The sequence below is a fragment of the Ostrea edulis genome, chromosome 4 (assembly GCF_947568905.1).
Source record: "Ostrea edulis chromosome 4, xbOstEdul1.1, whole genome shotgun sequence".
Taxonomy (NCBI): Eukaryota; Metazoa; Mollusca; class Bivalvia; order Ostreida; family Ostreidae; genus Ostrea; species Ostrea edulis.
Genome location: NC_079167.1, coordinates 38,643,195 through 38,700,201, shown reverse-complemented (window position 1 = coordinate 38,700,201; position 57,007 = coordinate 38,643,195). Strand labels below are relative to the sequence as shown.

General features: G+C 34.7%; 3 protein-coding genes and 1 long non-coding RNA gene across 6 annotated transcripts; 2 read left to right on the top strand and 2 right to left on the bottom strand.

The window, feature by feature from the left end:
• Nucleotides 1-18,175: 18,175 nt before the first annotated feature.
• On the bottom strand, nt 18,176-56,290 carry LOC125668993 (acid-sensing ion channel 1-like). Its single transcript, XM_056161366.1, has 15 exons — nt 56,078-56,290; nt 48,275-48,463; nt 48,044-48,094; nt 41,641-41,664; nt 41,352-41,524; nt 36,358-36,438; nt 35,013-35,104; nt 34,649-34,812; nt 33,130-33,219; nt 32,701-32,827; nt 32,304-32,379; nt 20,760-20,817; nt 19,516-19,598; nt 19,323-19,398; nt 18,176-18,737 (listed from the first exon to the last, which is right to left on the bottom strand). Exons 1-15 carry the CDS (start codon nt 56,288-56,290, stop codon nt 18,516-18,518), a joined length of 1,719 nt encoding a protein of 572 aa, XP_056017341.1. The 3' UTR covers nt 18,176-18,515.
• On the top strand, nt 22,409-24,255 carry LOC130054107 (uncharacterized). Of its 2 annotated transcripts, none has more exons than XM_056162561.1 (4): nt 22,409-22,661; nt 22,974-23,107; nt 23,357-23,595; nt 23,933-24,255. In XM_056162561.1, exons 2-4 carry the CDS (start codon nt 23,026-23,028, stop codon nt 23,942-23,944), a joined length of 333 nt encoding a protein of 110 aa, XP_056018536.1. In that variant the 5' UTR covers nt 22,409-22,661; nt 22,974-23,025; the 3' UTR covers nt 23,945-24,255. The 2 variants fall into 2 exon arrangements, with proteins under 2 accessions (XP_056018536.1, XP_056018537.1); XM_056162562.1 differs by having other exon boundaries at nt 22,409-22,685.
• LOC130054108 (uncharacterized) lies at nt 24,163-26,635 on the bottom strand. The gene is made up of 4 exons (XR_008802380.1): nt 26,412-26,635; nt 25,679-25,813; nt 25,389-25,499; nt 24,163-25,201 (listed from the first exon to the last, which is right to left on the bottom strand). It is a non-coding gene; the product is annotated as an uncharacterized LOC130054108 (long non-coding RNA).
• Nucleotides 26,834-32,158, top strand: LOC125655080 (uncharacterized). 2 transcript variants are annotated; one of them, XM_056162560.1, is made up of 3 exons: nt 27,005-27,144; nt 28,871-28,968; nt 30,691-32,158. In XM_056162560.1, the coding sequence occupies exon 3, from the start codon at nt 30,691-30,693 to the stop codon at nt 31,534-31,536; it is 846 nt and encodes a 281-aa protein (XP_056018535.1). In that variant the 5' UTR covers nt 27,005-27,144; nt 28,871-28,968; the 3' UTR covers nt 31,537-32,158. The 2 variants fall into 2 exon arrangements, with proteins under 2 accessions (XP_056018534.1, XP_056018535.1); XM_056162559.1 differs by lacking the exon at nt 28,871-28,968 and having other exon boundaries at nt 26,834-27,144.
• Nucleotides 56,291-57,007: the final 717 nt, after the last annotated feature.

Genomic DNA, 57,007 nt, shown 5'->3' with positions numbered 1-57,007 from the left:
AACAAACTAGAACACAAAGAGAGATTGTGATTAAGAAGGTTCATCAAATAATGAAAGAGGAAACAAAGAAATAAACTAGAATACAAAGAGAGAATGTGGATAAGGGGGTTCATCAGATAATGAAAGAGCTAACAAAGAAACAAACTAGAACACAAAGAGAGATTTTGGATAAGAGGGTTCATCAGATAATGATACAGCAAACAAAGAAACAAACTAGAACACACAGAGAGATTGTGGATTAAGCAGGACAAACGAAATATTTTTACTAATGAGAACAGTAATGAATGGTCGGACGAACAGTGACCCTTGGACGCATCAGAGGTGGGATATTCTTTCTTATATATACATACTTTATGATTAATAATGGTTTTGCTATTCCAACAAAATAACAACTATTGACCGAGTATTTATTTTTTGACGTAGGCCTAACCTTTTGGTAAAAGTTTGATGTCGCCGTCTTTTTTTTTTTTTTTTAAATAAACATGTGTAACAACGGTCATTGAAAATAGGCCTAATATTTCAATGCAGCGTTATTAAAATGTTCAACAGTTTTACAATGAAAAGTAGAAGTGTTTGTGTATTTGGATTTAATTCACGTGGTTTCTTTAAATCTGAGGGCGAGAGGAAATCCTGGAGCACTTTTGTAAGTTAGTTAGTAAAGCTGTTGAGATTTATTACATTCAATATGGCTCCAAAGAAAAGAGACTGTGCTTGTGAATGCTTGTTACCGCAGCATATCGAGGTACTTTCGATTAGGCCTGTCCAGTAGGCGGTTGATTCCTGGTTGATGATAATAGTGTGGACATCTCTTTGTTTTCTTATCGTAATATCTTTGAGTAGTTGTTGATAAGTTGACATTTTTATGATCGGTAACTTGCATCATATGTCAGTGGGGGCAATATCATTTTAATTTTGCTATAAAAGAAATTCTAAATAAATACAGAATAACAAGTTATATACGCTTTATTTCATGCATCGATATGCATCAACACAGGAAATATGTCATCCAAACGGGGACAGTGTCAAAAGTAGTTCGGACCAGAAGTGCTTTATCAAACGGGCTTTCATTTTATAATCCTCAAGCGTTACCTTTTTTAAGTTTTTGATCAATCAAAACTAATTTAAAATGAGGATTATAAAATGAAAGCGCTTGCGTTAAAATTTTAACTTTGTGTTTTGTTTATTTTATTTCTTTTAATATCTTATAACGGACATTCGTACCTGTTAGATCATTATGCCGACTTTTGAGAAATATGCCACCATAGTCGGCTTATACTAACAATTATTATCATAAGCCGACGCCGCAATTGTAATCATTTTGATTTTAACATCATTATAATGTCCTTTATTTAAACATAGACTAGCTAACATTGTTATCCCGTGGTAAACATATTACAACTAGATATAATATACAGAAATGGTTATACAATAGTACAATTAATATATAAAATGGCAAGAAATATATAGGCTTACATGCTTACAGAAGTAACATATCTAAAGGACAAAAAAAAAAAAAAAAAGGTGTTCGATTAAAAATAAATTTAAAAATAGATTTGAAGTTTGCTCCTACCGCGTGTTTAGATATTTTCGTGGGTAAATAGATTTAAAGTCCCATAAGTCTGCACAATTCTTAAAAGTATCTGATAAATTAGTCCATAAAATAGCAGATGATACGTTAAAGGATATTAAGAAGTATTCGTTTTATTTTTAGTACATAAAGATAATTACTAGTGCCCGTTTTGTAGACTTGATGTACATAAGAATGGTGTTAAGTTGTACAAGACTTTAACAAGAGGCCTATGGGCCACACTGTTTACCTGAATCACATTGGCACCTGTTGTTCTTCTGATTTTAAAAAGCTTTTTACCCTCTTTATTTCCACGAAATAAATTTACTCCACGTTATGACTTCGCCCCATGGGGTCATTACTCAACCGAACTTGGATCCACTCAACATAGGAATATTTCAATATCAATGTTACTAACACAACCTTGATGTTCTGGAGAAGATATTTCTCTATACATTCATGGATCATAGGAAATTTGATCCCCAATTCTAGCCCCACCCTAACTCCAGGGTCCATAACTTGTAGAAAACCCCCAACTTGAATCCATACAGCTTTGGAATTTTGTATATACTCATATGATTTAGCGTGGCCCTGTCACTTCTGATATGATTATTTGGAGAGACATCCTACACATATTTTCAATTAGATCTTTAAATCCATATCTTAATTTTAGCCCGACCTTAACCCCAGGAACCATGATTTAATAGCATATGAATCTGCATTGCGTTGGAGGCTTGCATATCAATATAACGAATCATTACCAGTGGTTCATGAGGAAATAATTTTTTTTTATATATATATACATGTATATATCTATTGGTTGAAATTGTGATTCTGTGATTCTGGGGAAGATGTCAAATATATGAAATTTTTTTTAGCTTTGAGTACTGTTTATTCTATTTCTTTTAATATGTATATATATATATATATATATATATATATATATATATATATATATATATATATATATATATATATTCCCATGTAAATATTTTGTGACCCCATCCTACCCTGGCATTTCACAAATTGAACAAACTTGAATCTGAACTTCATGAGGATGCAACTAATCATGCTTGTGTTGCTCTGTAGAAAAATATTTTAAGTGTTCCCCCTGTATATTCCCATATAAAACTATTCCGCTATTGTAACCCTATCCTATCCCACGCAACCATGATTTGAATCTACACCACATGAGGATGCTTGCATATCAACATGACTATGCATGGTCTTGCTGTTCTTGAGAAATATTTTTTTTTTTTTTTTTTTTTTTACATAGATCTATATCCTTTTCAAAAAGTTTAATCCCCTATTGTGGTTCCCACCCTACCTCTGGGGACCATGATGTGAAGAAATTTGAATCTACACTCATTAAGAATGCTTCCACATAAATTAGGTATTTTGTGGTCTAGCGGTCATTGAGAAGAAGACTTAAAAAAGATGCCACCATAATTTCACTATTTCTTATTATCTCTCCTTTGAAAAGGACGTAACCTTTCAATTGAGGAGCTTTGTATCCATTTTGCTACTTTATGACAAGTTTGGTTGAAATTGGCTCTGTGATTCTGGGGGAAGATATAAAAAATATGAAAAGTTTATAGATGGATGGACAGACAAATAGACAGACGGACGCCGGATAATGGCTGATCAGAAATGTTCACTTGAGCTTATAGGTCAGGTGAGCTAAAAAATGAGAGTATGAGTTTCCTATAAATGTCATACAATGTAGTCATGTAACGGCATTTATTGAAATCATTAGATTTTCCTAAAACATATTGTGTTATTTCATCTGCACACACACACGGAAGACACTTTAGGTAGTCGTTGACTAATAAAATGAAAAACAATGTGCCTAATATTGAACCCTGATGAATGCCGATATTGATTGGACTTTTATCATACTAAGTACCTTTTCATCGTACACATTGTTATTTCAAGATACACGTGTATGTCCTAAAACTAGTGAAAATACTTGGAACAAATAACGAGGGAAGATACACTGCCATTTGTGAAATAATACCTCATTCTTAATTGTATCGAATCTTATACAGGGTACATGTATACATTACATTCTTGGGCAAAAGTTGAGTTTTGAAATTTCTCTACAATTCTATCTAACTTTATAAGACATTTCAAGTGCTTCTTCTCATGCGTTTTGACCAACAACTGGGATATTAAATGGAGGCATTGTTAGATGAAAACAGTGCATATGCACGGTTGCCAAACACTTCGTGTCCGTTATGCGGAGGAGCGTGTCCATTTTGTTTGATATTCTCTTCCACCCGTTCTTTGCGGTCGTCGTTGTTTGAATAACACGCAGCATGAAAGCCATATGCACAGAGTTCGACAATTAACTGTACTACTTCAAAAATGGCCAAAATGGACAGACCAATCCAGAGACCAATAGCGCCACCAATATCTGATGCGAACTGTGCGGTCTGAAAAAGAAAGGTGTTGTAACCAAGCTTTCTTTATACGTTTCTAATAAGTTTGAATGAGATGCATACTTAATCAAAGAAATTAAATTATCACTTTACTGTAAGTTAAATAACGTATTATTTAATGCATATAAAGGTCGACCTAAAATTGTGAAGTACTTGGATTCTTTCGTCGGGTGTACATGTATATAGAAGTTTGTAATCAGGATTGCATCATTTTGTTATTTTATAGACGGTATTACCATTCTGAAAGTTTTTAGAAGTGGTTAAGAAAGCTACATTGGGGCAAGCCAATCAAGTTTGCAAACCTTCGAGCGAACAGATGAGGTCTTGCGTATTTTTACCGCGAAAATCAAATATCTGTGTATTGTTTGCTTTTTGGCAGATGAGCAAAATCGCATATATATAAAATATATACACGTAATTTCATTCATATAAATATCCCATGGGGATCCGGGTTAGAATAGGTCCTCAGTCGTAAGAGACGACTAAATGAGGCGGTCAAAGATCCCTCCCTGCTCAAAGGCCATAAGCGCCGAGCAGATGCCTAAATTTTACAGCCCTTCATCGGCAAGAATGACGTCTCCATATGATTGAAAAATTCTCGAGAGGGACGTTAAACAATATCAAATCAATCAATCATCCTTTTATGAATCAAAATAAAGTTCTAACATTCTATACTTCTTTTTAAATGATATCTAAAACGTCGGTCGAAGCATAAACCGTCACCGACTCTGGTATTTACATGTTTTCCAGAATCAAAATATGAATGCTTCCGAAGAGAAGTCGATGAAGGCTATGTCTCTCGATTTCTCTAAAGAGAATACTCGAACCCGTTCTTGGATTGCATTCTCAGCGTTCGGGATCGGCAGGAATTTATACTCGTGCGGAGAACACACTCCTTATGAGTCTTCGAACACGTCTTGCTGACCGAGATATTGGTTGGTGTTACTTGTGATCATTTATAAATAGATAGGGTCTATAGTCATTATATTCTCATTTTCACTGTTGCCTTGGATAACTTACTAGTATCAGCTCCTGGATACTTTGCAATTGGGCACTCAAAATGTGCAGAATATTCTAAAACATTTGAAAGAGAAGCGGTCGAAGATGATTATCTTTTTGTCCTGTATTTATTCTACGCATTTTAGAGAATAACGTAAATTGTTAATTTTGAACCGAACTACCTAGGACTTTAAAGAAATCCAAATTGTCATCTACAGATTTCAGAACTACCTATGCCATAGGTACACGGTGGCTGGTTTAGAATATGTGGAAAAGAGTTTTTTAAAATTCGAATTCGTACCCATGAAATTAATTTCGTTTCGATCTATTAAAATGCATATTCATATAAAAGACATTTAAGTGAAAGCAAACTGTAAGTTCCCAGTACACAAACGTAATTAAATGGAACTATACTCGAGGTAGCTAGCATACTTTGTTCCGAGGACTATTTTGTGTTACTTGACTTAAGTACATGTACCACGCAAGCATGCCAAGCAATCATTGTTGAGTTTGCCAATCAAGAACTTCTTTAGGAATTCTGTTGTTGGTGACACATGTAATACTGAAGAACAGGTTATTTCATTACTAGGGACAAATGCATGTATTAACGATATTCCTTGTCAAAAATGCATAGCTAGCATACTTTGTTCCGCGGGCAATAATCATTGGTGTCCCATTTGTGACAGCAAAGCAATTATGATACCAAGAGAGGTCTTGCCACAAGGAATACTCATGTAAAATATGAAAGCCCTATCAGTAAACATTCAAAAGTTAAGGCCTAGGTTTTTGTCTTTACCGAATGTAGGTCAATTTCCCAGGTAAATGTCTTGTATATAAACTCACAAAGGATATATGAAAAGCTTATCACTAATGATAGAAAATTATGACCGAAGTTTAAGGTTTTCAAAAGTAGATAAAACTTCAAGGTCAAGGTCATGAGGGAAAATAATTTGCTACCTTATGAAATGTTTTGTCAAAAGAAAATACATGAGTGAAATAGGAAAACCCTATCGGTAATCATTCAAAAGTTAGTGCCCAGGTTAAAGTTTTTAAAAAGTAAGTCAAACTCCAAGGTGAAAGTCACAATGTCAAAGATTCTGGTACCAAAATAAAGCTCTTGTCACAAACAATGCACATGTGAAATATGAAAGTCCTATGACCATTCAATCAAAAGTTATGGGTAGGTTAAAGTTTTTGCGGATAAACAGATAAACAGACAGACGGACGGACCAAAAACTATATGACTCCAAATATCCGATTACTGGGGCATAAATACATGAAATATCATTCGGAGATAAGGAACATAAAATGTGTTAGGATACATGTATCATACTGTATCCATTTAAAGTTTCATCCTATATCCACTTACTGAATGTATTGTGATGTGTAAAAAATAATCTATTTCTGTGGCAAACCCTTTCACTATTTATTCGAAAAATAACTTGCAGAGATATAGCTACAACAAATAGAGATATCTCTCTAGTGTAAAGAGATACCGCTCTTATTCAAAGAGATATCTTATTTTACGAATAAATAGTAAAAGGGCTTGCCATATATTTCACTTGTTTGATCGAAAAGTCATAAAGTTGAGCCAATATGGCGGAGCTTTAAATCAAATCTGATTAAAATCAGATCCTATGATCCGCTCACGTAGATCGATACACTAGTGTAGTTAAAATCCTATCCGTTAAATTTTCTTCAGGGGCAATTTCATTGGTTGATATAAAGGTTATGACCCCAAATGAGATGGTGGTGAACTGTATGAGCGGATCAAATGATCTAATCTTAATAATAAGATTGCGCAAACAGTGGTTTTCCATGACATCAAAGTCACTTGAATGCCATTGAAATTTTGTGTGCAGTACATGTATTTTTAAACTCGATATTGACACACGTTTCCTAAGCGGTCCCAAAGCGAGAAAAGGAGAACAATATCAATATGTCTTGCACACGAAGGTGGAAAGACATGATAAAAAGAATATTTCCATCATTTTATACTTGAACTTACTGCGTAGGGTATAGACGGCCATTGTCGGATACTTTTGGACAAGTCATATAGTTGTTCACTAAAGCAAGAAAAGTAAAATTTGATTAACAAGCACCAGCGTGTGTAGCTGCAGAACTGTAGCTCTCTACAGGGAATGGACACTAGAACTACATACCCACCCGTTATATTATGTACTGCGCGACTTTTCCCGATGTTGTATCTCAATATCTTACATCGCCGCCCAAGATTTTAATGTCAAAGACTTCCTTACGTATAGTACTTCAAACAGTTATCAAAGTCCCATTCGAGTTGAAAACTCAAGATTAATTCAGGATAACAAAAGAAAAGACCGATAGAGGGAGAGCTATTTCCCGGAAGAAGTTACATCGATATATAACCTTCATTGGTTTATATTTTGTTTGTTTGTTTTTGTCTTTTTTGCCGTGTATATATGTTTGAATTTTTCAAACTTACAATTTCAACCTCAAATTTATTAATTGCGATGCTGAAATGAACCTTCCACGCTGACCTAAACAATGTCTTCCCTATTTTAGCAATGATTTTGGTATGAATTTTGAACTATTATGTCCGTCAGGGCAAGCCTGTCTCTAAATGAAATTAGGATATTTTGATGAGTTGCATTCTTATGAACAATTTGATTTAAGGACACCCCTGCCCTGGGATCTAAATTCACATAAAAGAAAACTTTAGAAAAATTAGGGAACCTGTCTTTTTTAACGACAACCTGGTTTATATCTATACCCTCAGATTTTAACTTTTGTGTAAATCAGTAAGCTCCACAGCTGTGACTGTAGGCCGATGTTCCATTTTGTCCTGGTTCGAATGCAAGGTGAAGATAACGAACAGTGATCAATCTCATAACTCCTACAAGCAATACAAAATAGATAGTTGGGCAAACACGGACCCCTGGACACACCAGAGGTGGGATCAGGTGCCTAGGAGGAGTAAGCATCCCCTGTTGACCGGTCACACCCGCTGTGAGCCCCATATCCCGATCAGGCAATTAAACGGAGCCATCCGCAGCCAAAATCAGTGTGCCAAGAACGGCTTAACAATCGGTATGAAACACGTCAGACAGTATTTGACCCAATGCCAGTCCATGCGACATTTTTATTTTTGATTTAGACTTTTCAACCACTTTCGGAAAAAAATTAAATGAACAATTGTATATCTTTCTTCAATGATCTGGTTAAAATGCATGTCCATTTTTCATATAAAAGGCAAATATGTGAAAGCAAATTGTAAATTCTTTGTACACAAACGCAATCAAATGGAATTATATCTCGAGATAGCAGACTTTGTTCCGAGGACAATAATCATTCTGTGGTGCTCGACTTAGTGCATGTGCTACATATAGAAGCATGCCAAACAAACAGTTGCTGTGTTTGCCATTCAAGAACTTCTTTGAGAAAGAGTTCTGTTGTTGGAGATAATATTTGCAGTGTCTAGATATAGACCATCTTATACTTTATCCACCTACGTGTTCTTATTTTTCATCTTCTTTCAACTATAGTCCAGTTGGACATGTCATTACTGGTGAAGTTGATATACAATGTAGTTGAAAATGAGGACCTCAAATCACTTATTTTAAAAGGTTCAAAATAAAGAGAACCTCGGTCTTTCCATTGGCGAAAGAACTTCATCTCTATCATGAATTCTGTCGAGGATTATGCCAGATGATGGATCAAATATGAAAAAAGAACTTGATGATTGTCAGAATGGATTAAAAGTATAAGAGGAATATCAAAATCCTGCATTAGATACATCTAAACAAACGTACGTACCATCTATGCTTCTGTGTTTAGTAAACCAGAAGCGATAAAAGAATTAGATAGGTTACATGAGGATTATGTTTTACTTCCAGCTGACAAAGCTTGTAACAACATTGTCTTTGTTTGTAAGGTCCATTATTATAACTGTATTTTAAAAACGAACTTGGCATTAATTTTACTTTTGGCAATCGTACTTCTACTCCAATCCCTTTCAAAAGATGAAATTCTTCAAAACCATGCTTCCGTTTTAGACACATTTAATATCCCAGTCAATGGGTTGGATGAATATGAGTTACCGTACCTACATGTATACTGGATTCCTAAACTTCATAAAAACCCTTACAGACAACGATACATTGTTGGATCCAGTAAATGTTCTACCAAGCCCTATCTACTTCAAACGTACCGTACGACTACATCTGCCAGAAGTGGTGTAAATCAAATGTAGATTCTAAAAAATTCTAAAGAACTTTTAGTAAATTTGAAATCGCAAAACTTTTCTCAAATCAACATCAAAACATATGGCTTTTCAACATTTTATACGACCATTCCTCACGATAAATTAAAGACAGGACTTTCTGACATCATAGACAGTTGCTTCTTCAACAAAAATGGAAAACGGAAATATTCATATCTAGTGATCAGTCATCCAAAAAATTACTTTGTTAAACACCAATCTGATTCCACGCACAAGTATTCTGATGTTGAAATAAAAAATATGCTAGAGTTCTTCATTGACAATATCTTCGTAGTCTTTGGTGATTAGGTCTTCCAACAGTCTGCTAGAATTCCCATGGGATAAATTGTGCTCCTTTGTTAACTGACATGTTTTTATATTCTTATGAAGCAGAATTTATTCAAAAACTTCTATGTGAGAGGAAAAAACATCTTGCTGTGGCCTTCAATTCTACATTTAGATAAATTGACGACATATTATCTATTAACAATAATAATTTTCATTCATATGTCGATTCGATATACCCATGAACTCTAAATAAAGGACATCACAGAGTCGTTCACTTCTGCTTCATACTTAGATATTTTATTGGAAATAGATATTAAGTTATTAACGGCAAACTAACAACTCAACTTTAAGACAAACGGCATGATTTCAGCTTCTCCATTGTCAACTTCCCATATTTATGTAGCAGTATTCCATTATCACCTGAATATGGTGTTTAAATATCTCTCAACTGATTCGATACGCAAGAGCTTGTTCTGCGTATGGTCTTTTTTTTTAAAATCGAGACAGGCTACTGACAGACAAGTTGATGGTACAGGGGTTTCAACAGTCTCGTTTAAAGTAATCATTTTTCAAATTCTATGGTCGTTATAATGATCTAGTTTGCCAATACAACATATCATTGAATCAGATGCTGTCTGACGTGTTTCATACTGATTGTTAGGCCGTTCTTGGCACACTGATTTTGACTACGGATAACATCGTTTACCTAATCAAGTTATAGGGCTCACGGCGGGTGTGGCCGGTCGGAGAGAGAGAGAGATAGAGAGAGAGAGAGAGAGAAGAGAGAGATTGATTTTCGCGAGTATTTGACTTTCTAGGCTGTTATTACACTGTTTCATGAGTTTCCTTTCCTTTGTATTTTTTAATCGATGGCGTGTTTCATATGTATTCATAAAGCATAAATAGGAATGTCATCTGGTGCTAGCTGATCACTGATTACTATATCATTAAATAACTCATACTCCTTGAAATTCATCAAGTCAATCATTATCACATGGCACATAGTGGAGCAGCTCATTGGACGAATAGGGCTTGTGCTAATTAGCTCCTTAGAAAACACTTTGATCAGCAAGCCAAAAACAATTTGAATTTGTGTTTGAATCAAAGTAGGTCCAAAATTAATGTGTATCTGTTTAAATCAGAGTACTTCCAATATCAATATCTAAATCAGAGTATATCGAATATCAATATCTAAATAAGAGTATTCCCAATATCAATGTTTAAATCAGAGGATATCCAATATCAATATCTAAATCAGAGGATATCCAATATCAATGTCTAAATCAGAGTACATCCAATATCAATGTCTAAATCAGATTATATCCAATATCAATAATTTAAATCAGAGTACATCCAATATCAATATCTAAATCAGAGTACATCCAATATCAATGTCTAAATCAGAGTATATCCAATATCAATGTTTAAATCAGAGGATATCCAATATCAATATCTAAATCAGAGGATATCCAATATCAATGTCTAAATCAGAGTACATCCAATATCAATGTCTAAATCAGATTATATCCAATATCAATAATTTAAATCAGAATACATCCAATATCAATATCTAAATCAGAGTACATCCAATATCAATGTCTAAATCAGAGTATATCCAATATCAATGTTTAAATCAGAGTATATCCAATATCAATATCAAAATCAGAGTATATCCAATATCAATATCTAAATCAGAGTATATCCAACATCAATATCTAAATCAGAGTACATCCAATATCAATATCTAGATCAGAGTATATCCAATATCAATATCTAAATCAGAGTATATCCAATATCAATATTTAAATCAGAGTACGTCCAATACGAATTTTTACCTGTCTAAATCAAGGTAGATCTTGGTGAAGTTAGCTCCGAATTCGTGCAGCTCCGAGGTGTCAGCATTACGCTTCAAGCCAATTTGATAAAATTCAAAGAAATTATTTATATCGTAAACACATATCTTAAAAGGCCATACATTGCAGACAGGGGTTGTAATTAAAAATCATGTAGCATACTGGGTGGACTGTGAATTAAAAAAACCTGCTTTGACATTTAAGGAAATTTACTTGGCGCCGTGCTTATTTCTATTCACTTTACCTTTTTTCGACCAGGAGGTGGTTGTCCAGGCCCTGGGGGACCAGGAGGCCCTCCACCGGGCTACAAGAAATGAAAAATTATCATTACAGACACTAAATATGTCTTAAGGAGGTATGCTACACCAGAGAGATTTGATATGGATGAAAAGTGGGGGATATGTACAACAATATTTCGAAACTTAAAAGTTCCAAATTTACTTTATTTGGTCAAAAAATACAGTTTTAGTTGAAAGCAAGCTCAGGAAAATTAAAAACCCCTCCTGGACTCGAACACGCGATCTACAATTCATTAGTCGACGTGCTAACCTACTGAGCTACTCAGCTAGGCAAGAATTGTGCAAATGAATAGACAAATATTGTTGATATTTATATTTTCCACCATGTTTTAAAAGGAAGTCAGCCATTATGACGATGTACAGTACCTCCTTAAATGCATTTTTGAGCTGTTCAAACCATGTTATATATTGATTGATAAACTACGACAAAAGAAAACTTGGCCGATTATTACGATAATCTTGTATAATGCCATTCTTTGAAATCAGTTTAGAAATTGTATGAAAATAAAGTTACCGCATGTTTCTTGAAAGCGTGAATGTAGTTTACATAGCTGCATTGTCATTTTGTATATACATTGCGCTTGCATTATGATATACTGTATAGCTTACGAAGAGGAGGGGGTTAGTTAATAAATATTACGAAAAGCGATCAAACATGAGTATGAACAGTTGTAAGTCGTGTTTTAATTTGTATAAAGTTAAAACAAATCGTAAGATATAACCATCAGTTGCAAATATTTTATTTTTGTAAAATGTCCGTAGCTCTTCTACATTTTAAGATTAAGTCTATAAATTTCAATTTTTTGCAAAACGATGACCTGGATTTTTTTTTTTTTAAAGTGTTAGTACTTGCCAAGTTCTTCATGGGATCAGCAGAGTCTATCAACTCCTTCATAGCCCGGGAGTTTGTTGATATATGTTCTCTTTTAATAACGTTAATATTGCAGATGGTCACTGCGGGAAGGTGAAGTTTGCTGAAACCCAAGGAAAGTTTAGTTTGCACAGGAAGCTCCATGAAATGAGTAATCAGGTAGATGAGATCCAACCCATGGCAGTCAACAGAAGGACGGACCAAATAGTCTTGGAATACCATCTTTGGGAAGAATTTATGTAACCAACTCCTTACATGGCAGTTTTGTCCGCAAAACGGCGAAAGATTTTCCCAAGGGATTTTCTTTAATCTATGGTTTCGTTGTTTTCGCTGTCCTGAATGATGGAATCATAACGCTAGTTATTGATTAATGGTTGTGAGAAAATGCTGTCATGGTTGATTTTCTTGGTATTTTTTAAGTTATCCCCCCCCCCAATTAGATCTTGAAAAATATTTTGCTGTATTGTAAATCATGTGTTTACGAAAATATTATCATTAATGTATTTTTTGTTGTTGGTAAACTCATGTAAATCTGTGGACCAATTCCGTGGAATATGATTATTCCTATTGTCATGAAGTTGCCCAGATGAAGGGAAGAGTACTAGAAATTATTTTCTGAAACCAACCTTTTCTCCAATTTCCGCAGTATCAGGTAAACGAATCCTATGTTCATATTGTGAGGGCTGATAAAACCAATAGGTAGGCGAGAAGGCGTACGCATGGTGCCTCCCCGGGTATCCCATGGGAAGGGGCGTCGCGTCTTGGAATACTGGAGACCTGGGCTCCCGGTGCACTCGTTTTCTTTCCGACAAATTCATGCTTCGTTCTTTACCCCCGGCTCATATAATGCGCTTGATGTTCGTATGTCCACCTTTTAAATAATCGTGAATAATTAAACAGTGCATGTATATACGTGTGTTTAGCAAAAAAGCTTTCAATGATTATTTTCTTTTGCCGGTAAAGTACAGGTTTGATCAATACACTACACCCTTTAGGTGTTGAGAAGTACATTAATGGGTATTAGAACTGTTCACGGTTTTTGCACTTGAAATTAATATGAGAGTTTTTAGTGATAATTATAATCTTGTAAATATAATTTGCTTATGTGCAATTCAAATAATTTTATAATGATACTTTTTCTGAAATAAAATTATCAAGACCGGTAATTGTTTGTTACTACTCTAAATTCCATTTTAGCTTCTCATCTATTATCATTTATCAAAATATAAATTCTATTTTTAAAGGACTCCTGAGAGTTTTCATGAGTTAATTTGATAAACGGTCATGCATGAATAAAAAAAGTGATCAATCTCATTAATTCTGCAAAGAATACAAAATTAAAAGGGCAAACACGGACTCATCGACATACCAGAATTGGTAGTATCATAAATATAAATCGGAAAGTGCCAAATTGCATACATGAAAAAATATGTCACATTGAAATGCTAAATATCTATCACTTGATGTCTTAATATTTACATCTGTGTTTTGTGATTTCTTTTGTCATGAAAAGTACGTATACCAAATAAATAAATATGTACGAGTACCAAGCAAGTGAGACGAGTTATCTCTGCCCTTTGTCTTGGCATCATAGTATTACGAGGCTTGCTGTACATGTACATTTAATTACATTTAGCAGTTTTTTCCTTATCAATTCTGTTGGCAATAACTTTACACAATACCAAACCACTAACCGGGTGGGCTACATTTTGACTGCACGCAATTAATGTACACAATAATCGTTAATTGAATTGCTGCTCGCTTCAAATGAATTGGTGATATCTTCAAATAATTAAAGATATCTTCATTTACGTGTATTTGAATATATATTAATTTGGCGCTCCATACACTTGAACCCAAAAGAAACAGCTTTCCCGCCAATCAAAAATCACCCGCACACCTGTGTGTTGATGATAAAATAAACATCAGGTGATTTTGCTGTTAATATGGGGGCGACCATCTTCCCCCAATAATAACAACAAAACCACACTCATTGTTTAAATAGCCGCATCATATGAAATTCATTTCAAAATTAAGGATTATCTCCCTAATGCATAGATCTTATCGTTGGACGAATTTGGCTCCAGTTTTTGGCACTCTAGTTTTCCTTTTAGCTCTTACAAGTTTATTGTTATTTCAAATTTCCAAAATTTCGGCTTGAGCATCACTGAAGAGACATTATTTGGCGAAATGCGCATCTGTTGCATCAAAATTTGTACCGTATAAGTTTTACATGAAGAAGAGCTACAGTGTATTCGGTAAATATTTGTGCAAGTATAAATTGCGATTTTCGAATACACTCTTAACCCACTCACAGCAGTAAAAGTAAATTCCTTGATGGTTATTTATCATTTTTGCTTATATCTTATGGAATTCTATTGCTGCCATGTGCTTCTTGGTACAGATAAGACATAGAGCCCATGGCGGATGGGACCGGTCGACATGGGATACTTACTCCGCCTAAACACCTAATTCCACCTCTGGTATATGCAGGGATCCACGTTTGCCCGACTCTTTATTTTGTATTCCTTTAGGAATTATGAGATTGATCACATTTTGTTATCTTCACCTTTTAATGGTACTATCACCTTTATGATGCAATGACAAGTTAGTACGATGGCGATGATACAATGATATGATACGATGAGAAGATGGTACGATGGCGATGATACAATGATATGATGGCGATGGCATGATACTACGGTGGTGGTCATCGTACCATCGCCCTCTTTACGAATGCGTGAACAAACGGATGTTTGAAAGGAGTTTTGGTTATCACAAGCAAGGTAAACATTTGTCAATCTTATGTGGAACAAGGAGCACATTTTTCAAACGTGAAGAAAATACAACATTATGTGACGTTAAATGAAGGTAGATTGGCGATAATTTGGTGATCTTAAGCTTTTTATATGTAATGTTGTTGAAATTCAAAATAATTCATAGATGAATAATAACCTTTAGCTACAGAAATAAATTCATGCATGTTATGTATATGTTCAAACTTCATAGCACAACTATATATTCACATACCCAATACGTACATGTTTTGTGATAAAATATCAGTTCATTCAAAATGTTTAGGATATTTACATGAAAATTCAGTTTTGATAGCACTTGTTTCATTCATTTCATTTCTAACATAACATACGATGGGCTAAATATGAAATGAATACCGTAACATACTGTGACATGTTGACAGAATAGATAAAGTGTATTTAGAGAAATATTATAATCTCATATTAGACAAGTTAAAAAATTTAATTTGACAATTAGACACGTTAAAACAAAAATGTGTACCACCTATCCTTCTCTGTTTAGTAAACCATACGCGATGACAAAATTAGATAGGTTAGATAAAAAATATATACTGGACCTAACAAAGCTTTAACAGCATTGTTTTCGTATGATCATTAATACAACTGTTTTTTTTAGAAAAACCACATTTGGTAACCCAACTTATGGTCGAAGTTCCCTTTCAAAAGACGAAATTTTTCAAAATCACGTTTCAGTTTTATGTGCATTCAATATCCCATTCAAAAGGACGAATGAAATTGAGTGACCCTACCTATGCTGGATTCCAGAACTTCACAAAACCCTTACAAAGATACATTGCAGCACTCGATAAATGTTTTACTAAGGCCCTGTAGTAGTGAAGGAATTGTGCCTCAATATATGTGAAACTATTTGTTATCAAATTTGGATTCTCAAAAATTGCCAAAGAATTTTAGTAAAGAAATCACAAAATATCTTCAACATCAGCTGCATTAAAATGTACGGGTTTTTAAACATTTCTGACAACACATGAAAGGCTGAGCTTTTTGACATCACAAACACTCGGAAATATTCACATTTGGTGATCACAAAGGTATCAAAAAGTATTTCATTAAACACCATTCTGATTCTACATACGAGTACTCTGAAGCTGGATATTTTGAAATTGACAAGCCAATTTCAGAAACATGAGAACATTTCTCTCCAGAAAGCTACAAGTATATTCGATCTTATAAATGACAAAACTTGTCCAAACTCAGATCCTCGACAGGGGATGCGTACTCCTTGTAGGTACCTGATCCCACCCCTGGTGTGTCCAGGGTCCGTGTTTGCCCAACTATCTCCTTTGTATTGCTTATAGGAGTTATGAGATTGATCACTGTTCGTTATCTTCACCTTTCATTAGTAAGAACACATGTACCTCAGGCTCACTACTTATGCTAGGGATAGTCATTAGTAAGAACACACGTACCCCAGGCTCACTACCAATGTTAGGGATATTCATTAGTATGAACATACGTACCCCAGGCTCACTACCAATGCTAGGGATAGTTATTAGTAAGAACACACGTACCTCAGGCTCACTACCAATGTTAGGGATAGTCATTAGTAAGAACATACGTACCTCAGGCTCACTACCAATGCTAGGAAATGTCATTAGTAAGAACACATGTACCTCACGCTCACTACCAATGCTAGGGATAGTCTTTTGCAATGCTTCTTCGCTTGTCGTGTCTCTTCAGAAAGTTAGAAACAGAAAACTATCGACGACTATGCAAAACTACAGGTGCAAGAAGAAAGATGAAGGAAACCATTGTCTGGCAAGCACTGTACAACTGAAACAAGCACAAGAAGCCAACCTAACCCGTGTGTTATTCAGAAGGAGGTATACAAGGAAGTGAAATACGCGTTCCTGAGGTTGTCAGTCAAGCATTGTACAACTGAAACAAGCACAAGAAGCCAACCTAACCCGTGTGTTATTCAGAAGGAGGTATACAAGGAAGTGAAATACGCGTTCCTGAGGTTGTCAGTCAAGCATTGTACAACTGAAACAAGCACAAGAAGCCAACCTAACCCGTGTGTTATTCAGAAGGAGGTATACAAGGAAGTGAAATACGCGTTCCTGAGGTTGTCAGTCAAGCATTGTACAACTGAAACAAGCACAAGAAGCCAACCTAACCCGTGTGTTATTCAGAAGGAGGTATACAAGGAAGTGAAATACGCGTTCCTGAGGTTGTCAGTCAAGCATTGTACAACTGAAACAAGCACAAGAAGCCAACCTAACCCGTGTGTTATTCAGAAGGAGGTATACAAGGAAGTGAAATACGCGTTCCTGAGGTTGTCAGTCAAGCACTGTACAACTGAAACAAGCACAAGAAGCCAACCTAACCCGTGTGTTATTCAGAAGGAGGTATACAAGGAAGTGAAATACGCGTTCTTGAGGTTGTCAGTCAAGCATTGTACGACTGAAACAAGCACAAGAAGCCAACCTAACCCGTGTGTTATTCAGAAGGAGGTATACAAGGAAGTGAAATACGCGTTCTTGAGGTTGTCAGTCAAGCATTGTACGACTGAAACAAGCACAAGAAGCCAACCTAACCCGTGTGTTATTCAGAAGGAGGTATACAAGGTAGTGAAATACGCGTTCCTGAGGTTGTCAGTCAAGCATTGTACGACTGAAACAAGCACAAGAAGCCAACCTAACCCGTGTGTTATTCAGAAGGAGGTATACAAGGTAGTGAAATACGCGTTCCTGAGGTTTTCAGGCAAGCACTGTACAACTGAAACAAGCACAAGAAGCCAACCTAACCCGTGTGTTATTCAGAAGGAGGTATACAAGGAAGTGAAATACGCGTTCCTGAGGTTGTCAGTCAAGCATTGTACGACTGAAACAAGCACAAGAAGCCAACCTAACCCGTGTGTTATTCAGAAGGAGGTATACAAGGTAGTGAAATACGCGTTCCTGACGAATATCACACTGTCTTGATCCTTGGTTCTTTTTAATCCAGCATATGATATCAATTATAAAGAACCCTCGATTCTGTATTTAGTATTAGAGACCAAGACTGTTCTTGGTTATTTTTTTTTTTGATTTCCGGTAGGCATTCGATCATTCCTGTATTTAGTAAAACCAACACTGTTCTTGGTTATTTTTTTAATTTCCGGTAGGCTTTCGATCATTTCTGTATTTAGTAAGACCAATACTGTTCTTGGTTATTTTTTAAATTTCCGGTAGGCTTTCGATCATTCCTGGTCTGATTTACATGGTTCTTTTTTTCGGTATTTCCACATAAATATACACCGTATGCACAGAGTTCAATGAAGAACTGGACCACTTCAAATATAGCCAAAATAGACAGCCCAATCCACAAGCCAATGGCACCGCCCACGTCGGAGGCAAACTGAGCCGTCTGAAAATATACAGAAACATGGAATTTACTAGAGCAAGTTCAACGTGTTCAAAAAGGTAGGTTTTGTATTTGAAATACAAAATAATTTGTTATGCAGCAGGGTTACAGAGCAACAGGAACAGTCCGCATGTTACTATGATTTAGGTTTTGATTTTGCATACTAGTACCATAGCTGTTTTTTCCGCGGGTTTAAATTTTGGCGCTTTTCTAGCTCATTGGTATACATATAATTTTTAGTGGAGTAACTTTTGGCGGACATTGAGTTTTCATTCATGACAATTGATAAGCATTGCAGTGTTGATAATCTGTGAAACAATTTACTGTCATTAGAAAAACTCAGCAGTTTATTTACCTCCCATGCTGAAGATTGCTTCTTGATTGCTATTTGTATTCTTAGATTTTTAGAATCGTGATTTTAATTAAACTTGTTTTGAATTTTAAACAAATAACAATTTTGATATAGTACAACAATCTTTGTGACATAACAAACATCGTCAAGAACAAAGCTACAAACTTTTACTGAATTATTCAATTTAGCTCAATGATGTATGTTCATTACCGTTATTAATGATGTATGTTCATTACCGTTATTTCCGGTTCCTCTTCCAGATGTTCATAATTCAGATCTTCAAAGTATATCGTTACTTTAAGAAAATTCAAACTGTAAAACAACAACAACAAATCAGCAGCATATACTGTGTTTGAATGGGGCAGCGTGGAATAAAGGTCTTGCATATCTAAAGAATTAAGGTACAATAACCGTCAAACAGTTATTTACCTCAATAACCGTGGATCTGTTATGCTTGTCAACAGTAGACATTTCAAAGGGAAATGTTCACACAGTCCTTGCAACAGAGTGTTCTGAAAGATAGACTCGTCTTTCATTAATTGTGTAGTTATGTGCATGTAATCATTGGGAGTTGAAACTTGTTTTTAGTTTAAAAAGGTTTTGTCTCATTGTTCGCGTGTATGTTAATCCGTCCTATCCATATTCCTCATCCGGTTTTACCAAGACTGGTAGGACCGATAACTTGAGCAAATATCTTATTTTACACTAGGATATAAAAATTTCATTCATATGAAAGGTGAAGATAACGAACAGTGATCAATCTCATAACTCTTACAAGCAATACAACATGTGTCGATTCAATATATCCCAGTGAACTCGAAATAAAAGACACCACATGGTCGTCCACTTCTGCTTCGTACTTAGATATTTTATTGAAAGTAGATATTAACGGCAAACTAACAACTCAACTTTATGACAAACGGAATGATTTCAGCTTCTCCATCGTCAACTTCCCATATTTATATAGCAATATTCCATTATCACCTGCATATGATGTTTATATCTCTCAACTGATTCGGTACACAAGAGCTTGTTCTGTTTATGGTCAGTTTTTAAATCGAAACAGGCTACTGACAAACAAGTTGATGGTGCAGGGGTTCCAACAGTCTAAAGTCAGCATTTCGCAAATTCTATGGTCGCTATACATGTAACGATCTAGTTTGCCAATACAACCTATCATTAGGTCAAATGCTGTCTGACATGTTTCATACCGATTATTAGGCCGTTCTTGGTACACTGATTTGACTACAGGTGACTCCGTTTACCTGATCAAGATATAGGGCTCACAACAGGTGTGACAGGCCGACGGGGATGCTTGCTCCCCCTGAGCACATTATCCCACCTCTGGTGTGTCCAGGGGTCCGTGTTTGTCCGACTCTCTACTTTGCATTGCTAATGGGCGTTGTGGGATTGATCACTGTTCGTTATCTTCACCTTTCATGAGGTCACTGTAAGCTCAAAATGCCCATGTTGTGAAGTTTTGTGGAACCTTTGTTTTATATAGTTGATTTTTATTTTTATACAATGTTGTATGAATAATTATGCTGCAACATCGACATATCATGGGATACCACAGTAAAAATAGAATTAGCAGAATTTAGACCAGTTCTCTCTGAGAAAGATTAAACTTTGAAGACCGAGGAACGGTTAGCCTTAAATACATGAATTCTCACAGCATATTCAGTTGTTGGCCACTGTCGGCTACTTGGAAACAAGGAATATTTTTTCTCCCTGGAATAAAAAGGAAATTTGTTAATATTGATTTGAATATACCAAGAAAGAGCAAGAGCATCAAGGCTACGTCTAGTTCCCGGTTATATTTTGAGAAGGCGCAAACAGTGTTAATATCAGACCTGAGATAAAAAAGAAGACAACCCTAAACAAATGTTAACGTGTTTTTGATGATCCACTTACAATGAGCATTACGCAATTTCCAAGCTTCCCAATAGTTCTTTCCCTTTGTGGAACTCTTACGCACAGTGAGACGCAAAACATACTTTCGTCCACACGCGGTGGGTACAAATGCTTATCGCTGCCATCATATATTGCCTAAAGGATGATTATCAGACATCATGCAGCTACCCAAACTACTGGGACACACAAATTTAGTAAGTGTATGAGTATTTGATAATAAAATAGCTCAAACAAAAATCGATAATCACCATCTTTCTTTGATTAAAGTATCACTCGTGCAGAAGAGGAAATCAAAATTAATTTCATATTTAATTTAATGGCCTTATTCAAACAAATATGATCCTTGATAAGGTCAGTTTAATGAACACCAACGGCTGATATGAATAAAATGTACGCTTTTATAACTTTTATCCTTATTTACATAGCTAGTTTATAATAGCGAGCGAAGCTCGCGTCGCTAAGCGACGCGACGAGCTCGCTCCAATGATTACACATATGAGTCACGTGATTTGCTCTTTATCAGTTGAAAAAAGATGAGTATCACCCATAATGCTTCTGGAAAAATGTCGCCGTCACTGCGGTATACTTAATTGACAATCCCGTAATTAAATTTATTAGATTGTTTAGAAAGTACCATAAACGTTTTTAAATTCCAGTCAAGATTTCTCAAAGCTTCAAACGTTTTGTGTTTGCTTGGTTTGAAAGAAGAAGAAAATTGCAGCTAATATGACGTCACGATGTAACTGTTTACATCCACCGCATGATAATTCCCGCGTTAAATAAAGAGGCGGATAAAATGTCTACAAGTCTTTGCAAGATGTTAATGGGCTTCGCTCGTCTTAACGGTCACACCGTACAACATATTATATGTATACATCTTGTACCCACCCAAATGTTCCACATAATACTGAACGTACCTTCATCGTAAAAGAGTTGATATCTCAGAAGTTGCGTATTTCTTCCACGATATTACAGGCATTACTATACAATCACTTATACAAGAATAATTAAATTCTGGATTATCCAATAGTAATTTCCCTTTGGTAAACTCTTCTGTACTCTGAGATACAAATCATATTTTGTTACACACGCGGTGAACTTTTATCAAGGTCTTTATATAATACACGTATTGACTGCTCCAGGAAGTGTGCCGGCGTGAAGGGTTGCATTTCATGTCCTTAAATGAAATTTCTTATATTCACATTCTACTGTCATTTCTATCGAAATTTCCAGTCATTAAAATAGACGTACTATAATGTAATTAATATGTCTTACGGCGTGACCGTGTTTGAGGGCGAAGCAAAACATATTGGCATTAGTATTTAGATCCATAACAAGACAAAAAATATCCCGAAATATTAGCACCTAACGTGTGAGGACGGAGCTCAATCAAAGTATTCTAAATAGGGTCTGTAAGTCTCGTCATGTGATTGCCGAGAATTAGCGAGATTATTAACTTCCGGGTACATCAACATCTCAGATTGCACTGTGTAGAGAGTGGTATACGTTAGATATAGCGTTATCAATCGATTATGTGGAAGTTTAACGAGATAAACATGGGAATTGAAGCATTAGTGGAGTGGTCGAGGATTCTTCGCTTCGTGTTTGACGAATTACGTGTAATAACCGCCAGTGCATGCAGTGTACAAGCATCGACGAAGGTACGTCTTGCAGATAAAGAGCAGGTTGGTAAAAGCGCAATGAGATGTACGATACGTTTTTATATTCCCAAATCATTCCAATTGAAAATAAAAACGGATTATGCATAAAACTTGCTTTGTACGATCAGAAGGGGGGGAGGGGGGGGGGGGGGGGGGGGGGGGGGGGGGGGGGGGGGCAACGATACTACATGTACGTACCTGCAGTGTACAGTTGTATACATATTCAATATACAAAGCTCATTAAATGTAAATATCTATATCAGTTACATCACAGATGGGTTGATTGTTTAATATTTGAAAATTATTTTATAGATATGCCTTGAATCTGAGGATAAAGGTGTTGTGTATTGTGCAGTCATCATTAATGTGGATGTCTGATGCCAGTATGCCCATAGTGGGGCAGTATAAGTGTCGATCTTCATATGGCAGCAACTTTTCAAAGGCAGGTACACAATTTAAAGATAAAATAATGTCAATACATGTTTGGATCTATATTTATTATGATTATAATAATTATTAGATTATATGTTGTAAACTTTCTTTCTTTTTAGAAATTTCTTTCTTTATAAACTGTCTTGCTGTTATGCCCTCTGGGCCCAAATTGGAATAAACTTATCTATACCCAAAGTAAGTAATAAATGGGTTCAAACTGTGAAAATAAAATTTTTACATGTAGATATATTGGAATTTTTCAGATATAAGAAGGCAAATAAAACTGTTCAATGTAAAATACGCCAGTAGTTGGATAAAACATCCAAAGTCGGCACAGTCAAAGGTCACAACAACAATGGAGGAATTAACTGCATCCTCATTCCGAAGGGCAGTAGGCCATTTTCAGCAACCCCTGAAATTCTTAATTGAGGCTAAGTGCCCATTTTCAGCTCGAACAATGACAATTAAAGAGGCCTGTGCAAATGTTGGGATTTCCCTCTTAGTAAGTCAGCATTATAGATTGAACAATTATGTGTACCTAATACATGTACATTAGCTGTACATATATGTATTCATATATATTATTATGGATGTATCCAAGTTTATTATAACTTTGAAGTAACATTTTATGAATGAAATACAAATACTACTTCGACTTCATTGTGATATTGAACTGCTAATGTTCTTTATAAACTTTACTTGCATCAAGTTTTGAATACTGCAGTACATCTATGTCAAAAGAAGTATGCATATTGCAGTATAATACTTTCACCACTAATCCGACCACTTGTAAATCATGTATATTTTATCAATACATGTAATGACAATTGCCATTTTAGAATGTGATGTAAGAGATGGTTCGCTGCCCATTAAAACAAAATATGAATATTGGCATCAGATTCAAGGACAACAACACCTGAAAGACACCCAATGCTGTGATTTGCTAGTGTGGATTCCTAGTGACACTCAAATACATTGACAAAGATGTATTATGGTCAACTTTTTAAGCGTGATAGAGTTTAATTATAATAATAAAGTATTTTTGCAGTCTAGAACACACACACATAACCACATGTACATATACTTTATTATGATATCAGTGGTGCATCTATCAAAGTTATGTAATTACATGTATATTTATTGAATAAACATTATAGACAGAGTTTTTTTTATTTTAGATGAACCAAAATTTGTATAGACACAGTGTCCAGCTTTACGAAAATCATTGAATTACATGCATTCACTAAAAACAATGGATTTTACTTCTTTTTTAATAATGCAGATTTGAAAACCTTCAGGAGAACAAAAGGCTTTATGTTTGATTGTAAATTGTTTAACGTCCCTCTCGAGAATATTTCATTCTGATGGAGACGTTCCAAAAGGCTTCATATGAATATAAAAGGCTTTATATTTATATAAATATGTAGAAAAGTTATATTGCATAAATATGATATTCATTACTTTTAACTTTAAAAATTCAATGTGGCAGGTATGAGCATATATATACATGCAATTAATCTAATAAATTTGTAGGATTTATCTGCAATCTCCTTCAAAAGGGGAACCTACAAAACCACATGGGCCACACAAAGCTGAAATATTTTGTCAGATCAATATCTATACTATGACAGAATATGGCTGAGGAATTTTTAAAAAAAAAATATTCTCTCATTTTCCCATTCAACATGGATTCTGCATCTGGAAATTTTATAGCAAAGTTGTGATCCTCTTTTGAGAAGTGGGATTTATTTGTAAGAAAGAATGGGATATTAAATGTCATGTCATTTGGAAGTTTGTCAAATATACAAAATCCTTTGTCCGCCAGGAATATATCACCAACTTGCAACTTCTCTAAAATGCCACAATGGTTCACAATTGCCAAATCAGATTTGTATCCAGCATACACAATTGGAAATGAGCTGCATTAGGTGTAATACATATTAAAGTCTTTCCTTTGTGGCGACTCTTGTAATTACTGTAAGCGAAAGACTGACTATTCATATCAATTTGCTCATATTAGGTCTCTTCTGTTGCATCCATTGCAATCTTCAATTCTTCTGGCTTTGATATTTCAGTTGAATGGACACTCCCAACAGTGTTCATGATCCCTTCAAACAAAATTTCATGAATATATTAAAAAATATTCACACAAAATGGTGTATACAGCAACATTTATACCTCCCCCCCCCCCCCAAAAAAAAATTACTAGGTAATTGAATATTGTGAAATCTGATAACTAGTCAGTGTATAGAAAGTGCATTGTTCATTTTTCCTTAAAGAACCGCTAAAACATACCTTTCCAGGGTCTTTCAATTATGATGTTCCCAATGGTCATGGATGGTTTCCTTTAATTATGCAGGTATATTTCTCACTGCAAGTTTACAACATCCTAGTCTTCAAGGGAAGCTATCAGAACAAAAACAATACCATTATAAAATTTGGTGTGCATATAAATTTAGATAACACTGAAATGAGAATGAAGAAAATACAGAAAACCACCTGACACTAAACTTAACAACCACTGTAACTTCCTGGTTTGATGTACTAATATCTGGTATTGACAATACTTGTATCGTACACTGTACCTTTTTAAATGTTGAGGGTTTGATGCTGTATCATTGTTGTCTGGTACAGATATATTGGTAGCAGTATCAACTTCGGTTCCTACATGTACGTTTGAAGCAAATGATTCTGCTTCAGCAGGTTTCGTAACTTTGTATCTATGAAAAAAAGTAATATACCATAAATTGATGTTTTTATTGACTTAAAATGGCTCACTACACAACAAATGTAAGTTATAGTTTCTGAAATAAGCACAGGATATGAGTGTTACAATCATTCTTATCAAGGCCATGTGTCACTTTTATATAATTATACAATAAAGATATATGCCAGTTCTCTTGAAACACAATACAATATTTAATCATGCAGGAACCTATATAAAGGCAAGTAGTATCAAGGGTATCCTGTCAACCTTTTCCTAGCAAGGTTATTTTTTCTATATTGATACAATAAATTAGTGTCCCTTCCCCTTTTCAGGCAAAAGGGAATTATGTAGTAAAATATGTTGATAAATGTTGAAATCAATAAACGAAGAGAAACTTTACCACCACCCCCCCCCCCCCCATTTATGAAATTTTAGTACATGTAATTTCTTTTCCCATTATTTTATTTTTATCAGTTCGTCTGTCAAAATCTTTTGTAGGCCTACTCCCCCTCTGATTTATCTAAACAACACGTCCAGTATATTCTGTCAGTTTATACACACGTGTGTTAATTTGACATGATTATTCGTTGAATTATGATAATATTACGTACCTACATCTTTGTATCCACCGCTTCCTTACTGTAGCATCGACTAGGAACTTAAATAAACTACATGGCAGAGTTTTCCCAGTCTCATGTATGCAGCCGATCGCTTAACAATACACCAAATTACATATTAGCACCGACTCTCTGTTACGACTGTATATATTCCACACGTTGTTGTACCCGGAAGTAGTAAAACCGAAAGTGAAACCAAACGAGACTTACAGACCCTATTTAGACATTTTTGATCCGCCTATTCATTGAACTCGGGAAACGTTATGCAACTGATGTAAACAGTGCATTGTGACGTCATATTCAGCGTCGGTGTTTAGCAAATACACAAACATATGAAACGTTGTAACGATATCGGATCGCCGAATTTTTGAGTGACGGGAGCATTAGCCAATCAGAGAGCTCCATTTACACGCGCTTTCTGAAGCTAAGGACGCGCCGCCATTTTGCCCGACAACAAGCGAAAATTCGACATTTTATCGGATTGTTTACATTGGTTTATGACAACGCAATTATGGTGAAACGTTGCTGTTGGGGCACTTGTAACACTGATAGCAGATACCCAGATCGGCTTCAAGGAGGGATAGTGTTCATTCCTTTTCCAAAACCTGGAAGAAACTTGGAAAAAGCGAAGAGGTGGATACGCTTGTGTGGTCGTCCCCATTATCAGTTAAATGAAGATATACTCAAAGAAAGAGGGAAAGCGAAACATTTATATGTGTGTTCAAAGGTAATGTGCTCACCGATACTTGTAACGCTCATTAAAATATTATTAAACTCGTAAATAGAAAGTACAAAGGGGACATAGGCCTAGCTGCAGATCTGGTGCCCGTGCAGGTCGACTGCATCATCACTGCATGATGACTCGTGTAAATACAAGTTTTTTGTCATGCACAGTTACATGTAAAGTGCTAGGTAATATGAACTGCAAATGAATAGGTAGGTATATCAAAATATTAGTGATTATGTTATACATATTTATGCAAACTCATGCAGTTAAATACGACCTGATCTGATGACTAAATATAGCATGGAAGGATCCAGGATTTTAACAGGGGGATCAAAATTTTGGCAAAATAACCATTCTATTGGTATTCATTTTGTTTTTATTTTAAGCTTCTGTCATGTATAACCTGAATTTTTTGTGAAACCTTTTAAACATATTAGACAGTAGAATTTGATCACTAAAACTTGTGAAAAATAAAATTATGAGGAAAATCTTGAATCAGTCCCTTTAAGACTTAAGTACTATACATGTACACAATCACTGTGACAGTAGATTCAGGTATTCTATAATCATATAACACGGATACTGAAACATGTATACATATTCTACAATGATGCCAACCAGAATTCTGTTTTAGCAAATTGCACTACATATCAGGGTTGGCAAAAAAGTGGTCAATATGAGTATTGACCGGGCCGGTGGTCAATACTGGTTAAAACCGCTCAATAATGGTCAATACTGGTTGATTGAAAATTCTTTGGTCATTATAGTCTGTGTTGTTGGTTATTTTAAATGTTTCAGTGGCCATCATTATGGTAAATACTGTAATTCATAACATGCACTATCAGTTTATAATATACTTGCAAGTCATAATATTAAATAAATAATGTAAATGACTCTGTTAGATTGGGATAGTATGATGGGGGAAGTGTTTTCTATTTCTGTTCAAATTCTTTAGTTTATCAAGAACTATCTATTGTTTCAAATCTTCATTTAACTGTTAAATAAACATTTGAGGGGGTGTGTTGGTGATGTTTTCATAACAATAACATGTACACTGGTCCTCTCTGGTCCCAGAGTATGCTAATTAACACCTGTCAACCTTGTTTCCTGTGCTCTGGTACATCTCCTGCTCTGTACATTGCAACACATTGTTTATCTAGAGCACCTGTCACCCAATTCATATTAAATCACTGTGTTTATTTAATGTCCAGCTACCTGTTATTCTTAATCTGTTCAGGTACATGTATAAGCAGGTCTGTCTCCTATTGTCTAGTTATGCTATATGTGACCCTCTTTTATAGTTCTGAAGATATTATGATCACAGCTTCAGCAAACCAAATATATTAAACTTATGAAATTACATCTAATTATCTAATGAAAATTATTGATAACCAATTGATCCATATATTATAATGAAAAGACTTAATTTATCTTTGCAAAAAATGTACAAAAATAGGAAAATGGTCAGTTTAAATCTCAATTGACCAGTATTGACCACTTAGGGAGTATTGATCGGGACGGTTAAAACGGGGGGCGGTTTTAACCGCCCAACCCTGCTACATATGCACATACCCTTTATTTAATGTATAATGTCCCACCGCTTTCTTGATTTCATCATATTGTTTAGTCATCATTTTTATTATTATAAAATTGGATGATTTAATTGTTACAATATTTAAAAGATAAATTGGATGTTTTTTAATGTGTTCCTTTTTTCAATTATCAGCATTTTGTCAATGGCCAACCATCTGAGATTCATCCTGATCCAGTGTCTGCAGTCAGTTATGATCTTCCCATCAAAGTTGACATCAATGTTGATCTTGTGTGGGTCCTCCGTTTTCCTCTGACTCCGATATACTTCGGCTTTTATTAGCATATTTTCGCGTTCTTGTGCATATAATTTGACTGATTTAACATAGGAATCCTTCATAAACGCGACAGCCCGTTGTTTTTGCCGAAGGGACGGTGTATGTAACATGTATGATGCGGAAAAATCGTCTGGTATGTCCTTTAACGACATGATCCGCGCCATGTTGTTTATGCGTTTAATGTCGGGCTAGTTACCGTCGTCATGGTGGGCGGGGCTTACACGAAAATCGGCGATCCGCCAATTCGAGTTTTAAATCGAGGAGTAATTATATATGACTAAGAAAATAAGATTTACATGCTTTTATGGATTTTATGTAACATCTCGGAATAACGTGAACTTGGGTACACGAGATTCAAAATGGAGAAATACATGTCCAAGCGATAGTATTCGAATCGACGCCATTGGGACCAAAATTTTCAAGTTCCATTTCATTAGTTTTCTATATTTTCCTTTTAAACATGTATATACGTGTTACCTATAGGGAGAGCTGCGCTCTCACGGCCCTTCGGGCCGTGAGAGGGTTTCGCCCTCTATCAAGATTCATTTTTACAACTGCACTGCTTTATTGAGGAAATGGCTATCACTTAAAAAAAATGATATTACAGATGAGAGTAAGCGAATCGGACATTTGGCTCGCGAGATGCTTCAAGTAACCAATCTACGTAAACACCACCCAGGCAAACATTTAAGGGTATACTAAATGTTCCTCTATCACAGAAGACATTGGCATTTCTAAAATACATTCACACTGACATTCACAATGTGTTGGTTGCTGACATTTATCTTACACGTAAACAAAGTTGTTTTCATTTATGTATGAATCAATTCTCTGAAGAAGCACAATTTTACTAAATTCCGTCTGGAGGGTTTTCAGTAAAACTAATTCTACTCACATTGTATGATAAATGATGTTAAAGAATTAAAAATAAATGATCGTAAAATTACCAGTGTTACAACAGAGATTACAATTTGAGTGATATTCAAACTTTCCGATTTCATGTAATGAATGAAATAGTGAAAATGTCCAACACATACACCACTGCGCTCGAAAACCAAAAAAAAAAAAAAATTTGACTAATTTGACTACGGATTACTCCGATTACCTGACCAAGATATAGGACTCACGGCAGGTGTGACCGATCGACAAAGGTTGCTCACTGTTCCTAAGCACCTGATTACAACTCCGGTATGCCCTGTGGTCCGTATTTGCATAACTCTCTATTTTGTATTCCTTATAGGAATTATGAGATTGATCAGTGTTCGTTATATTCACCTTTCATTAAGATTAGGACTTCATATATTTTTTTTAAAGAGATTTTCCCAAATATTTCTTCCGATTTCAAGCTTTTGTAGCATAAAGACTAAACCCATTCAAATCAAAATTCAGTATATTTATAAAATTAAAATTGTGAGATTTTCTACGTTTTGTAATCAATTAGCATTTTTCCAAAGAAAAAAAAAAAAAAAAAAACCCCACCAAATTTCAATATCAAGCGATTTAATTTCTACAAAATTCATGGGGGTTTTCTATTTCAGAATTTGTGGGGTTCTTTTTTTGTATATCCTCAGTGAGAAATTTTCATCAGCCTTCACGACCTTGTTCTTCTCATGTTTGCAATGTTTGACACATGTTGATATTCATTAACTAAGGATTTATTTTAAAAATTCCATTTTAGATGGAAGACTTTCTGGACTTATTTGCTGACCTGAACGAAGTAAATGCTGTTCTAGGACAATGCCAAACAGAATATATCGAGATCCTTTATGACCCATCTGGAATGGAATGTCCAATCATCGGATGTAAAGGGACAAAGTTTCCCTCCAAATCCAAATTCACACGTCACTGGGAGGAGCGACACAAAATGTCCACCACCAAATACATATGTTCTGTACATGGTTGCAATGCTGAGTGCCGAAGAAAGTCGGACATGCGGACCCACATAAGGAGAATCCATGAAAACAACACTGATACAGGGGAGTTTATACTCGCTAAGTGCGAGGTGATCCAGAGGGAGAGTAAGGGTTATTTGGACCCTGGATTGTATATCTTCAGGGGAACAACTATGAATGGGGCAGCAGGTGTACAAGTTCCGCAGGAAACTCAGGGGAAGGAGTCCTCTACAGCAGGCACTTTAACGGACCTACAGGAACCAGCCCCAGAGGAGAAAAGAGAAGAAGTCAAGAAGAGGAAATTAACCCTCCAAGAATATCAGGCTCGAGAACCTCCACACCACCATACCACAGGAACACAGACTACTTGGTGTAATTTACCGTCTCTTTGTTTGCCAAATCTACCAGAGACCGGAAGCACAGAGGAGTTGCATGCATGCCTCATGTGGCTTTGCAATGGTATGGACACATTGGGTAGAGCGAGGGAGCTAGTGAAAAGAAGACTCGAGACTGGAAACAACATGGAACTGGAGCGGGAGAGAAACCTTAGGCGTCAACTGGAAAAGAAGAACAGGGAGCTCGAGAGTGAACTTAAGAAACTTCGGGAGAGGGACACCCTTTTCGAGGAGTGACATTTTTCATTAATTATATGGACCTAGTAGTTGATTTGATATTGAATGCGTGTGTATTATTCATGATTTATTATTGTTGTTTTGACAGATGTTGTTATTTCAATTATTTATTTTCATTCTATGATATTTTATGTTAATAAAGATCTAGGTAATGATTTCATTGTGACTAATGTGGATTCCACATTAGATCTTAAGGAAGGGGGAGTGTGATGGTTTTACATATTGCTCACTTAATTATAGGTTTTATTTATAGTCTATTTTACCCTCTTTATGCATTTCCTTGATTGTATTATTGAGTTATTGCCCTTTTGTGTATATCCCGACCGGGTTGCGGCCGTCCGGGTTGCACCCGCCCTGGTTACGCCCGTCCGGGTCTGTTGATCCCGGCCGGGAATTGTTATATCTATATATATACCTGTTGAACGCAGATTGAGAACGGTATTGAGTATAGCAGTAATTAGTAGCAGTAGCAGATTTGTATATTTCGGACACAGGGGCTAAATTTAACTATAACGGTAATTATCACACTCCCTTGGATTTAATATGATCATGCTTCATATCTAAATCATGTTATTTTATACATGTTCAATTACAACAGAATATAATTATTTCTAAACACTGAGTACTCGTTATCTTTTCTGGACCTGGGTGTAAAAATGTACGGGATTACCCTAGACAGTCCCTTTACACATTAATGGAAAACTCCGCTTGATTAAAATACGCCTTAATGAATATGTAATGAAGTGTAATGAAGAAAGTACCCCCACCTGCAAGGGTTTAAACAGCTACAGAACCTCTTCTGTAATTTGTAATCCCGTCGAACTCTACTGATGCATTTTATATCTGAAAATGAATTAAACATCAAAATTATCCTCTGAAGATGGTTACTGCTGTAACGTAAAACAAAACGTAAAGGGGCATCCTCTCTGAGAGTTGAGATTACTGTAAGCTCTGTAGGGCTATGGGCCTACACATACAGTGTATATCCGGCGCAGTCACGTGATCTTCAAGTAGCTTATAAGGATACAAACAAAAAGTCTGATGATTAGAAGTAAAATTATGATAGCAATTTATAAAATCTACTTTAAATTTGCTTTATTTAACACTCTTATACTGTAATGAATATCTGAAACTGACAATAAATAGATTTATTAGACTCTGTACCGTTTTGTGTCTTGCACCATTGATTTTGGAATGTACTGTTGGAAAAGTAATAAAATTCCTTATACTCATGAGCATAACATCCACAATCCTGCAACATGGCCGACTGTTCACATATTATGCGGCATACCTGCACGGAAAATCAATTTGTCAAATTCTAGCTTCCATCAGATTTTTATTGAAGTTTACTTTTCAAAAACTCGAAATTTGATAATTATATTATGTGACATTTCTGGAGTATGTCTCTGAACTTTTAATACTTGTTATATAAAACGTTTGGGAGAGGACCAACATATAGGCTATGCTTATTGCCTTGTCCTTTTCAATTCATTAATAGAATATGTTTCATTTAAAAATAAAACGATATCTTGGAAATGAGATACGGAGAAAAAGAAACAGATTAAATTGTCCACAATAGCTTTAATGACTGACTGTTCTGGAATATTCCATTCTGTGCTGTCTTTTAAGCTCAACACCGTCATCACAATCTCTATGGGGAGGCGTAACTCTTGTAATGTCCTTCTACATAGTAGTATAAAAATACTATATATATAGATACTACTAATAATATTCCATTTAGAATGATGATATATTGTTTATTTCGAAATTTAAATGACATCCTACAAACAAGACATAGGTTTTGTGATATAGAACATTTCGCAATCGTAGTGACTGGTACATGTATAGTCACAATCTCTAGCCAGAGTTGTCGTTCCTTGCTCTAACTTACACCTCTGTTAACGTTTCAAAATAAGCAATGTTATTCCACATGTAAATCCACTTTTTTTAAAAAGCTAATAAAACTAAGAACTATTTTATAAAATATCGGGAAAGTGTAGGACAAGCAACTATTTGTAGATTTTTTTCCATTACTATATGTTCTTCATGTATCTATGTATAGGCCTGGTGCAATAGAACTACCCAATATCCACTTGTCAACCCAAATCAATGCTTCTTGTGTCACAAAAAAGACTTGACATCTGCTCAATATTTATTTATTTACGTATATTTTTGTAACTGAAGTCAAAACCATACTTTATTTGAGCCTACGTGCCATTTTACAAAAATCTTGTAAAACCCTTGAGACGTTGGCAGAGGTGTAAGTGAGTGTAAGGAACGATAACTGGGTAGAGATTGGTACAGTCATGCTATTACACGAGTGTTGTTTTCGCTCCTCCCTGAAAAGAAGGCATGTCGGTCATTCGGTCGGCAGACCAAGTATTGTCCACTCAATATCTTCAGAACCCTCTGCTTGACATACAACAAACTTGGTACACTGGTTCCACGCAATAGATTATCCTTTTTCATTTTCAAGTCACAAGTTCAAAGGTCAAGTTGGACATAGAAAGATATTGTATGCTCAATATTTTGAGAACACTAGCTGGACAGATGTCAAACTTATTCTAATGGTCTCTCCTAAGATGTAGATGTCTCCTGTTGACTTTGAGGTTACAAGGTCATTAGTTAAACTGGACATAGTAATATATTGTCTGTTAATATCTTAAAAATCCTTTGCTTGACAGACCTCAAACTTGATACACTGGTTCCACTTACGAAGTAGATGACCTTAATGGTTTTGAGGTCGCATGGTCAAAAGTCAAGGGTCAAACTACTCTGGATATATAGGAAGGTTTTGTCCGCGCAATATCTTGTAAATATTTAATGGCAGACATTAAAGTTGGTACACAGGTTCAGTCTAAAGAGTATATGATTTTATTGGTTTTCAAGGTCAAAGGTCATGACTGGTTATTTGAAAATATCTGCTGTGTCTTGAGAGACCAAACTTAGTACCGTGGTTACCCCCGACTAGCAGATACTAGTAACCAATATTTTTCAATATACTAACGACATTCTAAATTTAAAGTTGATCATTTTCATATTGCTACACGGGAGGGGTACATGTTTCTAAAACATTTCTTGATTTCTTTTACTTTTAGGGTTTGAGGCTTACCAAACGTAATCCTATATGTGTTTCGTACGACGATGAAATAAAAATTCCCTCTTGGTCCGGTATTGGAAAGGTGCCCTGTTTGTGGATCTGTAGACGCATGCCGTACCCCTGACTGATCCCTGGCAGATATTCGTCATTTTCTGTGTACAACATCATCGTCAGCCCTGTAATGTTTTGATATCATTCGAAATAACAGAATCTTTGTGCGTCTCCACAGATACTCCAAAACTTATTTTTTTTTTTTAAAAATGGCTGGACTGTCTCCATCTCGGTGTAATACACTACATAGTCACATGACCATTCCCTATTTTAGCTTTATTTATAAATGATTGGTTAGTATTGGGTTAACATAAACGTAATTAACCTGATTTGGGACCAGCATTTTTGGTAACAAATCCTTCAGATTGTATTGAGAAACAGTTTCCATATTCAGGAGTGTTCACTAATGTGAAGTTGCTGAAATTCAGAAAAAGAAATTTTGACAATAATGTCAATTTTCATATTTCAAAACTTTAATGTAATTTAAAAAAAAAAGTATTTCATTAAGGATGGATTCTTCTTCTATTCATTAGACGTGATGCAATATCATATTTTGTCTGCAACAACTATAGAATGTTGTTTGTAATCATTGACACGCAGAAAAGTGGGTGTCGCTGTTCTTGTTTTTATGTTAAGGTCATTTCAAGGTCACACTTTTCATACCAGTGGACTTTGAAATTCCATTAAAGCAGATATGAATTATATACATGTGATTCTTTACAAATTTTATCTTAATTTGCAGCATAATATCTATGTATGAAGACAGTTATGTCTGTTTGTATAGCTGAACTGATAAACATTGGCAAACTCAGTAAGATATAGATGGTAGACCGAATTTCCTCTGATTAATTGATTTTACTCATTAATAGTTATTTCTGATATAGTTCTACTGCTTATATATATATATATATATATATATATATATATATATATATATATATATATATTAATGGCCCAAAAAATTGATGTAATATGATAGATAATAGTATCGGGTCATTAAAAAAATTATTTTCGCATTAAAAAGAAGAAGAAAAAATAGGGCTGTACAGATATATAAATTGTTCCCAAGAGGGGTAGGAACTTCCAAAGTATCATGCAACTTTAGTATATATATTACAAGTATCTTACTTTCGTTAGTTACAAATTATTCTCGTTGATTAGAAAATCTTTTCTTGCTTTGATTTTGCTTTACTGGAGACATAAAGTCAGTTACATTCAAGTTTTTCAAAAAGGGATATTTTACTACACCGTTGATTCACCAAAATATAGTTCCCAGCCTAAAATTCAAAATATAGTACCCAGCCTAAAATTAAAGTTTCCCAGACTGCATTTTAGCGTCCACTGTTACAACTGTAAGTAGGAGACGGGTAATATGGCTCCGTGACCCATACAGTTCGTAACTAAAGAAAATACAAGCGTATACATGTACGGCGATTGTCATCTAACTTTGTCTGAATGGTGACAAGAATACATCCTTTTATTGAACTGGAGTAATTTATAAATGTGTATTGCTAAACTGTAAAGATCATTTTTTTATGTTCTGGTCTTTAACTAATTTTTTTGATTTTTTAACCTTTTTGATTAAATAAGTCAAAGAAAAATTGAATTATACAACTACAACTGAACACCATGCCATTTATATAAAACTTGACAAAGATCAATTGACGTACTCTGCAAAGCATTTGTAGCCATTGAATGAACATGACAACAGCATGTCCTGGATCTGATGACCTGTCTGTACTCGTACATCCCTGTAAAATAATAGCACATTTATTATGTAGCTCAACTGTAATTTATTCAATACCAGAATTAAGACCGGTATGTAGTAAATGGTAACCCATAATATGAAGTAGTCCAGTGTACACTCCCGTCCAATAGCAAAATAATTACAGAAACTGCGTGTGTTTGTGTGTGTTTGCGTGTATATATATATATATATATATATATATATATATATATATATGTGTGTGTGTGTGTGTGTGTGTGTGTGTTAGTTTGACCGCTTATTTAAAATAAAATATTGTCTTAAGGACAGAGGATAACCCACCCCCAATCGTAAAGAATTTTGTAAAACTATCTGTAATTGTTGTACTTCTCTTGGGTAAAAAGTCTAACATAATAACATCTTTTGCGTCCAAAAATACTGTGGTCATCACCTTGCCAGCAGATTGTTGCGTCTTGAACTTCTTTGGCCTCGGGGACCCAGGCCCTACCCACTGACGACTCTGAGCTTTATTCTCTGGCTCATAATAATGAACCATCTACAGTCAACAGACGCAAAAGAAAATCATCTTTTGACCTAAAACGCTTAAACGCATTACAATCAAAAAGGTTTGAACATGCATTATTAGATTTGATCCGAGATTCACTTTGTGATATATATTTATATGAATTACTTGTGCACGCGTGAATATTGTTTTTGAATGCTTGTTTGTTGTGTTAACAACGAGTGAGAAGAATAAAACTTGAGTCACTGTTTTCGATATTTGAATTATTCATAATGAAACAATATTTTAAGCCTAAAGATTTTTTTTTATTACATCTAACTTGTCTACAAAAGATTTCACAATGTAGATCACACCATGACCACGTCACAGTTTATGAACGTAACAATGTATAAAACGTCATAATCCACACGATGTATAATACGTCATAATACACTTCCTTACCACCAAACCAAAACAAACGCTTGCTCGGAGTCAGTACATATATCTACATTCTTGTGATAATAAAAATGGAATTTCAAAACGACATGTTTTTAGGAAGTGAACCAAGTCCTGATTTTATTCCCCATGACAGAATCAGAGACACGATCTCAAGAATTGAAAATCTCAAAGCAGCCAATGCAAATACTTGCTCATTTTTGCCGTCATGGGTAAATGACACGTATTTCACTCAGTTATATACAACGACGGAAATCAAAAGTAATGCATTGGAGACAAGCACAGAAAGAGTAGATAAGAGAGACACATTAAGGACGGTGGAACCAAAATGCAGTGATGAAGAACTGGACACAAAACCAAAGGATGTTTCGGAATCAACAGTCCTGAAACTACACTCTGTAGTTACGATTGAAAAGAGCCTCGTTGTAGAAAAGGCTGAGAATAATTCAGATCCAGAGTTACAGCGCGAAAAGGAATATGAATGGCAGAAAAAACATGCTTGCCTAATGATTCCTATTCTAAAAGAGCTTAAGGAGAAGACCATGGAGATAAGAAGTAAATTAGACAAAACTAAATTTCTGTCTGCACTAAAACCAGCTCTCAAAATACCTAAATTTATTCCACGGAAGTTATTTTTATCCAGTATAGAAACATTCAAACTCGTTCCGGAACCTCGTGATCAAGGATTACCCAGGATCACTCAAAAAGAGACCAAACCAGTGAAACCAAATTCTCTCCAGTATAGGTTCCCCTGCACCACCGAGCTGTCTCCTGCCGAGGAACCCCATGTGGTGGCGAGACGGAGGACCACATGGAGGGAACGGATCCTGAGGTTCTTTGGATTTTTAAAACGATGACACTTAGAACTGTGTGTAAAGATGGAAACGTGATTATAAAGATTTGTGACACTTTGTATACGTAACTTATTGTTTCTGATGTTTAAAGTGGATTAAAACTTCTCAATTTTATTTTAAATCGCCCAATTTTGTTCTTCACTCTCTTTGTACACAGAAGCACTAAAAACAATGGCAGCTTGGTGAAATAATAATGTGCAAGCCCTGAACATGGGAAGTGCACACAATGTATATCTGTAGACCACAACTTATATAAGTATTCAATAAATACACAGAACAAAAATAACTACATTCATGAATTAAAAATTTAATTGTACATTAATTATTTTTTGAATGTCCAACTGAAGTTGAAACAATATACTCCGACAAAGATAGGAAGACCATATGGTTGCAGAAATAATTTACACTCTGTTGTTCGTTTTTCAACTTGATATTGAATCTAAATCTTTTTAATACCGACGGAATAGTTTTCTTCTCCGCACTTGTCCATTGATGTAAATACCACCTTATATGGCATATCCAAATAACTTGACAATCGGAAGTTGAAACTTCAGTCATCAAACATGGCGCACAAATATGATTCGAGAAATTGGAATATATCGAAATTGTTGAAAGCGGTAGAATAGAGCCTCACAAATCGTAAGTTGCAGGTTGTAAATTTATATATTGACTAAGAAGAAACATAGAATATCATTATATTTACGTAAAGAAAGTCAGCAAATGTTTAGAATGATCGAAAATATTGCGGGAGTGAATCATTCCCGCATTTGCACCATTACGGAGATCCTAAGGAGTTGTAGGCCCCGCCCCCTCCCCCCCCCCCAAAAAAAAAAATAGGAAAGGGCTTCATTATTGCAGCTAGTAAAAACAGGTCAACTAAGAAAGGAGCACGATTCGTACCCATGAGAATTCCAACAGACTGATCGAAGAGCTGATCATCAAAGACCATAGTACCTGAATTTTATCAATAAATAGATATAAATAGAAAATAATCTATACATAAATATTTATATATATAGATGGAGTTTTTTTTTCTATTTACATGTTTATCTATTTATTGATTAAAATTCAGATACCTGTGGTAAACCCTACAAACCACAAACCTTGACCTACATATGACCTTCAAGTTACTCGCTCCGTGGATACAGTATATTATATTTTATAGACGTGATATGGAATCGGAACCCCATTTGGTGGAGACTGCTCTGTCTACTTCACGTCAGACATTGGTAATCAGTTTCAGTCTAGATTACTATAATCATCCGGAGATTACTATAATCATTCGGAGAGAAGATGAGGTGTAGCGACCGGAAAACACTTCAGCAAAATAGAAAAAAAAAAAACAACAAATAAAAAACCACACACGTAAACAACCTCCCCCCCCCCTCAAATAAAACTTATTGACAGTATCATACAACTGACATTCATTTTAAAGAGGAGACATGAACCCAATACGAAAACAAACAGACAGACTGGCAGGCGTATTACAAAATCGTAGCTATCTATATAAATGTTGATCTTTATTGTGATGCAGACGATAAGATGAGTTCATAATTCAGATATTGGTTTGATTGATTGATTGATTTTATATCGTTTGACGCCCCTCTCGAGAATTTTTCACTCATATTGAGACGTTATTATTACCGGTGAAGGGCTGCAAAATTTATTCTTAGGTCAATGATGTCTTTGTAACTATTGTAAAGGGAATGACGACAAGCATTTTTTGTTCAGTGTTTATAAATCTAAGTAACAGAGCATGAAGAGGAATGTTTATAAATCTAAGTAACAGAGCATGAAGAGGAATGTTTATAAATCTAAGTAACAGAGCATGAAGAGGAATGTTTATAAATCTAAGTAACAGAGCATGAAGAGGAATGTTTATAAATCTAAGTAACAGAGCATGAAGAGGAATGTTTATAAATCTAAGTAACAGAGCATGAAGAGGAATGTTTATAAATCTAAGTAACAGAGCATGAAGAGGAATGTTTGCTGGTTGTGTATATGTTAATTGTTAGGTTTTAAAACTTGGTTTCAATGTTGTTGAATCTTTGCATATATATATATATATATATATATATATATATATATATATATGTGTGTGTGTGTGTGTGTGTGTGTGTGTGTGTGTGTGTGTGTGTGTGTGTGTGTGTGTGTGCGTGTGTGTGCGTGCGTGCCTGCCTGTGTGCGTGCGTGCGTGTGTGTGTGTGCGTACTGAAACTACTACAATTTTTAGAATGAATTCCGACAACAACAAAAAAGAATTTAATTGACAAATATGTTGGCCGCTTTAATAATATTACATTCTTATTCCACATCAGTGAGAAGCACTGTATGTATATAAACATAAAATTTACAGTAACTTCTAGTACCCGTGGTTTGTAGTTTCAATTCTAATCATAGTTACTAAATTGATAATCATATTAACAGAATATTCTTGATTGAAATTTCAATTCTAAACGATTTTTAAAAACAATTTTATGTTTTCATTTTCATACTCATAACTTAAAAAATGAAATGTAAAAAAATAAAAGAGGAGTTGGGAATAAAATAAAACAAAATACAAATTATTTCTAACGAGTTATTCTGAAGTTCTTCCAAAATGTTATTCCTATGTGGATGATAAAAATAGCACCACTATTCAAGTCTTAAGGGTTTCCGAGTGTACATTGTATATGATTTGTAGAAATATGTCTGCTGTAACTGTTCACTTTGCCATCGCGTCTTGTCAATGTACTAAAGTAAATTTAGTATAAAAATCATAACCTTAAACAAAGATTTGAAAATACAATTTCAAAAGTAAGATACTAAAATTATAAAGAAAAACAAAAATATTAAAATAGACTTTTAGGGGGGGGGGGGGGGTATTTAGCCTATATGTAAACAAAAACATAACACGAGCCTTGTTCACATAAAAAAGAATTGTGAGCTCTGTATCTCCCAATTCCTCAACAACCGATTTTTGCTGACCATTAGAAATACCCTAGTTAAGCATTCTAAATATTAAAAATGGAAAAACAAAATTTGAATTTTTTTAAAGTTCAAATCGTGTCCATGTCCCTTTAATAGTATCAAAAGTATAAGTAAAGTAAAAACGCAATAATGATAAAAATTAACTGTAACACTGATATTGTTCAATGGAAAGCAAACCTCGGCATGGCGAGATACAAGTTTCTGAAGGTGCTCTCCATTTCGTACACGTCATCTCTTGGGGCGTCCCGGAAGTCGTCATCCGAGTAATTGGGATCAGAGTAGTAATCATCATAATACGTAAAGTTATCAAAATCGATGTTTCCGAAATCCTCCACAAACCTCTTCTTTCTCTAAAAACAGAAACATGAACACATTGACTTGATTTAACATGATTTCACAAATTTCGCCTGATCTTTTTAGGTCAAACTAACAAGAAATAAGAATTTATGTCAATTATTTTCTTTACTGGGAGCACAATGGCGTACACAATCTACGGTAGAAAGAAACTTTCCATGTATGGAACGCCTTAGGGGATTCAATATACAACGTAAGGATGATGAACAATTTTGAAGGATTTAAATCAAAATAAATGTTTATTGTTAAATAATGGTGAAAGTGAAACTCATCAAATTCACGTCACTGGTAAATGATTAGAAGTTCTTTTGTTGAAGAGTTGTCTGCTCTTTGTAAAAATAAGAAAATGTTTTTCTAGAAATGTGTGCGGTAAATGATTAATTTTATTTCATATTTGCATAACGAGAAAGTGTTTGTAACTTTCTACCCAGAGCTTTGTAAGAAAATATAATTTCTTTTAAAAATATTTTAATAGAACATGCTCTTCCTGTAGACTTCAATGTAAAATTCTAAGTGAAATACATCAAGCAGTAAACAAAATTTTGAAAATTCCTATGGCGGATTATTTTTATTTTATCATTATGTCATAAAATAACGTGCATTTATCATTATGTCATGTGCTAATCTAATTATGTCACGTGCATTTATCATTATGCCATGTGCTTATCTAATTATGTCACGTGCATTTATCATTATTACATGTGCTAATCTGTGCATTCGTTATGTGATACATTTCTTTTATTATGCCATGTCCACTCATCATTATGTTATGTGCATTTATGATATCATTATGTGCTGTGCTTTTTTCATTATGTGATGTACATTTATCATTTTGTCATGTGCTTATCAAATATCATTGTATGATGTGTTTTCGTCATTATGAGATGCGCGTTTGTCATTATATGATGCTATGTTGTCATTAGGTTCTGTCGAAATTAACAGTAAAGGGGCATTAGCTGTCATTTTGTCACCAAAATTGAATTAATTGAAAATTGCTCTATATCATATATTTCAGTATTTCTAAATCATTTCAAACGCCTTTTAACCTAAAACAGACACATGATTATGTGGTTTTGATGATTAAATAGTTGTTGTCTTGCAAGACTAATTCTTCCTTATGAAAGGTGAAGACAACGAACAGTGTTCAATCTCATAATTCTTTACACTAAAATCGATTATATGACGTAGTTTTACTAGGTTTCTCTATATGTTTCGTTAGTCATTATTAGTCCTATGCCATTGAGCTATCTTAAGGACAAAAAAAAAAGAAAAAAAAAAAAAGATTGTCATCACTTTCACAGCTAATGCTTTTTTTTCACCTGAAAACTATAATGGAAGAAGTTTTGGAAAAATGAGGACTATCACTCTTGATCAAGATATCGGGCTCACGGCGGGTGTGACCGATCGACAGGGGATACTTACTCCTCCTGAGCACCTGATCCCACCTCTGGTGTGTTCAGGGGTCCGTGTTTGCCCAACTATCTATTTTGTATTGCTTATAGGAGTTATGAGATTGATCAATGTTCGTTAACTTCACCTTTTATCTACATGTGCGTTTTATTGAAAAGAAACTTGCACCCAATCTAGCCAAGTCTGTCGTTTAGACTTTTGTAAATACTGAGATCGTTAACGTTTGCGTCAATAAATTCTGCAAAACATTTTTCCCGTTAGTCGTTAGATCCAAAGACGTAAAAGAGGGAAAATGTCCAGTAATATAGGTTTGTTGTTGATGTGTCGATCTAGTAAACTTTTAAAAACAATTACTATGGCGTGTACAATACTAAGGAAGCGCCAGACTGAAGAAAATACCAATCAATTGTAACAAAATACATTTTGATACGTACAGTACACGACACACCTTTTATTTAGACTTAATGTACTATGCAACCAAATATAGATGTTTATGACCACTGTATGAGTTACGGATCGTGTGATTGGTCCGCGAAAATCCCGAGCCTAGTGTCATTGCGGACCAATCACACGACGCGTAACTCATTTCCTACTCTGTGACTTCCTCTTTGACTGGCAGTGGAAGAGAAGCCCTGTCCGATGAATGTACACAATATTGTGACAAATAAAAGAGATGAGATGGGTTTTAAGTTGAAGAGACTTGTAGTATGACATCTCCCTGATCTACTGCTTATCAAAATTCCTAAAGTAACTCTTCAATTATTTAAATAATGTGCCCGAAGCGGACACTCCTGTTTGTTTACAAGTTTTTGTTTTTTTACCTTGTGTATTTTATTCAATGGCGGATTTAAGCCCCCCCCCCTCTAAAATTTTCAAATTTACTTGGTAAATCGTGGTACATGTAACTTGTTTAGGAAAATATACTAAAGGATAATAGAAGCAATAATTTCTTCCACTCCCGGAGAAATAAATAACAAAATCTTTTAATTTCTTGAATTACTTTATTGGGAGAACTTTTCCCCCCCAAAAATCCTTACAATTTGCGTCTTTTTATTAATTTCACCTTATTAAAAATGATAGAAAATGGTACTAATGACTAAATAGGAGACATTTCAAGCCCTATGAAATCTGAAAAATCCGGGAGCTTCCGGGGGCTTTGTCCCCTGGTCCCCCACCAGGGTTTTGCCCTGGACCCACTGGGGGCCTCAAGGCGGCCCCCAGACTCCTGCCTCATAAAGTGTCGGCCCCCGTAACAGTAATTTCTGGATCCGCCCCTGTTATCATATCGGTAGAAGGCCAATCTTTAAAGATTATAAAAAGCGTGAATCGATTACATAAATTGAAAATGAGATGGGATAGACAGGGAATCCACACATTTCGGAGAAATCATCGCTGCAAAAAAAAACACCAAAACCCCCCCCCCCCCCACAAAAAACCCCCCAAGAAGTGGTGGTGGTGGTGGAGGGGGGGATGTTCCACACTTCAGATACATGTGGGTAAATGCACATGACCCGGGTTAGAATAGGTCCTTAGTAAGCCTTGCTTGTCGTAACAGGGGATAAATGGGGTGGTCCTTCGGATGAGACCGCAGAAACCGAGGCCTGGTGTCACAGTAGGTGTGGCACGACAAATATCCCTCCCTGCTCAAAGGCCGTAAGTGCCAAACATAGGCCTGAATTTTACAGTCCTTCACCGGCAATGGTAATGTGTCCATATGAGTGAAAATTTTTCGAGAGGGACATTAAACAATATACAACCAACCTACAATATAATGGTGAGTTCATACGACATACTGAGAGAAGCAAATAATTATGAATGTACACGACATAATGAAAAATGTACATGACATAATGATAAATGCACATGATATAATGATAAATGTACACGACATAATGATAAATGCACATGATATAATGATAAATGCACATGACATAATAATAAATGTACATGACATAATGAAAAATGTACATGACATAATGATAAATGAACATGTCATAAAAATAAATGCACACAACATAATGATAAATGCACATGACATAATGATAAATGCACATGACATAATGATAAATGCACACGACATAATGATAAATGTACACAACATAATGATAAATACACATGACATAATGATAAATACACATGACATAATGATAAACGAACATGACATAATGATAAACGAACATGACATAATGATAAATGTACACGACATAATGATAAATGTACACGATATAATGATAAATGCACATGACATAATGATAAATGCACATGACATAATGAGAGATGCACACGACATAATGATAAATACACATGACATAATGATAAATGTACATGATATAATGATAAATGTACACGACATAATGATAAATGTACATGACATAATGATAAATGTATACGACATAATGATAAATGTACATGAGATAATGATAAATGTACATGATATAATGATAAATGCACATGACATAATGATAAATGTACATGACATAATGATAAATGTACATGATATAATGATAAATGTACACGACATAATGATAAATGTACATGACATAATGATAAATGTATACGACATAATGATAAATGTACATGAGATAATGATAAATGTACATGACATAATGATAAATGTACACGACATAATGATAAACGAACATGACATAATGATAAATGTACATGACATAATGATAAATGTACACGACATAATGATAAATGCACATGATATAATGATAAATGCACATGACATAATGATAAATGTACACGACATAATGATAAATGTACACGACATAATGATAAATGTACACGACATAATGATAAATGTACATGAAATAATGATAAATGTACACGACATAATGATAAATGCACACGACATAATGATAAATGTACATGACATAATGATAAATGCACACGACATAATGATAAATGTACATGACATAATGATAAATGCACATGACATAATGATAAATGTACACGACATAATGATAAATGTACATGAAATAATGATAAATGTACACGACATAATGATAAATGCACATGACATAATGAGAGATGCACACGACATAATGATAAATGTACATGACATAATGATAAATGCACATGACATAATGATAAATGTACACGACATAATGATAAATGTACATGAAATAATGATAAATGTATACGACATAATGATAAATGCACATGACATAATGATAAATGCACATGACATAATGATAAATGTACACGACATAATGATAAATGTACATGACATAATGATAAATGCACACGACATAATGATAAATGTACACGACATAATGATAAATGCACATCACATAAGGATAAATGCACATGCCATAATGATAAATGTACATGACATAATGATAAATGTACATGACATAATGATAAATGTACACGACATAATGAAAAATGTACATGACATAATGATAAATGTACACGACATAATGATAAATGCACACGACATAATGATAAATGTACATGACATAATGATAAATGTACACGACATAATGATAAATGCACATGACATAATGATAAATGCACATGACATAATAATAAATGTACACGAGATAATGATAAATGTACATGACATAATGATAAATGTACACGACATAATGATAAATGCACACGACATAATGATAAATGTACACGACATAATGATAAATGCACATCACATAAGGATAAATGCACATGCCATAATGATAAATGTACATGACATAATGATAAATGTACACGACATAATGATAAATGTATACGACATAATGATAAATGTTTATGACATAATGATAAATGCACATGGCATAATGAGAGAAGCACATCACTACATAACAAAGGGACATCAAAAAGCAGTTAAAGCGTTCCATACCATGCTTACATGTAGGTAAATATTTAAGTTGTGTCTTTTAAAGAAAATCTACAGACCGAACAGTTCATCCTCAGGTGAACAGACACCTTGAACTGAGATTAAGGCGACACGGTGTATAGAGTTAGATAAGGTAGTAAGTGCTCTTCATTCACATTAAAAATTCTCCTGGATAAATGGAGAAAACACAAAGTATGATGAAGTTTGCCGTATTTTCACCTCTTCCCCGGAGGGTTAAACAATTTTGAACAAGGTATTGTTAGAACATAAACACATACCCATATTTAGCGGGGAATTTCAAAACTTCTTTTCATTTCATAAACGAGAATGTGTGCTATTTGGTTAAGCAATGAAGAGATTTGAAACATACAGATTAAGATTTCATTTTAGATTGTTTAGTGGGTTAATATTTTTATTGAGTATTGTATGACATGAAAAAATATTTTGCATATAAGAATAATAAAAAGGTGGTCTTGGATGAGAGCTGGGAGATTTACAATACCCAAACTCTCACTTTTTACTTATCCATAATATGTCAAAACTGTATGAAATAGATAATGATTTAAAAACAACTATTTGATCATAACACCTTCCTACTTCGTGCTAGCCGAAGATAAACCTGAACTATACGGCTTCAAGTTGTTTATGTGAAGAATATGTGGGACTTTCTTTTTATAAAACTCGCATCAAAACGTACTATTCCGTGTATCTGAACTATACGTTTGGCTGACGTTAAATTTTCAACAAAGTCTCACAAAAGAGGTATCTCCACCGCTTGAAGAATACTAAGAGCATTACGCATGCGCTCATTGGGCAAGATTGTGTTACGTCAGTCTATATCTCCTGTATGTTACATGTACCTGTAAAAAAGACGTAGCTAAGTTATTCCTGATTGTACGAAAGCAAATATAATTAAATAAATATGATGATAATAATTAAAAAACAAAACAAACAAAAAAAACAAGTGAAACAAAAACCAAAAAGAAAAAAAAAACCAATCAAAAAACCCTAAACAAACCCCCCCCCAACCCCCCCCCCCCAAAAAAAAACACAACCCAAAAAATCCCGTTATTAAATGTCAAAAACACAATATACAAGTGACGTCATTGCAGTCCATTTTCTCGAAATATACTTTGGTTTCGGGGGACGCACGTACATGCAGCTTAATTAAAACAAGCTTATAATTTGTACTGATTATGAACTTCGTGGTAGTAAAGACAACATACAGAACTCAAAGGAAGAGGATGTTTAACCTGCTACTTACCCCGGATGAACCGCCTGGATTAAATCGACTCGGATCGGTTAAGGCAACTATCTGTTGTAGTGAGATGGATGTTTCATAAAGTCTTGAAAACTTCACAACATTCATATTGCAAAGAGTGATGGCAGGAAATTGAAGATTGCTAAATCCCAGAGAAATTTTAGTTTGAACAGGGAGTTCTATAAACTGTGATATCAAATAAATGAGATGAAATATCATCCAACCAATAGCTACCACCAGCAGAAACACCCATATAGCTTTAGAGTACCAAAACTTTGCAGATGTGATATACCCCACTCCCTGCATGGCTGTTTTATCAGCAAAACGAGTGATGATCTTTGAGAGAGACTTTCTGGGCTTCGTGGATTCTTGGTTGTGGTCTCCATCTCTGTCATCCGATCGTCCAGGCTGGTCATCAATTCTCTGTAAACAAAGGCATGTATACCTTTCAGGAATTAAACTACCATAGCCAAAGGGAAATCGAAGTCCACTGAATGTTTTAGGTCTGATATGAAATCAGAGTCCACTGAATATTTTAGGTCTGATATGAAATCGGAGTCCACTGAATGTTTTAAGTCTGATATAAAATCGGAGTCCACTAAATGTTTTAGGTCTGATATGAAATCGGAGTCCACTGAATGTTTTAGGTCTGATAAGAAATTGGAGTCCACTGAATGTTTTAAGTTTGATATGAAATCGGAGTCCACTGAATGTTTTAGATCTGATATGAAATCGGAGTCCACTGAATGTTTTAGGTCTGATATAGTCTGGGATGAGTCAAAACAAGAAACAATATTGTGCACTATTTACAGCATGAGTAATACATGTATATAATATATGTATGTAAATGCAATTCATATAGCGTTATTTCAAAGGTGCCATAGCAATTTAAACAAGTCTCATTTTTATAATTCTCTTCACAAGAAAGAGCTATTCTTCATATGTTTAAAATTTTAGTGTGATGGGTTTATATGATCAACACAAATTGATTATATTTAAGAAATAAATTTCAGTTTTGAAATACATGAAGATATGCACTGTGACGGTTTACAGAAGACATGCACTGTGACGGTTTACAGAAGACATGCACTGTGACAGTTTACAGAAGACATGCGCTGTGACGGTTTACAGAAGACACGCGCTGTGACGGTTTACAGAAGACATGCACTGTGACGGTTTACAGAAGGCATGCACTGTGACGGTTTACAGAAGGCATGCAGTGTGACGGTTTACATAAGAATGCCGATGTGAAGCGTTGCAAATTCATAGTTTCACACCATCATGTTTTTTTTTTTCAAAAATGAAATTCATTTTTTATATTTACATTCTACTTTCAGTTTTGTCGGAATTCCCATCAGTTAAAATAGTCATACTATATTTATCAAGTTTCATACGCAGATTGTTAACACCTGTATCGCATTCACGAGGTAACGGCTATCATTACAGGTGGTAAAAATCGCTAAAACGCATCAAAGATGCGTATGGCCGAGTTGCAGTTTGGAATGTGTTCATTGGAATGACCCTAATTTGTGAATGTGAAGGTGAACACTGTTTTAGTAAAAATTAATAGTAAGTTACACAGAACATTTAAGAAAAGGGAAAATACTTACTTTGAAGTAAAATCATGAGTTATTAAAGCTGTATGGTCCGAATTACAATATTTTTTTCCATCTCGTAAAAACGCTATTAAATCATCGCACGTATGTAGTTATGAGGCTGTACGGCATATCATAAATTATTTCAGCTGTTTTAACCCAAATTATTTGATTTTAAATCGATGTTTACAAATAACCGCGTCACTGCCATTTCAAGTGACAGTCACGTGACCAGTTCAAACTTTCAGATCATCGGTGGCTTTATTTGTGTAAAGCTGTGTATTTTGTTATAATAGTACCGTACCATAAGTTTAATAGAAATAAAATATCAAATACCTCTTAGTAATTCGTTGTTTTACGCTCTTTCAGCCTTAAAACTAGACAGTTGTGTATGAGTTAATACATCATGTTGGGATTCCCCTGACGCGCATGGGTCTATTTATAGACGTCTATTATGGGATGATTTATATATGTACCCACTATATTTACTTTCTAAATAATATTCGCACTGTTTTCTTTTACATGCAGATGTTTTCAAGCATGTAATTAAGGGAAAGTTAATAACTTTATAAAGTAATTAATCTGCTTTAAAGTAATTATGTACAAAAATAATACATGGACATCGGGTCATACAGCTTTATAAAATCTCTGTGGACAATATATATGATTGTATTAATTGCATAGTTTACAAAGGATTTGTACATTGAATTGTGGATGTCTTAATGCATAAAATGAAATACAAGTTAATGTTATAATTTATTTACATTATATCTTCATCCATATAACTTTATGGTCAGACCAGTAGGTTTCGATGACACCTGTTCCAAAGTTCTGAACATTTGTGTAAATATGGTCAATCGATAATATTATGCACACTTTCATTCACGAAGTAAAGCATGTACGTATTTAATATAGTTTATAAGTATGAAGCTTTGAATGGCCGCAATAGGTATTTAGTGTGATAATGAGCTTGACCTTTGACCTTTGGATTTCAAAAGCAACATGAATCTTGAATGTCATCAGGACTTGAAGTCTGAAAAACATGCACCAGCAGGTACATGTATACAAGTTAGAGGCAAACTCAGATCTACAGTATATAGTGAAAAAGAGACATTGACCTTGACCTCAAAATAAATAAGAACCTTCCTCTTTTGGATGTGATCAAAATATGCAAGTCTGACAAAGACGCACCAAGAAGTATGAAAGTTAGAGACCGGACAAGCTCAAGCCTATGCATTTAGAGACAAAGAGACCTTGACCTTTTGACCTCAAAATGAATAAGAACCTTCCTCTTTTGGATGTGATCATGGTATATAAGTTTCACAAAGATGCCCCTTGTAGTATGAAAGTTAGAGACCGGATAAGCTCAAATTTATGGCATTTAGTGACAAAGTGATCTTGACCTTTGACCTCAAAATCAATAACAGCCTTTCTCTTTTTGATGTAATCATGTTATGTAAGTTTCACAAAGATGCACCTAAAAGTATGAAAGTTAGAGACCGGACAAGTTAATTGTGGATGTCGCCCGCCCGCCCGACTGGACACCCATCCATCGTCAATTTAAAAGTCGATATCTGCTACGCAACTCGGCTAAAAATATCGAAGGCAAAAACATTGGAAATGTAAATACAAGTATATGGAAAATGGTAACCGATGAGCTTCGAAAAGTATGTTAGCTTCAATCAACACTAAAAGTGGGTTCAAATAAAAAGTAATCGAGACTAAGTCATCCATGCTTAAAGAAAGGTTTCAGCAAAATAACAAGAAAGTACCACGTGGTGTTCCATAACTGGTACACAAGAAATCTCAACAGTCTAGCATCAAGATTAATGAGTCATACCACAAAAATACATGCAACAAAGCAACCTATACAGAAATAACCAGAGAAACGATGGGCAGACCATTTATCGTGAGGTTTTGAATAGTTCATCTCCTCCATGCACAGCTGAACATGAAATTTCAAAAACCTGCAATTATTTTGATATAAGGAGAAAGAGAGGACCACTTCAATATCGGAATCTGTATCAGCTATAAAAAGTCGAAAAATGGCTATTCTAACCACAGTGGCAACAAAAAAGCAGAGATCTTAGTTATTGACTGCTAACACCCTCCGTCTATTTTAAAATATCTCCAAAGCATATCCATTATTAACTGCAACCACCCTCTGATCATCTTAGCATTTTTATTGGAAAGAAACTAAAGTAGTAAATGAGTGGACCGGAGGCATCATTAGCGAATTAAAAAAGAAGGGTATTCTAAATGACTGCAACAGTGATGATCTAAAAATCATGTAACAAGAATCGCAGCAGTAATCGATGTATGATTTAGAAATGAACACGCAGAGTTTTGCTAAATGAAGATTCTGCATATAACTTGCACTACAAAACATCGGTGTCCAGTTCACAGAATGACAGAGCCACGTGACAGACTTCGGCATTATGTAGTGTGTCCAGTTCACAGAATGACAGAGCCACGTGACAGACCTCGGCATTATATAGTGTGTCCAGTTCACAGAATAACAGAGCCACGTGACAGACCTCGGCATTATGTAGTGTGTCCAGTTCACAGAATGACAGAGCCACGTGACAGACCTCGGCATTATGTAGTTTATCTCGCTGTCTCACCTCTTATTGAACTTTAGTTTTACAGTAACTTAAGACGAACGGTTTGAGACTTTACGACCGCTACACATACTTTACAGTAAAAATAAGATGTGATGTCATCTGCATTCTTCATTATAGCGATGTTTGTATTAAGCCCCAGACCACATCATACATCCCGAGTAATCACAACCAACAGGAAACCAACCAACACAGACGTACGCAGAACAAACTGGATTAAAACACAAGTCATGATATCAACATGTACCATCACCAGTACGTTATTTTAGGTAGCCATTACACTTAAGTGTTATTTAATGGCTCGTTGAAATATCTCTTATAAAGTATGATTTCACCACCGAAAGAGTGATACAAGCTCTTAAAGTATTTTATATGAGTTTTCGGGATCGGTACTTTTTTTTTATAGTTTGAATGCAAGTATTATATCTGAAATTTGTTAATTTCGTTTCAGTTTCTTTTTATAATATATTTCTTCGATATATCTGTTTCTAACTGACGTGTTTTTTGAAGATTTTATCCGTAGATTTAGAATATATTAACAAATAACGTTTTCAATTCTCATAAATATTTTTTCTAAATAGTTAGAACGTTTATATCTGAATCTTTTAGGCATGTTTTATTAGATATTCATATCATGCACCAAATCACAGCAAATGAGAGCTTGTATCACTCTTTCGCTAATGAAATCATACTTTATAAGAAATGTTTTAATGAGCCATTAAATAAAAAAAATATATATATAGTGTAATGAGCTACCTTAAGGTATTCAATCAATAACGACCATATTTTATATCTAGTAAATATATGATGGGAATTTTGAAATCATGGTATCATTTTGAAGGGTTTGTCACATGAAATTATCAACAGTAGGAATTTTCAATTTGTTTTTATCAATGCTCGATTTATTTCACCTAGAATTTTACATTGAAGTCTATGGGGGGAAAGCATGTTTGATCAAAATATTTTAAAAAGAAATAATATTTTCATACAAACCTTTTGTTAAAAAGTTAGATACACTTTCTCTTAATGCTGCACACATTTTAGGAAAATTAGATTTTCTTATTTTTACGAAGGGCAGATAACTCTTCAAAAAGTATCTTTTGCAAAAGGTCATCTTCTTATCATTTACCAGTCATGTGAATAGGAAATAATCAATGCGTTTTCTTCGTCAAAGATTTAACACAAAAACGGAAACTGATTGAGTGAACGTATGATTTTGTACGGAAGCGTATTAGTGCCACGTTTTTACTTTTTATTTTTTTTATATATTTTACACTTTAATCTGTAAAATTTACACTTTAATCTGTAAATTTTACACTTTAATCTGTAAAATTTACACTTTAATCTGTAAAATTTATACTTTAATCTGTAAATTTTACACTTTAATCTGTAAAATTTTACACTTTAATCTGTAAATTTTACACATTAATCTGTAAATTTTGCACATTAATCTGTAAATTTTGCACATTAATCTGTAAAATTTACACTTTAATCTGTAAAATTTATACGATAATCAGACCGTGTTTTACATCATGACCATTGCTTGTGTACTGTTAGGTACGGAAGCGTATTAGTGCCACGTTTTTACTTTTTATATTTTATATTTTACACTTTAATCTGTAAAATTTACACTTTAAACTGTAAAATTTACACTTTAATCTATAAAATTCACACTTTAAACTGTAAAATTTACACTTTAATCTGTAGAATTTACATTTTAATCTGTAAAATTTACACTTTAATCTGTAAATTTTACACTTTAATCTTTAAAACTTATACGATAATCATACCGTGTTTTACATCATGGCCATTCCTTGTGTACTGTTAGGTAATGGACCAGGATAATTTAATTGGGGAGTATTTTAAACAGGGCATACGTCTTATATAAGGAAAAAAAAGTTCCTTCTTTTAATAGTTTTTGAACAGCTATTGATCATATCTCACGCAAACAAGTGATAGGCAAATGTCCTGTCAGACGAAGGTCATTCCTTGGGGTCATTTTTTAAGGTTAAGGTCACTCAGCACATACTTATATATATTAAAACCCTTCATTCTAACAGCTGTTGACCATTGTGCAAGTCATGCGCCATATGAAGTATTTCATTGGTGAGATTCAATTCGGGAGCATCCATTAGTTTTACTGATATTCTTGTGTTGTTGGTTTTTTTTAAAAATGGAACCGATATACCTTACTTTCCTCGCCACACCAACAGTTTTATAGTATATTGCCCTCACGCACAAAAATTAATATTAAAAATCGCTTTTGTACTTGATCTGAACAAGTTCGTTGAGTCAAGTGAGAGAGAGAGAGAGAGAGAGAGAGAGAGAGAGAGAGAGAGAGAGAGAGACAGAGAGAGAGAGAGAGAGAGAGAGAGAGAGAGACAGACAGACAGACATACAGAGAGAGAGAGAGAGAGAGAGAGAGAGAGAGAGAGAGAGAGAGAGAGAGAGCACACTGTGGATATTTTTCTCGGGAACGGGGCAACCAAGTGGTAATATACGGAAAAACGTAAATTTTACAGATTTAAGTGTAAAATTTACAGATTAAAGTATAAAATTTACAGATTAAAGTGTAAATTTTACAGATTAAAGCGTAAAATTTACAGATTAAAGTATAAAATTTACAGATTAAAGTGTAAATTTTACAGATTAAAGTCTATAATATAAAATATAAAAAGTAAAAACGTGGCACTAACACGCTTCCGTAATTTTGCATACTAGTACACGTGTAGTCTAATTATGGCATGTCAAACGTTGTAATATTTGATCTTTTCCATTTGTATTGTATAATTTTCCATTTGTATTCTATATTTTCCATTGGCATTGTGTAATTTTTCATTTACATTGGATACAGGGGATGCTTACTCCTCCTAGGCACCTGATCCCACCTCTGGTATATCCAGGGGTCCGTGTTTACCAAACTATCTATTTTGTATTGCTTATAGGAGTTATGAGATTAATCACTGTTCTTTATCTTCATCTTGCATTGTATAATTTCCATTTGCATTGTCAATTTTTTAATTTGTATTCTATATTTTCTATTCATATTGTATAATTTCCCATTCGTATTCTATATTTTCCATTTGTATTATATAATTTTTTGGTTTGCATTGTATAATTTCCATTTGCATTGCAAACACTATGACCACAGAAACTCTGCAGAGGACCATGAGACAGGTCCTGTGTATATCAAAACTATAAAAAAGCATGGACATGTAGATTTCTACCATGTTCTGTGTCTGTGTATTTCTTTGAGTGCCATGGGATATAGCAATTAACTCCTTGGTAGACCATGGTCACTCCAGGTAAATAACATCTGTTTAGATTAGGCTCCGCCTACATTTTCACTGACCGTACGGTCATGAGATGGGTCTTTAACTAATGAAATCCTTCGTAACAAATCAAAATAAACAATCCCTGGGATACAATACCACTGAAAAATTATACAATATAAATGGAAAATATAGAATACAAATGAAAAATTATGCAATACAAATGGAAAATATAGAATACAAATGAAAAAATATACAATTCAAAAGAAAAATGTAGAATACAAAAGGAAAATTATACAATACAAATGAAAAAGATAAAATATTACGTTTGACATGCCATATTTAATAGCAATTATGTATAAAGAAAACCTGTCAAGGTTTTGTATTGAATTCATTTATGATGTGAATCAGAAATTCTTTATTCAGCATGGGCCAATGAAATACCTTTCTAGTATACACATATTTTAAATGGTTACGCTTGCTTCACATAAAAGCAAACTCAATAGAGAGTTGAACATTGCTTTAAAACTGCCTGAGAAATGGACCTACCCTTGACTCACTCCTCCTATAGTCTACCGGGGTTTCTACTCTGTAAGGTCTGTAGAATATCTCAGAAGATGGTCGAGTGTTACTACTCGGAAAATTTTGGTAGCCTGATGATGGAAAGCCAAACTCATGAGGATCGGGAAACGGAGATCCGGTATAGTCCCTACTATCCGAGTAATTCTTTCTCTGTCCATTCCGATCTCTGTTATTGTACATGTTCGCCGACCAGCTGTTGAACGTCCTGACTTTACACGAGGTAGTGCACAATCTCAGAAGAGTAAGGTGTTACTCTGATCGAGTCTATGAAGTATGTACATTACTTTTCTCAGGATTCTCAACTAAAACACTTTCAGATAATAGGAAGGCTTTTTTCTTCTTAAAAGCCGTTGGTTCCTCTAATTGATGGTCAACTGGTGAAGAGTGTACTTTAATTATGTTTCACTCTTAGGACCCTAATGTGTGTATTTGTGCAACGAAGCAGTACTTGTATAGAAATGCCGGTGAAAGGTTATAAAAGCTACGGCGAAGGGTAGTACTACCCACAGAGATATAAACCACAATATATATTCAGGGTAATGGTTATTCGACAGTATGGATTCATTGAAACATGATATTAATCTTGATGGATTTTAAATGAAATCATACAAATGTACATGTATTTTATACAGAGATCGCTCCGGCAGTCGTCTAAGATTATGCACCGGATTATCCATCTCAGTGTAACGTTCTACTAAGGAAGAGTATGTTTATACACTTTTAGACTGCTGTACAGTCCTTTTCTGTATTGAATAAGATGTTTTAATCTAAACTTATCACACCCGATTTGCTCTGCTCCATGCCTTCCATCATAGGTATATTTTTTGTTACTTTTATACTACCACTACAATAATAAAATGCATGTATACTAGAAGCTGACCTTATCAAAATGCACAA

Coding starts and splice junctions, on each gene's coding strand:
- LOC125655080 (XM_056162559.1), top strand. CDS start 26,929: ATGGTGAAACGTTGCTGTTGGGGCACTTGTAACACTGATAGCAGATAC. Junction 27,145..30,690: donor ATTTATATGTGTGTTCAAAG/GTAATGTGCTCA, acceptor ATTCCATTTTAG/ATGGAAGACTTTCTGGACTT.
- LOC125668993 (XM_056161366.1), bottom strand. CDS start 56,290: ATGTACAATAACAGAGATCGGAATGGACAGAGAAAGAATTACTCGGAT. Junction 41,665..48,043: donor ATCCAGGCGGTTCATCCGGG/GTAAGTAGCAGG, acceptor TTTCTACCGTAG/ATTGTGTACGCCATTGTGCT. Junction 33,220..34,648: donor CACATATAGGATTACGTTTG/GTAAGCCTCAAA, acceptor ACTACTATGTAG/AAGGACATTACAAGAGTTAC.
- LOC130054107 (XM_056162561.1), top strand. CDS start 23,026: ATGTGGATGTCTGATGCCAGTATGCCCATAGTGGGGCAGTATAAGTGT. Junction 23,108..23,356: donor CAGCAACTTTTCAAAGGCAG/GTACACAATTTA, acceptor GGAATTTTTCAG/ATATAAGAAGGCAAATAAAA.